This window comes from Salarias fasciatus, chromosome 2 (assembly GCF_902148845.1).
Source record: "Salarias fasciatus chromosome 2, fSalaFa1.1, whole genome shotgun sequence".
NCBI lineage: Eukaryota > Metazoa > Chordata > Actinopteri > Blenniiformes > Blenniidae > Salarias > Salarias fasciatus.
The window spans coordinates 21,852,842-21,924,930 of NC_043746.1; the positions used below are offsets into that span (position 1 = coordinate 21,852,842).

The window sequence follows — 72,089 nt, forward strand, 5'->3', positions numbered from 1 at the left end:
TCCACTGTCAAGTTTTATTTTTCACGTTTATTTTGCATTATTGAATCTTTAGTTTCTTCTTGATGTGTATGTGTTTTGAATCCCCCCCCCCCCCCCCCCCCACCCCCCCCCCCCCCCCTTGTCCTGTTCAGCAGCTGGGGTGTGCAATATTATATGATTGTAGCCTTTTACTATCCGAACAGATTTTAATGTTAGCAGCGGGACGACACTGAATCTCCTCCTGCTGCTGCCTTTATTTAAAACTGGCATCCGGCATGGCTGCCGGACAGGACCAGGACGGTTTTGAATATTTTTGCCTTTTTTTAATTTGACAGTTATTTTGAAGCTTCACGGATTGTTTATATATACACACGATTAAAATGATTAGATTATTTTTATAGTAAATTGCGCGCAAAACTAATATTTTGAAGAATGCTTGCAAATGAGCTATTATATTTTGATGAAGTATGTCTATTTATTTCTGAGAGATTTTCTTAAAGCTCGTGTCCGGAGTTTTGAAAGAGAGTGGTTTTTTTAATCCAACATCTGGAGGTTCCACCCTCCCTCTGCTTTCATGAGCGACCAAGCCACACCCCTTTGATTGTGCACGCAAATTATCTGTTGGGTGAAAATGAGAGCCTCCGAGTCCTACAGCACGTTTTGCTGTTTACGGTGGATGTTCAGCAGACCATGGACATATCTGAGGTAAGCACGGCGGCTGCTGCGTAGCTAACTCACCTCTGCCTGGGCGAGCGGCCATGCTCTCTGGCTGTGTGCACACTTTGATTGACAGCACGACAAGGCGGAAGCTCAAAATCTATTGGCTGACGCTGACCGGTGCTTTTTCCGATAACATGGGGGTCTATGAGACGAAGGCGGAGCTCATAAATACATTTTTATATTGCTTTATGCTAATAATATAGTAAAGTATTGAACCAGACTGACACATTTAGGCTCTGTTAAAAAATGATACATACATTGGAAATGAACGGAAACTCCGGACACGAGCTGTAAGAAGAGATGAGCTATCACATTTGTTTGTATTGTGTTATTGTATTGTGTTATAGTGTTATTATGTTTGTGTTGTTTGTTATTGATTGTCTTTGTGAAGGTGTCATGAATGAATGATGAGTTGGTGTATTTACCTTTGTTTAATGATGAGTTTAGACCCCAGGAAGAATAGACACTGATATTCAGTGGCTAATGGGGATCTTAATAAATAAACAATAAACAATTCCTTGTGTCGGTTCATTATGAAGAAATGAATTAAACTGATGGTATTTTTAACATACTGTTTCTCTACTTAAAAAAATGTCGTTTATCACGCCTCTTTTATTGATTTATCTTCACAATTCTGTATTTCACTGCTTCTCAAATGACTTTTTCTTTCTCTAAAAAGTTGTGTGTTTTGTACTGGCATCAACTGAATCTTCCTCCTGAATCAAATAAATTCTCTATTCTGAGAAAACATCCAAGCTCATGATGTAAAACCTCCTTTAAATGCACGACATACATTAGCTAGGTATGAATACACAATGGTCTGGACCTTTCACCTGCATGCAGCTGATGGGAATTTTGGTCATTTTAACTGTTTTACTTATTTCATGATGTTTATTAGCACACATTCTGCCAGAAGTAATGTGTTGCTGAAACAAGTTATTAAAATCTGGTTCATTAAGTAACTAAAACCACGTCTAAAGAGTGATGAATTACATATTCAAACAAATTAATACTCAATATGCAGGGTTGGGAGGGTTACTTTAAAATTGTAATCTGGCACAATTACATGTTACTTGTCAAAAAATTCATCAGTAACTTACTCTAATTACTTCAATTTAAAAATAACATACCAGATTACTTTTACTTTTAGATTACTTCACCAGCAAACATAAAAATAAAGACATAGACAATTACAATGTGTCATCCTCACAGCGTAAGCAAAGCAGAGCAAACACAAAATGCCCTTAGTGTTATGAACTCACCTGAACTCTGTGTGTTCAGCCCCAATTAACACCAACAACATGACCTCATCTAACCTAATGAGTATCTGACGTTCTTTCTGACTCAGGATCAGCAGCATCAGTTCAAACGGTGTTCCTCTAGTACTTCTACAGTGTCGCAGCACCAGGCGCTGTATTGACAGTGTAAAGAGACATTTATATTATATGCTCAATCTGCTGTGTAGCTGTACTGCTGTAGTGAGGAGCAGTTTTTTGTGTTCAGGTGTGTTCAGTATTTTTTTCAAGAGTTCAAAGTTCATTCATTCCTCAGTGACAGAAGGTAACATGCAGTCTTCAATAAATCCTCCATACAGGCTAAAGATATTGTTGCCTCCATTCGATTCTTCTGAGTTCAGCCTGGTGAGGCTGCAGTTCTCAGGTTACTGACAGGTTAGCAGGCACTTTATAACACTTTAGCTTCACTGTGAGTTCAGGTGTGTATCAGACCCGCAGATGTTTCTTCAGGTTTGATGATGAGTCACTGGATGTTCAGAGCATTTTCCCAGCTGGGGGGCAGAATTTACATTATGCAGAGAGGTTATAGGCTTCATCTTACTTGAATACAAAATTATGTCTAAAGGCCAGCACACACTACAGGATCATCGAGCCTAATTTTGCCCTGATCTTCTCCGACAAGATTCGATTATCGGGAGTATGCAAATGAGTTCGGGTCTGACCTTCCTGTAGTGTGTGGTGTGTTCAGGAAGATTTTTTCCAGTCTGAGCCGCTTGGGAGACGTCGGAAGGACAGATCATAGATAATGAACATGTTTAATATTTCCGATTGCAAATCCTGTGGTGTATGGTGCGCTCCGAGAGGAGCCAATCAGCTCCAAGCTGACCTGTCCACACCCTCGGAATAAGCCTTCCTGATTAGCTTAACAGCTCTGCCTCACCAAAGTCTTGATGCCACTGCGCACCTGAATAAACTGTATTTCCCCCATTCACACCCAAACTCCGATCTCATTCATTCATCTGCATCTCCGGCACTCCTGCAATAACCCCAATGTTTTATTTCATCTCCATTATTAAAGGTGCATTAAGGACTTTGCACATTTTATGCGAAACAATTGACTCTGCAGGCTTTGGGCGTAACTGCAGCTTAGTGAAACGCTTGTGCCTGTGGCTTGCGTCCATGTACGAGGGTGTACCCAAATGAAACCGGAATTTGGTTGTAACTTTTTATTTCTTACATTTCAAAATAAAACACCACCATCGCCAGAGGTGGAAAGAGTACAAAAATATTATACTCAAGTACAAGTACTGTTACTCTGATGTGATTTTACTTAAGTACAAGTAAAGTTACCTGTCAAAAAAATCTACTCAAGTAAAAGTAAATGATTTGAAATGTACTGGGAGTAAAAGTAAAAAGTTACTTTTTAAAAACAGGTGTTTTCTGCCTCTATTGTGTTGTGCAACAAGGACATGCATACGTACATATCAATTAAACTCTTTTATTTAAAGGTAGTGAAGCAAATTCAATTATATGCATGAACTGTCTGAATATATACTCGCTCTACCACTGAAGGTGGATGAGCCCACCACAAATGAAGCTCATGACAAGTTTGTCCACTTTTGCCTGTGGTACACGTCTGCCGTCCTGCCATCATGTCGTCCAGTTTAGGTTGTTTGAGCAGCATTTCTGGAGGCTCCAGTGCTCGTTTCCGTGTTGCCACACCGTCACCAAAGGCCTTCAGCTTTGATGGATGTCTCCTCTGAAAACATAGATATACAAATATTTTCATTACTATGTAAATCACTACTTTTATTAAATACTCAGCATTTTATTTATTATACTCATAGATATGTTTTCTACAGCTAATGCATTTGTGCATTAGAATGCAAAATTTGGTCACAAAAACATATGAAGTATGAGGTACATAAGAATAAACAAGAGAAACTGTGATCTTAAATGATGAATGTATTCACACAATGTGTCTTGGTTTGGTTCAAATAACGATCTAATAAAAGAATAGATAAAACTTAAACAATTGTGATTTGTTCATTTTTTTGAGGATGCTAATGGAGAAGATTTAGGGCTCCCACTCTGACATTAAAAGTGGAGGCTTGAAAAAAAACCCTGCGGTTTGGCGTTTGCTTGTCAGCAGAGAAAAATGGAGACTGGCTTTCAGAATCAGTGCCTCCATCCACACTGTCTGCTTGAGTGTGAGCAAAGTTATTTTGGAAAACAGAGGGAAGAAAGTGTCCGTTTATGAAAAGATTGCATCATGAATTACTATGCTTTCTCAGCTGTGGGATTACTAGGTTAAGACAGATGCTAAATAACTAGCTTGCAAATTTGCATTTATCAGGAGGCGATAAAAGAGTTAAAAAGCTGCCAAATCATGCCTGGACTGTACAGACCACAGGGGGAGAAAGCAGCTGTGGTACCTGTAATACTGATCACGTCAGGTTGCAAGCTAACTTGCGCATATGATTAGCCAGTCGAATAACAGCATTAGTTAGCTAGTTGGAAAGGAAACGAAAAACAAGACTTAACTCAACATGCTAGCGCATAGGAGCCAGGGGTGCACTGTATTTTTTGTATCTGTGTCCTCGACCTCTCCACGGTAGTCCACGACAACGCCTTCGCCTGTCTCCATGTTCACCATCGTCTGTGTGTGAGACTTGCGCCATGTCTGTCTCTGCTCGCACCAATTAACTCTCCCTCCCGTGATTCATTACCAGTACACGTTTTCTCTTCTCTGTTTCAGCCTTTTTTCCTTTTCTTCTTTTTTTACTCAGTAACGTTTGTGATGTAAAATGTACCAGAGTACATTACTTAAAAGAAACTGTACTTAAGTAAAAGTAAAATTACACTTTTTTAAAAGTACTTGAAAAAGTATAAGTACACAAAAAAGCTACTCAATTACAGGAACGCGAGTAAAGTAATTCGTTACTTTCCACCCCTGACCATCGCCTTCAAAATAATCTCCATTCGCATTAATGCAATGCTCCAACCGTGTTTCCCACTTCACAAATGCGTCGGCAAACTTGTGTGTAATTATGCCTTTAAGGGCCTGCTGCGCTTTTTTTTTTTGCACCTCCTCTACGTCTGCAAACCACTGTCCTTTCAGCTCCTTCTTCAACTTGGGGAACAAGAAAAAGTCACACAGAGCTAGACCCAGCGAATAAGACGGATGGGGGAGAAAAAGTAATCTCATTCTCTGTCAAGAACTGCGTGACGCGCAGAGTGGGCGCATTGTCGTGGTGGTGGATCCATCAGTCTCCACTCCGCCGCAACACGGGCCGCTTCCTCCTCACATCCTCACGGACCCGTCTTAGGACTTTGATGTAGTAGTCCTGATTTACAGTCTGACCTGGACGGACAAACTCGCTGTGGATGATACCCTGGACATCGAAAAAGCAGATCAGCATTGTTTTAATGGCTGAGCGGACTTGACACGCTTTCTTTGGCTGAGAGGATCCATGGTGTTTTCACTGGCTCGACTGCTGTTTGGTCTCTGGATCATACCCGTAGCACCACGTCTCGTCTTGCAGCAACAAGGTGAGTATTTCTGCTGCTGTTTTTCCAAGCAAAAAGCTAAATTTAGTGTTCACGCGCTGCTCTACACTGTAAAAATTATTAGGGTGGTTCAACTTAAAAACTTAAGTTCATTTGCTGCCTTAAAAACATAAGTAAACTCAACTTCAAAAAAATCTTTCTTTTAACTCCGGAAGGCAAGTTATAGAAGTTGCCCAGTTAATAATAATGCATTATTTGAACTTGATAGTCTGAGTTGAAAATACTAACTGTATTATGTTATCCATTCAAGAAAACTTGCATTCTCTTGTCAAGGAAACTTACAATTCTATGCTATTTCAACTCACATAATTCAGTTATGCCAGTTATTTAATTAATGATTATAAGTTGTTTGAACTTTATAATCTGAGTTGAAACAACTCCCAACTTTAAATTATCCATTGAAGACAACTTGATTTCTTTTGTCAAAGTAACATACAATTACATATCCTTTCAACTCGCAAAGTTAAACTAACTATATTCATACCAATTGCCTTTTCAAGTAAAGTTAACTCATGTTTTTAAGGCAGCAATTGAACTTAAAATTGCAAATTAAGTCGACTAACATTTTCAAATTGCATCCCCTGTCTTGACTAATCATGGCAAGTTCACCTGTTTCTAAACGATTACACTGAACACAGCTCACATGTTCAAAAACATTTATTTTCACATTTGTCTCAACTCAGCTTCTTCGCTTCAATGCATTTCACATTAAAGAATGTGTTTGAAATACAACATTGGATTAACAGTGCTTTCAATGTTGAGGCTGCTGAAACTTTGTATTTAACATTTATAACACAGTCTGCTAAATGTCTGCCTTCTGAAACTTTGTATTTCACATTTATTAAACACAGTATACTAAATGTCTGCCTGCTGAAACTTTGTATGTAACATTTATAACACAGTCTGCCAAATGTCTGCCGCCTAAGCAGATAACGGTTGAGACTTCTCAATCAGTCCACCAAAATGAAGTGTCTTTTCTCTGGCAATCAATCTCAAATGAAAGTCCTGAGAGTTACATTTTTCATATTCATCAGTACAATACTGATTGTTAAAAGAACAGTGAACAAAATTTTTACAGGAACTCTTTCCAGATGAGACACAGAACATCGCAGATCTTACATTTTGTACCTCAGGATTCTGTTTCTCAATCCATGTACTCGAGCCGAGGCCTGGTCTGGTTTGATCTTCATCACCACTCTCTGAAGAAACTCAAAGGAATACTTCATGGCGTCTGGATACCTCAGATTGACACAGTAGATGACACCCAGAAGCATGGCAAAGCCATATGCCACATCCTTAATGTTGTGAAGAACAATGGTCTCCTCAACCACGACTGCCACATCATAGATCGCGTGTGGAATGGCACCTTGATCACCACCTTCACAGCCTATGAGGATCCCGAGCTGCATATCCTTCATGGCTTCATCCAGAATCTCGATATGAGCCTTGAAAAGAAGAAATAATAATGTATGACCATTTTTGTGTGCAAACACAGGATCTCATTACTCCAAGTTGCATGTACTGCAAGTTGCTTGATGCTATTGTGAGGTTTAATGTCTATTTGTCCTGACACTTTAAGAGGATAATTCAGTTTTTTTGAAGTGGGGTTGTATGATGTACCATATCGGCCCGAATATAGGACCATGTTTTTTCCCCACAAACTGTATTCTCCAGAATGGGGTTGTACCATAATTGAGGACTAGATTGTCGTTACACATCAGCGCCACTAGATGGAGCCAAAGTACTGGTGACCAGGAAGTGACTCAAGCGTCACAGTGATCTGATGAAAAATGGAGGAACGTGACCATCTGGAACGAAGGAGTTGGAACGCTAGACAAGTGAGCAAACAACAGAGACTAAGTTTTGATGCCAACTTTAAACTGATGGTTCCACACAGCAGACTCAAACAACTGCCAAGCCGCCAAGATGTATTAAACTGAATTATTAATGCTCATGAAGTTGAACAGAACTTGAATTTGATGGTTCTAAAATTATTTACATCATTAATGCAGTTATTGAACCTTTGAGGCGACTTAATTGTTGCTTATTCACTGAGTCACAGCCTCAAATTTTGAGAAAGAGAATATAGTTTTTAATTTAATACTGCAGTAATATTTCTTGATCTTAAATCACATGAAATGTTTTCTCTGTTGTGAGTTTTCCTACAATAATTGTTCAGTAGAAAGTTGTTCTATGAGTAACCTCATTGTCTTCAACATATTTCTATTTTCACAAAATGATATTTGAAAAATAGGGTCATCTTATAATCAGAGTCGTCTTATATTCAGGCCAATACGGTACTTCTGTTCAGTCTGTCATACCTGACAGAGAGCGCACAGTACACTCCCAGGTTGTAGAACCAGAGCACAGTGCGGCACAGAAGCAGGGCGATAAAGTGTTGTGGATGAGGCAAACAGCAAAAGATGTTTTAGCCATGTAAAAGAACCCCCACCTGAAAGAATCAATGTGAATCAATATACAGCTGTGTCTGCTGTATACCGTATTACACCAAAGATCAGCAAAGTAAAGCACTGAAAATATCCCAAAGATGTTGGACACAAATCGATACTGGCTTTTTTAAGTGGGACCTCTTTAACATGTTCAAAATGTTCTCTGTTGTTTGCCTGATCCACATCTCACTGTTTCTGTGCTGGAAAAATTTTCTGTTTTTACAATCCCTTCACTCTCCACCCTTGCTCGCCCCCCCACCCCCCCACGCCCACACAAAAATTACAGAAAATTAAAAAAAAGATTACAAAAAATGTAAACAAACACACATACACAGAGTTGCATTAAAACTGTTATGGTCTTACATCACACATCCTGATGATGTTTGATGGATCTTCACCCGTTATGAAGTGTGGCAGACCAAGCAGAGCAGCAGTCCTTCTCCTCTCATTTGTGTCCTACAAGACATGAGACATGACAAGAGACATGCAGTAAGATGACAATGTTTTAACAAACATAAACGGTGCCTCATTTTCTATCCATCCATATTTCCACTTACGTCTTTCACAAGGCAGTCCAAAATGTCTTTGAGAGACTGCTTCTTTCCATACTTAGTTGCTGCTTTGTAAATCTCCAGCAGTCTTGGGACCAGGTCGTCAAGTCCATCAAGAAAAGATTCCAGAAGGTCTGCGGTGACGATTCTCTTGAATTCTGCCCTAATCTGAGGAGACAGACAGAAAATAATCAACATATTTTTCAACAGGACACAGTCCACATTGTCTAACATAACATGATTAAATCTCTTTGTGGAAGTAATGCACAGCCGTGTGATTACCTGTCTCTCATGGAACAGAGCTGGCCATCTGGAAATGAGCTCTGTGATGTGTGGTTGATCTCCAATGATCTCTTTTCTACGCTGGGGAAACGTAGCAAGCATCAGATCCTCTAGCAGCTGATGATCAGGATCTTTTTTCAGCATTTCAGCCTCCATTATCTTGCGTTTTTCCTCCATGATCTCAAGACTCTGTCCTTCAGATGCATCGGGACAGTAGTTCACCTCACCCTTCTTTGGCTTCTTGACACTTTGTCCCATCGAGCCTCCTGCTTTTCGTTTATTTATGACCACTTCCGGGCATCCTGCTGCACTTAATTTTTGCCGGTAGTTTCCCAGTTTAAATTTCAGGCTGTGAAACCATGACTGCCATCCCTTCTCAGACCCTGGTTCTCGCAGACAGGGATGCTTCTCCACCAGTGCTTTGGCTACATTCTCATAGTGCTGCCTCTCAGGATAAGCACTAATCTTTGACATACTGTCTGCAAGTATGTCAAGGATATCAGTCTTCAAACCTTTAGGAATCACCATCACAGATCCATCCTTTGCATATCGACAATTTGCTTCCTTCAGTTGCAGCTCCACATCATGTGAGAACTGTGGAATTGGGAAGGGGTCAGGCCAGTCAGCAGAATCCCCACTGCTGAGGGAAGGGAGGCTGCCTGTGTCCAGTGTGGAATCTGAGGTATCATCGGCTGTGAACAATACTTTCAAAGTTGCCCGGTCCACTGGAAGGTCTTTGATGTCAGTTAGGTTGCACAACTGATTATTGAAATCAGGATCCTCAAACTGCAAAATGAATCCTCCTCTTAGACCAAGGTTGGTTCGTAACACCTGGTACAGTTCCTCAATGCTTGAGGGGGTATTTTCAACTGAAAGACGTCTGATTTCATTTTCTGACACGATGACACGCAGCAGCATTGTGCACCACTTTGACCTGACAATGGAGAAAAATGCACACTTTAAGTATTCAGTACAAACCATTTGGATCACTCCCCCTCACACACTTGTTCTTATTCTTAAAAGTTATTTAATCACAAATGACTGCAGGCAAAACATTGGCCAGATTAGAATTCTTCTTTTTTTCTTGTGAGGACACGTTTAATGTTGATTTTGGCCACATTAATATGTGGTCCCAACAAGATATAGGGTTCACGTGAATAAGAGACATGATTTTAACACTATTTTAAAGGAATCAGCACTGATGAAATATGAGGGCGGCAGCTATTAAATTTTTTAAATTAATCTAATGGTTATTTTATCAAACATTTTTTTCATTAATTAATATAACAATGAACTTACAGGGAAAAAAATGTAAAAAGTAATCATTAGTATTTTAACAGCTAATTTAATCAGCAGCAACAATGTGGAGCAGAGAAAATAACTAAAATAACTTAAATATTTAACAAAAGTGACAGACGCAAATGACAGACTAAAGCATTGCTTAAGTCATTTTCTGTCGTATGAATATAAACAGAAGGTACAAAAGGGCTGAACAACTTATGACAAATTTTAAAATATAACACTGTGAGAGACAAAGACTAACTGTATATGGGTATGCATGTGTATAAGTTCCAGGCTGAACAACGGAACGTTTATCAAAATTGTAATGGGACCTAGACCAATTTTAAAATCATAGACGATCCAATGTTTGATGAACACAAAATCCGTCAAAATACTACATTTAATATTATCATGTCAGCCTAAAATTTATATTCTACTGACTTATCATTGTTTGGTACAGTTCCTCACATCATAATTTTTAAAATATTTTTCGCTTAAAATGACAAATGTAAATATCATTATCTCTACCACAAATCATCTTAATTTCAGTATCAGTCAAAACTTTTGCAATTATAGACATTTTTCAAAGTTGTTAAGGCATGAAATGAGTGTCCAGTTACTTACAGCAGGTTTATTTCAACAAGAAGGTCTTTGGAGTGACCAGGAGGCAGCCCCGAATGAAGTATGACACCAGTGGCACGTAGTCGTTGAGATCCTCTGGTTTCACCAACAGACACTCAGCAGGGTTTTTCTTCACAAGATGGTAACTCCGCAGATGCTCCACAAAGTATGCTGTGAAAGGTTCAACAATGAAGCAAACATGACTAGCCAACACAATGCATATTTCCAAAATTTTTCCAAAGTCCGGTAATCCACTTGTACTCCCAGCAGAGAGGATCATTCCCTTTGAATACTTTGTTCCATTTAGAAAGATGTGAGGGGTCAGTCCGACTGTGTCAACGTCACTGAATCTCTTCAAGATGGCTTGTCTGATAGCAGCATCCAAGACTTCGAGGCTCATGTCACACACCTTGGAAGTCTCAGTCTCAGGCTTGAAAATGCTTGGCATTGCAAGATAATGTGCCAACATAAGTTGATGTCTTGAGGCCAGGGTAAGCAAAATGTTTTTAAAGTTGTTGGCATCCCGTACAACCTTTTTGAAGAATGAATGTTTGGCTTCAAACCTGATGGTCCAACACTCAGTTGGAGGTCCAAACTTTTGAATGAGATATGGATAATGTTCAATAAAATGATGTTTGGGACACAACTTTTTTTCCGGGAAAACTGTCTGCATCAGCTGTCTGTGGTCCGATATTTTTGCTTGTAAATAACAAAGTGAATCTGAAGTGAAACACGGGGTTGACAATAACTCCACCAAGTCTTTGAGCTCAAGGACTAATTCCCATGTCTGATCACCTTCAGGAACACGGTGACCTATGATCAGAGGAAGGAAACGCACAAGACTCCAGTTTTCATGTCCATTACCACCTAGAGTCCGATTCCGCTTGAAAGTTGATGGAATTTTCTGAGGCCGGTTTGTCTTGTCAGAGAACTTAAAAGGAAAGCCTTGTATTTCACTATTAAGCTCGTCCAATGTGAAATAGTTCTTGGAAATAAAATCTGCAAGACACAGACTTAGCTTTATGGGTACAATGCCTTCCAGCACATCATGTAAAAAATCAGGTGGAAAACCTTGGCATGCATGAAAACCTGTCAATCTGTTCAGAGGACATTCTCGTTTCACACCATCAACAGACACAAGTTCACTCTGGGTCAACAAGTTTACAGCTTCATCATACAAATCTGGTGTTCGTAAAACAAAGTTACCACTTCTGACATCACAAGTCTGTATTTCTTCACGATTGCACAGACAAAACCTACAAAATTTGTCCACATTAAAGGACTCTTGGAAGTCAGCTAAAGAGTGCGCAGCCAAGTTGTCTGCAGCCACGTACAGAATGGTCCCTTTTACATTACAAGCAAGTTTCTCAACAAATACACCAACTGTTTCTAGACATTGAATGTCTTTTATCAATGGCTCTAAAACACTATTATACCCATAAATCTTGACGTGTTCAGTCTTGCACAGTAAAGCCAGGTAGATTGATGACAGTGATGACTTATATCTTCTTGGCAAATTGGTTAGAACCCAATACACACCACAGACTTTGTGTTTTTTTCTGGATGTGCCTAAGGGATTACAGATTTCGAAATCGTCAATGTACAAAGTTATGCATAAACCAACATCTTCATGTGAAAGTATATGATTTCTTTTAAAGTAGTCACCATCCAGACTTGACTTGTACTGCCCAGACTGCTCAACTGCTCTGTTTACCCTCAATTCATGCAGTACCTCATCTCTTTTGAGAATTTCAGAAAGTAATGTTAGAATGGGGACATAAACAACAGTATGAGACCTTTTTTCTCTATTCAAAACATATTCAACAGGTTCAATGACAGTAAAGTTTTGTCTATAAAATGACTGCCTCTTAAATTCTGTGCCTAAAGGCCCCTCTCTTGAAAGTAAAGTGAGTGGGTTTGCACTCTGCAATGCTTCAGTCAAAGATACTGTTAATTCCTCAGATGTGCAATTATGCTCCTTCAAAATATTTTCAATTGTCTGCCTAGTTATTTGTCCGACACATTCACCAACATCAAATAAGTCATCAACAATGTCTTGAATTGCTGATTGTGACACATGAAGGACTGCTTGAAGGCGAAGTAAAAGGGATGCAATCCGGCGCTGAATTGAATTATGCACAGGTTGAACTTCAGATTCAGGCAACAATAAATCTGATGACACTAAATCATCCAGGTCTTCCTCTTCATCATTTACAATGGCTTGACTGTGACATTTTACAACAAGGTCAGGTTTGAAATCAACAAATGTAGCAGTATGATGATATCGACTCTTATGGGCAGTAAAAGTTGAAAATACCCTTGACTGAAAAGAGCACCCCACAAATGGACAACTCACAGTCTCTCGATTTCTCAAATGTCTCTTTAAATGAAGAAAATACTGCTTGATGTTGGCTGGTGCTGAAAAAGTACAGAGTTCACAGCGTAGTTTAGCAACTGGATTTGATCCTTTTTTATGTTCCTTGATGTGTTTTGCAAAATCCACATGGGATTTAAGCACAGTTAGACAGTTTGGGTAAATGCAGCTCAATCCCCGTCTTCCATGTCCATGAGTGTCTTTGTAATGACTCACTATAGTTCTTTCGTTGTAGGTGGCAAAACCGCAGAATTTACAGCTCCACTTCATCCACAGTTAGTGGAACTTTAATGAATGGACGTTCTGCACCTAAAACACAAAACATACATTTTGAGAGTATGGTATACAGTATGGCATTAGTCATATGAACTGGAAACAGGACAAAACCATTAAACAAGTTAGGGTTGAAAAAGGAGAAAATGATGTGTGAGCATATTAATATTATTCTCAAATTACTTTGCGCACTAGTGTAACAACATGCAGCCAATAGCCCTTTTAAAACCAGAATATTGGCAATAACCCGGTTGAGCATGGCCATTTAAACACCTACAAAAAAAACGAATTAGCTCATATTCAAGTTTTTAAAAACCCGAGTAAGACCGCTGGGTTACTCCTTTTCAAACCCGAATTTCTGTTCATATAATCGGGATATCTCGGTTGAAAGAGACATTAAATACTGTTCTGCGCATGTTCTATCTGCAAGGAATCTTGGTCTTTTGAGTACACAAACTACTTGTGACACAGTTTAACTGCTACTGAGTAAATAAAATGTGCAGAAACGATCGTCCAGTTCTTCTCTTTTACTGAAAAAACGCTGCATCGGAACATTGAACATATTACCACGTCTTGCCGTCTCACACTCTTTCTGACAACATGCAGAGAGAGCCTGCAGCGCCCTTCTTCTTCTGTGGTGTCTATGAAATAAGGTTGAACATGCAAACAGCACACATAGTGGCATGAAGTGCAAATGCAGTCATGGCGTCATCTGTGCGCTGTGGTTTGAATGGGGATATCCCGATGGAATGCGCTGACTTGTAAACGGGGGAACTCAGCTTCTTTTACACAACATTAATTTCAGAAGAAAATATGACTGCAGTTTTGGCGTTCTTGACATAAGGCATGCGACATGATAAAACTATGCATTCAAGTGTTTTTCATAGCCAAGACACACGATTTATATATATATAAAAAACTACAACGGGACACGACTAATTACTGACACTGTGACACAGACACGGCTAATTACTGACAAAATATGACACAGAGCCTCTCCTGCGGCTGCTAACTCACCTGCAAACAGCGCCGATAGCACGAAAAACTTTCACTAGGCGAAATGGCGTTTGTCCCCGCCGGAAACAGCACACGCAGACAGGAACACGCACCAACACAACACGGGACACGGCTAATTACTGACACAGAACCTCTCCCGCAGCCGCTAACTCGCCTGCAAACAGCCCCGGTGTGATGCAAAACTTTTACCGAGCACTATGTATGCTTCTGAGGGACTGCGTGTTATAAAACTCGCGCTAGTTGCCTGCATTTCCTCCTAATAGAAGTTTTAAAGTAAACCTGAGCACTGTTTAGCGAGGTGCACCTCCATTACTCGGCATTAACAAGCTGTTGTTTCAATCACCTGTGTTTTAAAATATTACAGAGACGGAAATTAATTTCTTCATAACCAATTTGCAAATTGGGTTGCATTAACATTTTCATAAATGCAACTAACCTTATTTCACTCGTTCCTCTCTGCTCCTCGTCGAAAAAAGGCCCGCCTGATGTCGACTCTCCAGGTCGTCTCATCCGGACCTTGCTGACAAATAGTATTCATCCGCCACTTCGCTTTTCAGGTCCTCAATCTGCTCAGGTGGTGTTCCTCTTCTTCTGTTAACAGGACAATGCGACTGGCTGGAGCAGCTGCTCAAGTGTGACAAAAATCTTATATCAATATTAGTCCCTTATCAGATCAAGACCAAATTTCCAGCACTATTTGTACCGCGCATTAATATTGCCGCCACACCAGTGGTCATGATCAGTTTTTGAAAGATCCGGTTATCATTTTAAAACTCACAATGTTAAGTTACGTTGACACATTAAAATTTACATTTCATTGAACGAGCTTTTAACTTTAAGTTGTCATGCCAATAACTAATGAAATTAAGTTGATATTCCATAACTCATTATTTTAAATTGAAATAAATTTTAAAAAGAAGTTATGATAACTAAATGAGGGTATCGCTTTTTACAGTGTAGCTTTCCAGTCAATGTCGCCATTTCGGAAAAATTGCAGACGGGGATACACTCTGTTACTATAAACAGTGCGTGACAGACGTCAGTGTCACTCTGGGATCTCAGATTTTTCACAGATATGCACTAGGCTTACCAAAAGTCGAAACTCATTATTATTAGTATTTTATGACCAAATGCCGGTTTCATTTGGGTCCACCCTCGTACGTGCACGGAAGAGGGGAACTCCTTCCTCACTCTTTCAGTAACGCTCGTAAAATTTAACTTTCCTTTGCCTGTTGGGGTCTGTGCTGGAGTTGTGGCAGTGCCAGAAGCCAGTCTTTCTTTACTTTCTGGAAGATCCATCCTCAATACTGCTCAGTTGTTGCTCACTATTTGGTGATTTAAAAAAGTCTGTATTTGTCACAGACTGCTACTAATAACTTATGTCTATACTGTTCCTCTCTGGAGTCGAAAGTTAAAACACACACACACACACACACACACACACACACACACACACACACACACACACACACACACACACACACACTTTCTGACAGAGTCCTTACACTCCGTGCTCCATGCGCACAAGGCGGGGGGTGGGTTGCTCTGAAACAGCGAAGCTGATTTCAGGGAATGAGCTCTTCGCTTATTGTTAACAGTGGAGATTAATGTAATCAAATGTGATTATAAGTATCAAGCTACTCTAGTCTAAATCACCACAAGAAAAAGAGGTAACTGAGTCCACATGCAGAAAAAGAAGAGTGATTAAAGATCTATGTGATACAAATGTGACAGTGATCATGCATATATGACCTCTGACCGCTGAGAAGATCAGAAGCAGGCCACAGAAGCCTTCAAGGCCCAAACAACTGGCAGCCATCCTAGAGCCCAGATCCAAGCCACTCCCCCAGGCAGACGTCGATGCACCGGTCCAGAAGGGGGCAGAGAAAGGCCCCAGTCAGGACCCCCGGGGCTCGGGCCCCAGGGCGCCAAGACTGAGCCAAGACCCCCCCCCCCCTCCGGGCATTGGATGCCCAGGGCCCAAGAGCCAAGATCCCAGGGCCCAAGAGCCCAAGAGCCAACCTCGTCCTCCAGCTATCTTTTCAGCTCCTGGCACATGTCCATGCGAGCCTGTTTCTGTTCCGTTGTTAAAAGGCGCAAGACCATTTTGGGATTTTTCAAAGAAGGGAGTAGGATTGTAATAACATAAACACTGCGTGTGAGCTGCCTATGTGTCTTTGGAAGGTGACATTTTTCACAGTTACGCTTAAGGCTATGCTATAGCGACATATAACTGTTAGGTATATACTTTAATTAGCACTACTACCATGGAGCAATTGTATTAACTGCATATTAGGCCATTTCTGAGACAAGTACACCAAGTGTAAGATGCTCTGCTAAAGTGTAAACATACCCTCACGTTCCAGAGAAACCAATACACACTCACTAGTGTTCCAAAACATACTCGATAAGGATGTCAGCTCTTGGTTGGCAGCTGACATCAATATCAAATTGTCCAATTGCGAACAAAGTCCAACCTAGGGGCCCAGCCCAGAAGAATATGGAATAAAAACTCTGTTTCATCAACAATCTGGATCCTTTCGAGGCGAAATACTTCACATCTTTCCCTGTAAGGTCCAGCGCTAAGCATTACATTTGGCTAAACTTAAGTAAATGGTAATAATCTGAACTCAGTCATTTTGGCATTCTTTATACCAAGCATAGAATAAAAGAACCGGGTGGAGTCGGTGGGATGGAAGTCCTGGGCTCCAACAATACGGACAAAAGTCTGAAATCATTCTTGGTTGTTTTTTTTTTTTTTTATAACCACAGTCCAGTTTCTTTTGGGTCCCCCCTTGTATATTGATTAACACTTCTTTTTCAGAAGTAGTGTAAATATGCCAGAGTTAGCCATGGACTAATTTACATATGTATGATGAGGAAGCCTGCACTCAAGCTTGGGAATGACGGGGGTGCTGCGGCATCCCTGGGCCCCCCTCTCCCCCCGCTCTCATGCACACACACGTAGGACTTTGGGAGGCGGGCTTATCAGGTAGGGTGTGGTGGAGGGGGCCATCTAAGTGGCCCCAATTACTGCACCCTTCAGTTGCTCGCCTCTCAGTCTTAATTGCACTTAGTCATCTAACACGACCAATACATACAAACACACACGTCGGGGGGTCTTGGTGCACTGTGTCAGGGGTGGGGCTGTTCAGGCAGATGGGACTGCTCGTTTGGCCTCGCTCGCGGCACGGTGTGGTTACTGTCCCTCAATTTTAATCGCAAACAACATATACTCCATCAACACTCATGAGACGGAGGGGCGGGAGGGAGGGGGCAGGGGGGTCTTCTGCGCCCCTGTTTCTGGATTCCTTCTGGGTGGGGGCGGGGGGTGGGGGCTGTTGTTTCCCCACGGGCCTGGTGTTTGGACCGGCTGTGGTTTGGGGGGCTGCTGGCTCTGGGGGGTGCATACCTGTCTGCAGCGGTGGGGTTTGGGGGTGGGGGCGGCGGTTGTGGGTGGCGGGGGGTCCTGGATGTGGGGTTCAGTGTTCCGTTGCCTTCCGGGGGGTCTCCCACAGGACATGGCGGTTGGATGACGTGGGAATGTGAGTGTGTTTGGGGTAGGGTTGACTTTGTGTGTGTGTGTGTGTGTGTGTGTGTGTGTGTGTGTGTGTGTGTGTGTGTGTGTGTGTGTGCGTGCGTGCGTGCGTGCGTGCGTGCGTGCGTGCGTGCATGCGTGCGTGTGTGTGTGTATGTACGTGATTGCTAGCGTGTGTGTGTGAGTGTGTCAGAATGTGGGTGTGTTTGGTTTAGGGATGAGTGGTTGTGTGTGTGAGTGTGTGTGTGTGTGTGTGTGTGTGTGTATGTGTGTGTGAGTGAGAGGGTGTAAGTGTTGGGTTGGGGTGGGGGGGAGTGAGGTGGGAGAGGACAGGGTGGCAGGGGTGGAGGGGGGGGGGGGGGGGGGGGGGGGGGGGGGGTTGTGATGCCCTGGATCTCGGGGTGCGTGGCCGGAGCGCTGGGGGGTGTACTGGCTTGGGGTGGGTAGCCACCCGTGTGGGCCGGTTCTCCCGGGTGGGTCATGGCCCTCCGCCTGTGTGGGGGGTTGCTCTTGGGCTCTTGGGCCTTGGGCTCTCGGCTCTGCCCGCCCCGGGCGTCCGGCGCCCGGGGTGGGCCGGCTCCTGCCGGTCGTGGCTCCGCGGGGCCTGGGCCCCGGGCCCCGGGACCGCCGGGATCCCCGGCCGGGGCTTTCCTCTGCCCCATTTCTGAACCGGAGCTGGGGCGTCTGCCTGGGGGAGCAGCTTTGATCCAGGCTCTGTGATGACCGCCGGCTGTCTGGGCTCTTAGGGCCTCTCTGGCCTGCTTCTGGCCTTCTCAGGGGTCAGAGGTCATATATGCATGATCACTATCACCATCACTATCACCATCATATTTGCATGATCACGCGGATCTTTAATCACTCTTCACATACTTGGTTACCTTGTCTTCTTGTGGTGTTTAGAATAATGGTGATCTGTAGTAGCCCTCTCTTGATGCACGCCCTGAGTTTACTAGTAGTTACTAGTCTGTTTACTACTATGGTTCGTCAGGGGAAAAAAAAACAAAAAAAATTATATCTATGTATGGTTCTGTCAGTTTTGTGTTGGTTGTCGGCTCTGTTTTGGTATTGTCTAGATTGGGGTTTGGGATTGTTCTTGGTTGTATGTGGTGCGTCAACAACACTGTTTTGCATTTGTTGTGAATTTGTACATAGGTTGTGCCCCCCGTTCTTCCTCTCTTTATCTCTCTCTCTTTCTGTCTCTCGCTCTCTGAGCGTTTCCGTCCCGGTCCTGTCCGGCAGCCATGCCGGATGCCAGCTTTAAGTAAAGGCAGCAACAGGAGGAGATTCATTCTCGTCCTGTTGCTAACATTAAAATCTGTTCGGATAGTAAAAGGCTACAATCTTACAATATTGCACACTCCAGCTGCTGAACAGGACAAGGGGAAATAAAAAAAAAATAAAAAAAAAAGCTTGGGAATCCTTGAATAAATGTTATAGTCATCCTTTTGCAGTGCAGAGAGCATTCAAAGGAAGACTAAACAGTTGGTCAACGTTCTTGTCGAAGGAGTCACTGAGATTAAGAGTTTAGATGTGTGCGTGCTGAAAGTTCGGCAGCACGCTGACGTCCTTTATCCATTCGGTGTGCTTGTACGAGTCCACTTCATTCAGACTTTGTACTTTTTCCTCATTCCTTTTCTTCATCTTTTATTCCATTTTTTCTGCGTAGGGTCCTGCAGTGCTCTATCTCACATTGTACATATTTTTTTCTACCATCCAAACGCCCTTCTGTTTTTTTTTTAAATCGCTGAATTGAGTAGTAAGCTGTAATTACGTCATAGTCAGCTCGCCGGTGATAGCGCTTGATGAGATTGTTTACATTTACCAGACCCCCATGTCCATCATGCATTGCATGTAGGTCACGTGGTCTTCCCAACTCTATTGGTCACGTTAGATGACTAGGTGTAATTAAGACTGAGAGGCGAGTGACCAAAGGTTGAAGTGAATTACGCCACTTCGACGACCTTATTACAAAGCACAGTTGGAGTGATTTTTACGGAGTTGGGGGCATCACACAAAGCGTCATTTGATTGTGTTTAACATAAATAAGTAGTTCAGTTTGTTTATTTTTTGAAGCTTTAAAGGGGCTGTATCATGCAAAATTCACTTTTTGTATGTTTTAACCTTGTTATATGGCTATGTACCCACCAAAAACACCCCCAAAGCATTTTTTTTCCTTCCTGCCTGCATGTTTGAGCTTTCCTCCTTGTTGTGCTGCTCAGAGAGGCAGCCCCTCCCGCACCCGTGAAAACGCTCTGTTTTCCCACGTTCATGTCACACGGTGAAGATGGCTCCCCTGAGCCCCCCTCCGGCAGGCCCTCGGCAATCAGCATTGCCACTTTTTTCAAACTCTGATTACGGAGATAAACTTTAACCATCGTATGAAAGCAACAGTCAAGCAAGAGCAAGAGTCTGAAGGGTCTGCGCGTGGTGAGTTTCTAACAGGAAAAGACGTTTCGCGTGTATTTCCGTGTAGAGAGCCAGAGCTAAAGAGCTAAAGCTAACCCTTAGAGATGCTAACGAAGCGCTGATTGGTTGAAGTACGCTGTCAGTCAAAGTCCACAGTGGGAGAGGCGGGATTTTCAGTGAAACAGAGCGTTTTCTCTTCCGGGTTTCAGAATTAGCCCCAGAAAATCTTGTATTTCACACAAAATGACTTTTCCTTTGCGCCAAAAATAAAGTATTACCATGTTAATGCCATTTCTAGGGTTTGGACTAGCTAAAAAAACATGATACAGCCCCTTTAAGATTGTTGAGAGGACATGAGGATTTGGCAAACTTAAGTGAACAGTAGAATGAAATCAATGAACGTGTGAGTCATTATTGTAGACACACATCAAGACCAACACAGAGACTGTCACTGAACAAAGTGCCATTTTATCTCATTAATGAAGATGACAATACATGTCATACATATATGAATGTTAAATAGATCAAGGCCGTTAAAAGAGAAAGTTTGAATAATGGTTGGTCAGTGTTTTTAAATTATTACAATACATTTTTCATTTATATTTGACATGTAAAGATCTGTGTTTGCAGAGTTGATCGGGATAAAGTGAACTCCTCCCTCATCTGTCAAACATTACCATACAACATTTAAAACTGTAATTAAAAGTTAACGACAATAAAAATACTTTCACAAATGTAGTCATCCCCTCATATAGAGTCAGATTACCATTAGAAATTCACTTACACAAGTGTATTTAACCAAAAGGTGAACATCTACTTCCTGAAATGTGACCAGAGAGTGAGACAGGAAGACAAACTGTCACTTTGCCCTCATGTACTTTTTTTAAAAGAACAGCCACAACAAAGTTTGACATTCGTGTTGCTCTGTTTCAGGTACAAGCAACGCCGCTGTGCACACAGGTGTGAAAAATATGAAAGAAAGGACATGTGACAGGAACAGCTCTCTCAGAGAAGTGTCCATCATTACATATATCTTTTGCAAAACTTAAGCCAACTTAACATCGTGGACCCATGGAGTTATAGCCAAGTTTACTGATTCAGATGAACAATGTAGCTTCAAATCTACAAGCAGAACACTACGAGACCTGTATGTAGAAGTAATTGAAATGGTCAGAAAACATCTCAATGCTTTCAAACAACAAACAAATGTTCATGTCTGCGTGTCACACTTCACATCCATATTCAAACTGTACTCAGGCTGCCAGAAGTTTTCCCTCAGAATGATCCCTGAAAGGAAACAGAGCTTTTATTACTGATGTTCAAAAAAACCTGTGTGGGTTTTCTGTGGATGATGAAGCCATGGTCCTGTCAGGTTCTGACATGACAGCAAAATCCTGCAGGCATTACAGTGTGTCCTTGTCCAGGTTTTGTGAATATCTTTATTGCTTTTCATGAAGAAACTGTGTAGTTGTAAACTGAACTCAGTGAAGTCTGACCCTGGACCCAAAAATTCCACATCTCAGCCAACAAACCAGGAACGACCTGCAGCAGGTGGTGAGGATGGCTGATTACATCCTCAATAGATGCTGCCACTTCAAATCCTTAACAAGCAGCTTCAAACTTCCTGCTCTGTATAGCTTCTAATGAATAATTTGCACAGGATCAGTCATAGATGTGGATCTCTGGCAATCCATGAATCCACAAATGATCCACATATTTTTGTTGGAGCGCATGCCAGCACTCCTCAGTCTGGTGTTGAAGTCTTCATTATGTTTGTGAAGCAGCCCAGTAATGAGCCCTCATTGCTATCAGGCGTGTTGCAACTGAGATCTAAAACATGCAGGACACTGGGCCTCAAGTGCCTGGGTTCAGAGGCCCTCATCTAGACAGCAATGGGGCCACTCTGAGGGGCCGCTAAGATCATGCAGGAACCACACTTCAATGTCCAGGTTGTTCCTTGTTTTTGCCAGTCATGAAGGCCTATTTCCACTTTGTAGAATATAAGTTTCACAACATGATGTGACAATTTCAGTAAATATCAATGTTTCAATAAATGTTGTGAACATTTTTTTAAACTTGTTTTTTTTTTTTAATATATATTATTGATTTATTTATTTAGCTTTAATCCCTATCATTGTTAAAGGTTTCCAATCTAGAAATTCCAATTTCAGTGCTTGATGTCCAAATGGAGGGTAATTTCACCTTTATGTTATCAAGAAAATACCTTTGGCACCTGAAATTTAAATTATCAGTGACATATCATCAAAATACACAATGTTTTTGTATATTTCTCCACAATTTCAATAAAAAATTAATGTGTGATTTTGTGAAAGGGTTACCAAAGACACTATTTTGATGTTCTCAATTCTGGGGAAAAATTGGACTGATCTCGGCAAAACATTTTTCTTTTAGCAGACACAGTGGACCATGCACCGTTTGACCAAACACCAGTTCACATGGACCAAGAGATTGCTGCACAGTTTGTGTGGTAAGTTTTTTCATCATAGCTTGAAACACAATTGTGTGAAGCACCTGCAGGCGATACTGTTACGGCATTACTATTAGGTTAACTCCCCATAATATCAGGACTCCATTTTCTCAACAAACCCCTGACATTTTCCAAAAGAAAACAACTGATGTGTTTTCAGCAACTGACACAGAAGTAAGTCACAGAGTCAAAGCTGACTAACCTTTCTGGGCAGTGATCAACATTTCACGCTTCACATCCAGAGTTAACCCTGCATCACCAGAGAAGAGAGGAGTGTGGTGTTTACATTTGGACTCCTTTTATTTTTTACAACATTCAATGTCAAGGCAGATTCCTCATTTTCATGTAATTTCATCAGGTTTACGAGCCTGTGTGTGCTTAACGGTGGAGGGAACAGAGTGGGAACGGAGGGATCAGCAGGACCGGTAGTGGACAAAATGAGGACCACAACATTGGAAACTACTGGGTGAGGAAAGATGTTTCTTCCAGTTAAATCATGTCTGAGAATGAATGAGACACCATTAACTGGCAGCCGCTCACACACAGCTACTTTGACTGGTCCTGTGAAGAGCAGTGATTGTAAATGCACTGCAGCTGAGTTCTCCACACAGACCTCCCGATGCCCCACACTGACACGTTAGATCCACATGAGGTCTCGTTCCAGAGCGGCAGGACGTCGCTTAGGATCAGTGAATGAGATGCGACCGCCTCGCGAAGGATCTTAATTGGTACAATCTTTCACAGAAAAAAAAATGTTGTGCCACAAACGGCTGAAAACGGGCTTCAACCTCAGAACTGTCACACTCAGAACGTGTTGAGCAAACTTCAGATGATGGCACAGATTTAACCAAGCACATGGCTGCAGGAAAGTTGTTGAGAGGCACCTGACTCTTGGAGTTGTTTGGTTTGGATGTACCTTTTTTTTCAGAAAAAAACTGGACAGACTGCATTTAAATGACCCAGCTCGTGACAGTAGAAACACTCGCTGTGGTCTGGCGCTGGGAACATTTTTCCACTAAAGTTTGGGGGATATGTTTTCTCACTCTGACACAAAGTTTTGACCTTGTGATGGCTGCACAGAAAACACAGTCTTGGATCTGAATAAACTCATCAACAAGTATGGTGACTGAGCCAACTGTCGGCCTCTCCTCATATGTCTGGTTGTCGGTTTCCTCAAAACCTGAACCTGAAGTTTCTGAACTTTGTCTGTATTCTTTAGGAACAAGTTCATAAGCCTGCAGGATGACTGTCTTTAATGTGTGATAGCCTTTGCTCAGTAGATAAATTTGCTCAAACCTCTTGTGCTTGACCCACCAATTTACACTGCAGCATCAAAGACCATGAAATAAAATTTTCAGAGATAATGATGCTAATGATTTATTTACAGCAAAAAGTGATCAAGTAATGAGAGTTACTGCCCCTGAGCAAACCAAAATCCAAACTAGTCTTTCAGTTTCAAACTTAGCAATCAAAGTGAACAAGAACTGAAACAAAAAGTCTCTCAGTATCTACTTGCTACAAAGGCTCAGCACAGTGCAGTGCAGTCATGGCTGGTTGTGATACAGTATAGGATGAACCACTCCTCACAATCGCTCCAACATCGGGTGACGTCAGTAGTCCAACTCGCCTCCTTCCAGTCAGTCGATCCTGTCTTTGGTACATTGCAGCTTCATTTGCATGGTGAATTCACAAAAACAAGAAACACACAGCATGAATAAAATAATGCACAGGTATGACCTCGGGCTAAAAACACACACCAGAAGTCGGACTGCAGTAGTGACACGACTTCACTAACAGAACAGTTTTATGTCAGATGAAAACAGATCTATTATCTCTCACGCATTGAGAGTAAAACTCACACAATTAACTTCAACTCTCAGTTCACCTGACGCCAGTAAATTTGAGTATTTCAGTTAAATTCTGTGATTACTTTGATGAGAGGTGATAGTTTCAGTGTTTTTACAATACACATACAATATATTGAGACTCTGTCACTGACTCAAATGAAAACTTTTTTTAATTCTATTTTGTTTCCTTCAAGTCATGACATTATATTTATCAGTTTATTTTAATGAAATGTGAAATTTTCATAAAGTTGTAAAGTTCTGACTTGTAATAACAGTTTTTGTACAATTTCATCAAGGCTTTTTCATGTCGTGCTGCTCTGCATTGTGTATTGAAAGGGAGAAAACCGTATATTTATATCTGGCTTGACAGATTTAAAGAGGGTTTACAGCACGAGTAATGACATTTGATCAAGGTAGAACATTTTTTTATTCCCAAAGCAAGGAACAACAAGGAAACAGGTTTAAATGATTGTATTTTCTTGTTTTAGTGAAGCAAATCAACTACGCATGTAGTTAGTCTTGATTATTTGTTCACATTGAATGGATACATACAATAGACATATTTTGTTAAAAAAAAACTGTGTGTCAGATAAAGAGAAACAAAATACTTTCAGCACACTGTCACAACCATAAAAAGAAAAACACTGACACAGAAAAAGGGAGGATATTTTTAATACTTGGTGTTGGATTCAAAGTTCTGAAGAAACTACATCAAAATCAGCATGAGCTGAGGTACAGTTGAATGTTAATCATCACAGACATGAACTTCAAGATGAATGAGTGATGATTTAAATCAGAGGTGTAAAGAGTACTGATGATGTGCACTGAACTGCTGCTGCTGTTGTGTTTATTTTCTATTTGCTTAGGTAATTTTAGCTTGCCACCTGTGGCAATGAAGTTCAAGGAAACTTTATAATAAAGCTGATTTAAAATACTCAGGAAATCAATTCAAACTGTGACTTTGCTCTGTTGCAATTTACATTAAAAAAATAGCATTACATGGCATAAACTGTATTTATGAGAGCTTGAAAAGAAATCGCAATAACACAAATAACACAAATTACTACGTTATCACTGAAATGCAAATGCATTTCATTTAATACTTTACTCATGTTAACTACATTAATATTGTCAATCAGAATAAGAGTTTCACTTGCTCAGTGGTGAAAACGCACGTCAGTGTAGATCGTCTCTTTCTGAGCCGAGTGTGTGTTTCCTCTTTCTGCTTTTGTGACTTTTCTCCTGCTGAAGGTTGGCGCAGAATAGGTCAACACAGCTTCATCTGCCTGAAGAAATATACAAAATTGTTACAAATGTTATAACTTTATTTTCATGAAATTATCTGACATCAACAACTTTTCCTTGTATTTCAATCTGAGGCTTCACCTGCTGATCACTGCTGGCTGGTTCAGCACCTGTTCAACAGAGACATTGAAGCTAAAATTTGTTGTCAGTCACTTTAAAGCATGTGGTGTTAAATATACTGATTTTAATGTAACTTGTATTACCACAGTTAAAATTCTTCTTCTTGATGGTCCAAATGAGATAGACTGAAACAGTCACACTTGCAGCCAAAGCAGCACAGACAATACAAAGAGCTATTTCTGTGTGATTCCAATCTGAGAAAATAAAACATTTAATTATTGTGATTATTTGCTTGTTGAAGTGAACCAATTTTACCAGGAAAATATTCTGAACTTACTTTTAATGTCTACTTTTGTTCCATTTCCAAACATGACCTCTCCACATGCAGCCACAGCACAGTAATAAGTACCAGCATCAGAGACATTGACCTTCTTAGAGAAGCTATAGAAACATTTCTGTGAAGACTTTCCACACTCTGCATTGCCTCCATGAGTATAAATGAAACTGGGGTGAGATTGATGTGATCCTGCTCTGAACCAGTGAACTCTGTAATCTTCTGAACATGTTTTCTTCTCAGAGTCAGAGAGGACCGAACACTGCAGAGACACCGACTCTCCTGGATGGACCGCAGCAGACGGAGGAGCTTGAATGATGCCAGAGATGGAAGATTGGGGTCCTGGGAAGTATGAAATATAAAACAAGCAACCAATCTAAAAACAATGATTAAAAAGTGCAAATGAGTCAGCAATTTAATCTTTCAGTAAATATTGAAGTGACAAAAAGTGATGCATAATTTAAGTGAAAAGCAGCTGAGTCTGTATGCAATCAGTAAAATTTTCTTGTAAAAAAAATATTAAATGAATAAGTATTTGTGGAATTAAGTGAATACATAAAGAATATAATTCCATGCGAATGAATATGAAAGTTTACACATCTAAATATAAAATTGGTTCACTTTACCTTCAACAATGAGAAACACTCCTCTCAAAAAGGTTATGCTGTCCCAGCTGGTCCGGATGCAGTAGTAAAGTCCAGTGTCATTGATCTGAGTTTGGTGAATGTGCAGAATAAAAATTTCATTTTCTTGTTTGGTTGTAAAATGAGGAGTTTTATGAACTCCTTCATCATCAAGGACTGTTGTTCTTCCCAAGAGTTCAAGCTGGTGACCAGAAATGATTCTGATCCAGTACAGCTTGTCAGAATTCAGAAGTTTCTCTCGAGGACATTCCAGGGTCGCATGTTGTTGAGCAGCAACAGACTTTGTCTCAAAAGTCTGATCATCTGTGCAGTCTGAAAGAAAAATGCAAACCGAATTATAAGCAGAATTCCATATGTTCATATTTTATGTGTTAGTTGAATCTGACACTTCAACAAAAACTTACGTCCGACTCTGATCATCAACAGAAAACAAAATGTGACAAACATTTTCTGAGAGTTCCACCACTGATTGTAGCTATCAAAGAGTCTTCGGTTTATTTGTAATCTCAGAAAGTGGGAGGGTCAGACATCACAACGATCTGATTGGTTTCTCATCACACAGAAGGATGTGATGAGAAACTCGTAATGGAAATCTTTTGTGTTACCAACAATGTCACCACCTGAAACACATGAAACAACATCAACAGCAGGCTGTATGGTTTGGTCTCTGAAAACTTCACACAGTAAACACAAAGAGATAAACTGAAGAAGAATTGTCTGATCTTTGAAACTGATTCAGAAGAATTGTTGCTGTAAACCTCTTCCTAAGAGGAGTTTTTATACAGATGACCTCTTTTACTCTTCTCTCAAACCATCTGTCATCTCTGTTCAAAATGGATGCAGCGCTGCAAATAAAAGAGTGTGTCTGTTCCTTGACATGTAAATTGGAAACTGAGTCTGGACCTGAGGAGTTGGCTCCTCTGTTTTGAGCCGTTCATTTGTTCAGTGATGAAGTTTCATCAGTGTGAAGCTTATCACACTGCTTTGTTCACTGTTTGGCACACACCAGGGTGTTTCACCAGGGCCGTTTTCAGCCCTCTACCGAATAAAATCCCTTGGAGCATGATAGATCTGGTTCTGGTGTGCTCTGATATTCATATTATTTGTTGCAGGTCTTTAATCTTCAACGTACAGCTGGAGAAACAGAAAATACTGTAGGAGGTCAATAGTCTGGATATGGAGAGTGGCCCATACTGAGTCGCTGTTGTTATGGGCCAGTTCTCCTGGACATGGTCATGGTCCACTTCTTGTTTGGGTGGTTGGAGGTTGCAGGTGAAATGCACCCGCAACTTTCCAGCGACTGAATAGTATAGTGTTGTCTGGACTATAAAACTGTTGTGCTTATGTGGACGACCTTGTTCTCTATTCAAACTGATGGGAAGAGCATATTGTATGGCGTCATTTTAGTGCCAAAATTCCGCGCCCAAAAAAATCATAATCGCGCACAGTTAAACCACTCTCTGTGCGCTCGCGATGCCTCTCCGCGCGTGCGTGGTCTCTTTCTGCGCGCGCGCGGTCACTTTTTACGCGCGCGACATCACTTTTTGTTTGCGTGCGAGCTCTTTCTGCGCGCGCGGTGACATGTCTGATCTGTCTACTCGCGCAGTGGTGTTGAGTTTTGGCACTCAGGGGGCGGGCTTTGAGTTGACGCCACTCAACCCCCCTCTCCTTTGTGATTGGTTGCTCTAAACGTCTACTGTCTTCAAATGGGTCTATTACTTTTGTGACTTATGAAACTTATCAACATATCACCTGCTCAAAACAAAGGAAAAAAAAAAAGCAAAAGTACTTCACTGATCCTGGCATAAAATCAAATGAAATCTGAGAGAGAGGGAAAAAGACAGAAAAAAAGGAGAAAAAATTAACTATAAATTTAGGATAGGTGTAATTGAATAACAGATATAAACTAAATAACATAATTAGAGTTTAAAGCAACACTAAGGAACTTTCAGTTTCCGTTGATTTTGGCGGCGCCAGTGGACAAAAGCGGTAGTGTTTTGCCTGAACAAATACTACAGTTCCCATGAGGACTAGTGCGTGGCGTCATAAAATGCTGCTCCGGTTGGCGCGCTGTAGGACTGAACTCGCCTGCATTTGTTTCCAGTGGCTGTGTGAAGGACGGATAGCGACGAGGTAATGGATCTAATGGTGGCTAAACGATGTTATATCATAATGTGACGCATGCCGTGTGCAGGGTTCCTACCACCCTCCTCACAGTTTCTTAGTCCAAGTGAAAGCAATACTGATGACCTCAGCCCGTGACAGAGGGGTCATTCAACTCGTTGTAAGTCGATGTATCATCACAAAAGATATTAAAATGTTTTATTAAGGTTGAAAAGTTCCTTAGTGTCGCTTTAAATATTATTTTAAGACAGATATAATCAAATAAATATAAACTAACAGATATGAATTAGATAATTTACATATAAATCTAAGACAGATATACTTAAATAAATAACAGATATACACTAGCTGATACAAATTGAATGTAATCAAAAAAAATCTAAGACAGATTTATAATTAGATGAATAACAGATATACACTAACAGATATAAATCAAATATAATTTACATATACATTTGAGACAGATAGCCTTGATGGCTCCATGAAGACGTTTTTATTCATTCTTTCTCCTCCCAGGAAACAGCCAGGTCTCCTCCACAGTAATCAAATCACTGTATGGAGGTTATGTTGTGTGAATTTTACTCCTCAATTTTCCAATTCTGCCGCCAAACGATGACTACCCGCCCTACTTAACCTCTGATTGGCTCTGACCGGAAGACAGTAGACGTTTAGAGCAACCAATCACAAAGGAGAGGGGGGTTGAGTGGCGTCAACTCAAAGCCCGCCCCCTGAGTGCCAAAACTCAACACCACCGCGCGAGCAGACAGATCAGACATGTCACCGCGCGCGCAGAAAGAGATCGCGCGCGCACAGAAAGTGATGTCGCGCACGTAGAAAGTGACCGCGCGCGCGCAGAAAGAGTCCACGCGCGCGCGGAGAGGCATCGCGAGCGCACAGAGAGTGGGTTAACTGTGCGCGATTTTGATTTTTTTGCCCGCGGAATTTTGGCACTAAAATGACGCCATAATATTGAGCTACTTGGAAAGGTATTCAGCCGTCTCTCTGGTGCAAATCTCACTTTGAACTTGGCCAAGTGTGAGTTTGGTAAGGCCATCATCACCTACCTCGGTAAACAGGTAGGAAGAGGACAGGTGCGTCCAATTGAAGCCAAAGTAACCACCATCGTAGAATGCCCCGTGCCAAAGGACAGGAAAGAACTTTGTAGTTTCCTTGGCATGGCTGGTTACTACCATAGTTGCTTAGTGCTTAGTCCAAAGATTGAGCTTGCCTGTACTCCAGAGTGTCAGCATCGATTTAAGAGTGTCAAGTCTCTCCTAACCACTTCTCCTGTGCTTGCTGCTCATGACCTCGACAAACCATTCCAGCTGGAGGTTGATGCCAATGCAGTGGGTGCTGGTGCTGTACTGCTCCGAGTGGATTCAGATGGAATTGACCATCCTGTTGCATATTTTTCCAAGAAGTTTAACTCAGATCAGCTAAACTATTCCACCATCGAAAAGGAAACACTTGCCTTGCTGTTCGCTTTCCAACACTTTGAAGTGTATCTCGGTTCCTGTAGTCTACCCATTGTTGTGTACACTGACCACAACCCTCTGGTTTTCCTCTTGCACATGTACAACCGGAATCAGCGCCTCATGAGGTGGGCCTTGTTGGTGCAGGATTACAATCTTGAGATCCAAACCAAAAATGGGAGTGAGAATGTTGTGGCCGATGCCTTGTCCAGGTTGTGGTAAACTTCACCTTCAATTACAAAATGTGAAGTGTGTTCTGTATGTGTGATGCATGTGTGAACCTGCATTTTAAGTGGGGGGGACTGTTACAACCCCTGGTCTGTGTTGTTTCCTCTCTGTTCTCTCCCTGAGTCAGTCCCACAGAGCATGCAAATTGGTGTGTGCCAGAGCTCATCCCTGAGTGGATCCCCAGAGGTCTCCAGCTCTGCCCCTCGAACCTGCCATTGGTGCATCAGCTCACCCAATTAGGAGCCAGCAGAGGATAAAAGGCTGGGAGCTGCAAGCAGAAGGGGCAGACACCTTTTAGGACTCACCTGTGTTGGATCTGTCTATTAAGATTGTGGTTGGTAATTCCAATTTAGAGGGTGCTGTCCAGTGAGGACTGGTGGGTATTTGGCTGGTTGGGTTTGCTTATTTTGTTGTTATGTTTTGAGTTGTTTTAAGGATTGGAAGTTTCTTTTCTGTTTTAGAATTTTCTGTTCTATAGTTCTTTTTGTTTTGACAGGGCCTGTTGCTCACTTTGTACCATTACGTTAAGAGACAAAAATAAATGTTCTGTTCTTCACACATGTTGCATCCCTTTTCCCTTCGAGCTGGGTCGCCACACCAGTCACTGACTGTTAGAACTGGAGTGTCTTCACTTCATTTGTCATCCCATTTTGTGGGAGGATCAGATATTGCAATGATCTGACTGGCTCACTCTTCAGTTGGATGAGAAGCGCACAGTGGAATACTAACTGTCTTATTATCTATAACACATGAAACAGCAGCACCAGGCCATGTGGTTTTGTTGAACATTTCAGTAAACAGTAAAGACAAATAAATGAACTCAAGCACAATAGATCAGAATAGATATTGTGTTACTCTTTGAGGAAAAACACATTGTTTAATAAGGCCCTTCTGGAAATGTAAATGAACACAATTTTCACACAGACTGGATGTTATCACTTCTCGGTGTTGTGCTTAGGGGATTGGGTGAGTTTGGTAAAGCATCCAACAAAGGAAGGTGGGGCCAGAGTTAGCCGGGATGGACGCTGACTGTGCAATGCCTCTTGAACTACAGTTAAACTGTCGAATTACTAGAATACAAAATGAGTTGCTGCAAAGGTACAATACAGCCCACAAACACAGGTACAAAAGTCTTGACTTAATGCAATGAGTGTGTGTGGGTATGTGCGCATACAGACACAGGTACCAGGCCTAATGTTATGAGAGGCTCTTGTGCTGACTGTGTTGCTTACCATCAACTATACATTAAAATCGTCACGAAAATGCAAACTGCTCAGCAGCAAAATAAAAAACAAATGTTTAACACGTTTAGGCCTTACAGGATTAAAGATAGCATCACATGACAGAGCCTTAGTAAAACTGATATTTCAGTACAATTCAGCAGTTGATAAATCATATCTACTGACTGCATGACGGCAAAATCATAGTCAAGCAGTATTCTTACCTTGTGCTGCAGCCTGCTGTCATAACTCTCCAAATGTGCTTTTGCGCTTTGGGGTGGCAATGTTTCATCAAGGCTTGAATGTCCAGCTGTGCAACAATGTCTCCATGGACATGGATCAGGGTCAGGTGCGAATGCTCAAGAAATCCAAAATGTGCTTTTGGGCCATGCTTGCGAAACTTTGGAACAGACATGGGCAGTTCCCGCTACTAATGTGTCATGCTCAAAATGAACAGCTATCAGACCTGATTCTTTGTAGTGAATCAGAAAATGGCAATACGATTGACTTTATGACAGAATTAATGCACAAAAATGGGCAATCATGGTGATTTTCATGAAAACACTAAACATCAGCTGTCAATTTTTACATCCTGAATCTAACAATGAAGAGTTGTCCAGGAGTCAAAGGAGTCGGCTGTTCTCTGGGAGTTGAGCTAAAAAAGCCAACTCTCTGAAGAGAGCCTGTTACGACCGTCACCGTATTGACTCTCCACCCCCCCCCCCCCCCCCCCAAAGTGTGTGAGAGTGTGCCTGTGTCTGTGTCGAGTATGTGGTTTCCCAGGTTACTGCTGCTGCAGGAACCAAATCATTGCTACATCGCCTGCAGCTGGGGAGCCTGGCCAGAGAGCAGCTCGTCGGCCAATCCTGCAACTCACCTGGATAGTTAAAAGCGGCTGGCAGGGCACTGACCTGCACCTGGCTGTAACCAACCACTCTCACATGCAGTACTTAAGTTGTAAATCATAAGGTACCGGAACGCATGGTTCCGCGTGGGAATGACAAGACAGATACAGGTCCCGGAACACAGGCAAAAAACAGTGCTAAAAACAGCACGTACCATGCTGTGGGACTTAGAAGCCTGAATTTCAAAAAACAACCATGGTATAAATGTTCTGACAATTAATTACTATTAATATTTTTATAGGGCTATACGCTGCACAGAACAGACACCGTTGAAAGAAAGTTCACTTCACCGGAGACTTACAGGATATGGTCCGCAATTAACATGTAAAACATTTTCTTTAAAAAGTTCAGAGCTACAGAGCTTACAGCTTATCAGACAAATCTTCTATTGTTATCATATAAAATCTGGCACGGCGACCTAAAAATAGACAGTGTGCTTACCATATTTAACAGTCAAAAACACCCCACATCACGGCCATGTCCAGACTCTCCTCCTCCTCCCTGTTTCAACATCGACTGCGTCCAAATTGTTTTGTGGCCCATTCCTGACACGTTGCTCGGTGTCACTTTCTGGTGTTATTCAGATTCGTTTTGAGTCTCATCGTGTACCCCTTCCTTCTTTTTGAAAAATGACAGTAAATTTAACTGTCTTTTAGACATGTTTCATTCGCCCTTTGTTTACTCTCTTCATGAATAATCTCAGATGCAATAATTTCCTGTCAGAGGAGAGGTTTGATTCAGTGCGTCAGCATATCTGCGACTCTTTTAAATTACTTTTATTTTTTGACTTGTATTAAACAATGTGAAATTAGTAACATTTGTTCTGTGAATTGTTGATATATATTATTTTATGCAATTAATGTGTTTTTTTTTTTGTTTTTTTTTCCTGTGACAGAGGTACTGGATCTGCCCATATAAGTCTCGGAGCACAAACAGATCAAAGTCTCAAGGTGCCGGCACAAATTAACCCCTGCTCACGTGCCTCCTGGAGTTAGTTGTCAGTGATATCTTGTTTGTTCGATAGTGAGGAAATCAATTCTGTTTGTGGCTCTCAGGTTCTGTGTTTTGGGTTCAGGAATCTTTTGTTGTATTTTCTTTATTATTAGTTACCTTTTGGCCTTATGATTGTGGTTTGATAGCTCTAGTTTAGAGTCTCCTTTTGTTACTGTTTAATCTTACTTTTGGTTAATAAATAACTATTCCCCATATCACAGCTGTGGCTTTTTTTATGTTATCGCCTTTTTCCCTCTCCTAAAAAAGCTGGTCATAACAAAGCCGAAGTTCCCATCACTGCAAGAGCTGCGAGTATGAGCATGCAACATCACTCTTTGCAAAAATGTAGAATGCAGTTTCATTTTATCAATTTGATTTCTTTTCAGGCTGTCATCAAATTGCATTTAATGGGGAAACATAGCCAAATTAATTATGATTTACAAAATAAAAGTAGGCGATGTAGTTTTCAATTATGGAAGTTTTTGCTACTTTCAGAAGGGGGGGCTGCAGCACCCTCCAACCCCTACTTCCTGCAGCCATGTAAAGCATGCATGGATTTCTCTGATGTCTTCAAAACCATGGTGAATCTGGAATGTCAGGAGAGATGATTTACCAAATAAATGATTTAGTCAGGACTATCAAGATGCCCAAACATCATAAAAAAAAAAAAAAAAAAAACAGACATTAAAACAAGCACTGATCAGAACAACACGAACTCAGACGAGCAGCAGCACATGCTGATCACTTTCTACTAAAACAAATATTCTACCTAAGAATGGTCAGATATCTCTTAGTGGGAAAACAAGTCCTGCACTGGATGCCATCAAGGCCAATAAGAGCAAGTCCAACATATACTTTTGGAAAGAAAGTCACTGCAACTCAAACAACACTAAAGGAGGCCCCACTGACACCATCCACCACAACTTCCCCTGTTCAAACTAGACCGAATACAGTCGTCCCAGCACCACCAAATAGACGGCCATGTGGAGGACACTCATATGTTTCAAGAAACTGAAGCTAGCTAAATGCTGAAATCCTTCACTGTACAACATTTCATTTTTCTCTGTCCTTCTATGAAGTTTTCATCAGCAAACGTGATGAAGTGAACGCAAAACACTTCTTCAGCTGACACTCACCAGATCTCACCAAAATGTGGCCCGATAGTCTTTTTAGAGTTTGTGCAATCAGAGAATTATTTTTTAACACAATCTGGTTGACACATTTCTGTGCAAATTTCTGATGTTGTGCTCTGTGACAGTTTTATTGGACTTTAGAAACTCAAACTTACTTCATTGTTGTAGAGTATGAATCATAAAAGCTCTGTCCTTGTACGAAGGTTGTTTTTGAATATCTAAGGAGAGTTTAGTCATGAAGGTTACAGTGTAGTGAGACACGGTATAAATAGTGTTTTGTTTTATAGCAGTTCTTTGACTATCTCACCTCTCTCATCAGGTGGCCTGTGGTTTTAAAACTATTCTGTTCTTGTGAACATTTTAATGTCTCTGTGTATCCTAAATTGCCCCCAGTGGATGGACTTAACCCCATTGCATGGTGGTCGCCTCCACTGATGTGTGAATGTGAGTGTGAATGGGTAGATGTGATAATGCAGTGTAAAGCGCTTTGGGGTCTGAGGAAAAGCGCTATATAAGTGAAAAATTAAAATGAACATTGATGAGAATTCATAATTAGATTATTTTTATATTTGTTTTATATTTGCTTTTTTTTCCTACCTTGCACACTGTTTGTGTTAACAGTGTTGCTTGAAGCTGAGACTCTACCAGACAAAAGCAGAACTCTGTTGTGGTTGTGCTTTCAGACCAGCCCTCTGCACTCATGTAGAGCAGAGGGCTTCTCTTCCTGTCCCACTCTGTGGTTACATCTCAGGAAGCTGAATGTGCACCATTTTATCAAAGATGCTTCTACATAGCACTTGAATGATTATAATCAATGATAATTCTACAGCTGCTGGAATTACAGGAGATGAAATACATGTAGTTTCGTAAGGGCTGCACGAACCAAACCTACTTATAGTTTAATGTTTTCCTTTATAAGTCATGTTTCTGCTGTTTGGTTTTTTTCATTGATAGCCACTGACACAGGGAGGTTGGATCTTGATCTTTCACTTGTTTTATCCCGAGTATATCTGCAAAAAGTGGGGCTTTTATTTTTTTTTTCTAAATGATGAATTACCCTAATATAGTGTGCAGCAAATGACACAGGGAGGACATACCGTCCTGCTGATAGCAAAAAACACAAACCAGGCATCACTTGTACTTCTGTGTTGAAATTATAATGTGTTTCTGGTCCCTGTGCCAGTTGTTATCTTGAGAATTAAAACTTTTGTCTCACATCCTCAACTAACTCTGTGCTCCAGACAGCTTTGTGAAAGATCTCCCACTGTAAGGAGGATTAACATCAGCTGTATCGATGATGTGTGGTGAGGTTCACGGCTGGTGAGGCAGCAGATGATTCTACATTTGATCAGCAGCTGTTCACTGGTCATGTTTCAGATCTCATATCATCACTTTCCATACATAGAGAGAGAACAATAGAGAACACACCCCGGACAAGTCACCGGTCCATCACAGGACAAACACAGAGACACAGAAAGCCACACATGCTCACATTCACACCGAGGAACAATTCAGCGCCCCCAGTTAACCTCACATGCGTGTTTTTGGACTGTGACAGGAAGCCAGAGTGCCAGGAGGAAACCGATGCACACATGGGGAGAACAAGCAAACATCTACTGCTGTCTGTGTAAAGGTGACTTGCCTCTGGTGTGTTGTTGCTTTTGTCTTTCTTTTTAGCTCATAAATCAATTTCTGTGAAGATCGAGTGTTGTGGCATTTTCAGCAGTCACGAAGCACTTTACATAACCTTTGTGACCTTGTGTGATCACATTTACAAATCGTGAAATTCAGGGCCGGTCCGTCCTACGGGCGAAACAATACCCTGCCTCGGGCGCCACGTACTGGGGGGGGGGGGCGGCGCCGTGGCCGTACAAGGCACCCCAACGGCACCGCTCTGATGGTCCGTGTGAGCACCGCACTTCTCGGCATTGCTCGGCCGCCCCGCCCCCCCGCTCTCGACAAGTCTCGGTATGGGTCGCTTGTGTCGGGCTCACCGAGGGCGCCGGAGAAGCCCGGACCGGCCCTGGTGAAATTATTTATTAACAGAGTGGTTCAAAACAATGTGTGTAGCACAGTTTGACTTTAAACTGGCTGGTGTTACTTCAGCTGAGTTTAATAAAGTGAATCAGTCTTTAGAGTGACCCACATAGTGCATTCAGCTCATGAGTCAAACAGTCATTACTCTTCTAAATCTGCTAAACTGAACCTATTAAGGGCCCTCTCACTTTATACGTGGTTGAATCCCCAAGCGAAGTCTGTTTTCAGTAAACAGTTCTTGTGGTTAAAAGGTGCAGAGATGGCCAACCACAACTCTGGTGTGTCAGTGAAGCTGTTGCATGTGACTCTGCTCAGTGTGTGAATGAAACACAAAGTGCTGCAACAGAAGGAAAAAAAGAAACCTAACTGCTCTGAAAAATGTTTATTGGCTTTTATTGATGACAAATAATTTTATTTTGGATAGAAAATGTTTGTTCAGTGGTCTTTCAGTTGTGCTGATCTCTTCTGTTTCTTCTGCATGCTGTGATGGAAACACATTGTTAAACCACACTGTCACTAATGCTCACACACTTGGTGTCTCCACATGCACTTTTAGACAAGTTGGAAATATCTTTTCTATGAAGCACAACTCTAACAACCAAGGTGTGACTTGTTTGTGTGTAAAAATTCTTCAAAAATGATTTTGAGTTCAGCAAAACTATCACTGAAGACTACAGCAGGAAGCAGTGAATACATGACCCAGAATAGAACCAAATCGTGGCGTGACTGTGGCTGGCTTGATGAATTTGTCTTTTATTCTCATCTGAGTGAGCGCCTCACACAGATCCATCCATGACATATGTGTCATAGTTTACACTTGTTTTGGATTTACGGTACAAGTTCACCTCTTTAAGATTACTGTTTAATGTGATTCCTCTTTATTGTGTAATCAGTAAAATAACTCCTAAGGCCTTGTCTGGAGCTGATCTACACAGATGATCTACGCTTGGCTTCTTTTGGGGCTTCAATTCTCGGATTTATCTCCATGATACTGATGTTGTAAATCAAGTTTAGTCTGCAAATGTTCAAATTCTAACTTTATTTTTTCTTCAGGTGATCTTCAGTTAGATTTATTTCAAATCCATTGCATCCTGTCATTCTTCCTTCCACAACCTCAAATGTGAATTAACTTCCTCTGTAGCCCCGCCTCCACATCCCAGACAGGTAATGATTATTCTTTTCATCAGCTATAGTTATCCACCACCGCTACTTGGTTCCAGACTACATCAGTCAACATTTAAATGAATTAGATTCCTTTTTCCCCATGATCCTCCGTTATAGAAATTACATTGAGTATCACTGCACAGCTACTAAATGAAATTCAGTCACACATAGAGTAGCTACTTGCTCAGAGTTGTTAGGATTGAAGACACCTTTATACTTACATTGACAACATCAACATTACTGGTCAAAACAAAAGCTAAATTCTTATTTTCATGTCCTTTGTCAAAGAAAAAAGAGAGCTGTGTGGCTGGTGATGGAAAGAAACCACTCTGAGGTGCTTTGTAGTTTCTCAGTTGTGTGGAAAGTCAAGCTGTGACCGTGCTTTCTAAAAAGGTGTGAATTCAAAGCGGGGGTCCTCTTCCTGTCCCACACTCTGCTGTCGTCTGAGGATTGGAGGACAAAGGAGAAAAAAAATATGTTGTTTACACTGTCAGTAAGGCCAGGCAGCAACCTGATGAATACATCACAGGTGCAGAGATGAAAGTGAAGTGAGAGTTAGACACATACATTTGACATCTGATCAATGCTTATGCTTTCTGCTTAGAGCTCATCAAATCATCTGTATTCTGACGGGAGAGAAATTCTCTGAATCTGAAGACCGGTGCCTGATTTTTTTTCTTTCACTTATTATGGGGATTTGCTGAAAGATCAGACACAGTGGTGAATACTGGATATATCATTTGAGAAGTAGCTTCACCATGAAATCCTGTTTTTAAAGAAAATGCCTGCTGAAGGCTACAAAATATGGAGACAAGTTTCCTAGTTTTGCACAGGAGGAATTGTTGAAAATGGCATAACAATTCATAATTGCTCTTGTTTTGTGTTTTAAATTCAAAAGAAAGAAAAGAAAAACTTTGACTGGTCCCCTTTGTAGCTGCATGTAGCTCTTTGACCACAATGAGGTTGATCCTCCTGCTGTAAATATAACCAGACCACATGACTGCAAACTGTCATGACAAATGGCATTGAAATAATTTTACTGACTTGATTTTAAAGAGAAACCATCGAATGAGTTGCTTGTTAGGAAAAATTCTATCTGTCAACATTTGTTTTGCGTAAACGTCAAAAATCCCACGATACGAATATATTGCATGTTTTAGTGTGAATAAGATCGAGCATCGTATTTGTCTGAATTCTGTTTATTGCTCTGGAACGTGAACCCCTCCCACAGTGGAAAACAAACAACTGAAGCTGAAACTTTGAGTGACTGTATCCGTCTGTCTGTCTGAGGACTTGAACACTACTGGATCAGACAGAACGTAAATTATATGAATGCTGTTTATGTACCAACAACAACAACAACAACAACAAAAAACCCAAAAGAACTGCCAGTCTTTTGAGCTCAGCTCAGTATTTTGAAGAGTTTTCAGCAGCTCCTCTCTTCTGACAGCATATCCTGTTGAAGCCCAGAGCCATGTCAGTTCTGAGTAAACAGCTTCAGTTGGTCAAACGGTACAGAAATAACTCACCACAGTGTGGCTGCCAGCGCGGATGTTGAATGTGGCTTTGACTCGCATCATTTACCTGAAGGCGCTGTGAGTTCACAGTTGTTAAGAAAGGTAGTTAAAAACATTTGTCAAAACAACTTCTTCTGTTTCTTTTCTAAATCTTTTTTTTTTTTTTATCAATATTTTAATCTACAAAAGTTTATGGAGAAAAATCATTGTTGCACACTTAAACTAATAAATTTCTATGATGAGTCTGTGATTTCTTTATTTTGAAAAATTTCCCAGCTGACCACAATTGCCCTCATCAAAGATAGAAAAAACGTACATGCAGCACTCTTATAATGGGATTTTTATTGATTTAATAAGTGTGAATGAAATCAAGGGTGGGGATCAGGGTTGTCACGACTTGTCATTATGGTGAAACTGAAGTACTGCTGTTGCTCATGAGCAACACAGCAGTCATAAATACTGCTGCACATGTGTGACTAGATGGACATTAACAACGTTTGCCTGCTATTCCACTCTTGTCATTGTCGGTGTTTTGATTCTGTTTGGTCGAACAAGATCTTTATTTCAGCGCTGTGGTCTTCTGAACGTCTGAGAATGTTTTTTTTTTTTTTTTGTTAATCTTTGTTTCAAGTGATTAAAATGTGTAGCAATATCAGTGTTTGAATTTTGTTTTATATCAATCTTTACACATACAAATGCATTAAAGGAAACCTTCAGCTTGATGATCAGTTATAGAGGACTGACCTTTGTTTCAAGTGGCGTGCTTGCAGGGCCTAATGGAAACTGTCTCAACCACATTTTCACTGTGTGGTGGACTGTGTTCACTCTAACGTCAGCTCTCTTCCTTTTGTTCACACTGTGATGCACGGTGCATGAAGCAAGCCTCAAACAGTGAGAAGTGAGAACTTTCTGCTTCGTCTGTCTCTCTGTTTAAAAATGTTTAAAATACACTTGTACTGAAAACACTTAAACTTGAAGTACCCTGACATATTTTCTTGAGAGAGATTTAAAATTCCTTTATGATAGTTAGATACTTTTTGATAGTTTGACCTCTTTTTGAACAGCTATCTTTTTGACCCTGATGCCAGTCATGCAAAGAGACAGTCATGCCCAAACTGGTCAATATCTTCTTCAGGGACCAGATATCTCATTAATACTTGGGAAATATTCTCTCTGAAGGTTCAAGAGGTTTAAAACAAGACATTATGGGGAGAAAAGTAGCAGCCCTGGGGACTAAAATGGGTGGAGGAGGAATTTACTGAGGTGATGTGTGTCTGTAGAGAAGTATGTAATACTGGTGTCCCACTGAGTGTGGAGCTAGTGACCAATGTGTGTGTGTGTGTGTTCTTGTATTTCTATCCTTGTCGGGGCCAAATGTCCCCACAAGGATAGCAAAACGTGGAACGACGTGCCTTGTGGGGACCTTTTTCCGGTCCTAAGTAGGAGAAACAGTGTTTTCTTGACCATGTTGTTGTTACTGAAAAAAGTAAAAGTGCAAAAACATTTCTTTAGGGTTAGGCTTTGTTGTGGTGTGGGTTAGGGTTAGGGTTAGGGTCAGGGTTAGGGGCTAGACATGAATGGGAGTCAATGGACGGTCCCCACAAGGATAGAAATACAAGACTGTGTATGTGACTGTGTGTGTGTGTGTGTGTGTGTGTGTGTGTGTGTGTGTGTGTCCTGATCAGTTTCAGTTCAGCAGCAATGGCTCCAGAACTCTTTCAGGTTCTTAATTCAGGAATCCTGTTCTTCCTGTCACTCAAACATGATGTGATCAGTGTGAGAAATGTCTCTCAGCATGTTTCTGGGTTTTCTTTTTTTTTATTTATTTTTTTTTGTGGTGATGACTTTCTGCCAGTAACCCAACACATCAGCAGTGAATCAGGAAGTAACCAGCAGCTTCTCACAGAGTTGCTGTTTCCTGAGGGATCTCAGGAAATACAGTCAGTGCTGTTCACACTTGAAGTCAGCCACTCGTTCCAAACAGCTCTCATAGAAGAAAAGAGGTCGAATGTTAATTTTATTCCTCCTACAGTCCAGTAGCGCCTCTTTGATCCATGTGGTGTTCAGAACTAACTACCGAGGTCCCTAATATCCTGAACAAACCGTGTTAATTTCCACGCAAAAAGAGCACGACACAAGAGCAAACAGGACTAGTCAAAGGAGGGTTTGGTTACCTCAGATGTTGTTTACACAAGAATGATGAGCAGGAAATGATTGAGAAAGCACAATTTTCAAGTCACCATCATTAGATTCTGAGCATGTCTCAGGGTGCTGGTAGACTTGACTGAGCCATCTCACTAAAGGATGTTGCACTGAAATTATCCGATTATCCATTTTTCATTGTTGGTCTTTTAATTGTGTTTATTCAACTGCAACTCAGTGTGCAGGGTTAGTGTGTATATATGGACGGTTAAATTGTGTAATGAGATATTGTGTTGTAGGGTGAAGAAGAAGTGGCACAAACTGTTTTTTTTTTCTAAGTACATTGCAGTTTTTGAGCTTTCCTAAATCTTGTTTGTAAAGTGCTAGAGCAGGGAAAAATTGAGCATTAGATGTTTTTATTTGATATGTTTCATTTGTCGATACATTGTTCAAGTGGCAGATGTGTAATAACGCACTGGGGTTTTTTTTTCCAATCTCCAATGTTGATGGAAACACTTGACACTGAAAGATTTTTTCTGACTGTGGTTGAACCTGGTGCTGATTTGATGCTGACATGTACGGTCCCTTCAGATCAGTCCATCTTATTTTACTGGCATGAAATTAAATTAGGGCCTGAAATCTTCACGCCCCCTACCCCTGGCTGCAGCTCGTGGCAGGCCTTTGCTTTTGTTTTCTCCCTGCTTTCTTTTTCTTTAGGTGGCCGTGTTCTTCTGGTGAGTGCTGCTATTCTGGTTGGGGTGAGGGGACAGAAAAAGGAGGTAGGACAGACAATCTCTTGTATCCACATACATTTCATGTATAAACAGAGCACATAGACTACAAGAGAAACAATCTGATCTGCTGTCTCTGTCTGTACCTGAGTCTCAGAGGCTGAACTCTGACAGAAATGGAAATGGTTTCTATGTCAACTTTTGACCTCTTGAAAGTGGGCAATTTAACAATTCAAGATTAATTTTTCAAAATTTTCAATCATGTTTCTAACAATCGGAAATGTAACCAGAGAAATGAAGCAACAAGCACGACTAGGATTTGAAGGGAAATTCATTTCTGGCACACTGCTCTCTGTAAATGGTAAAGTATATCAACTCACAAGCATCTAATAAATATAAATGGATGAGCCATATTACAAGGGGGGACCCAAAAGTCCCCGGACTGTAATTAAAAAAAAAACAAGAATGATGTCAGACTTTTGGTTATTATATGTCGCTATAGCATAGCCTTAAGTATAACTGTGAAAAATTTCACCTCCCAAAGACACACAGGCAGCTCACACGCAGTATTTGTTATTACAGTCCCGGCCCCTTCTTCGAAAAATCTGAAAATAGCGGAACCCATTGATAAGCGAGACCAGTGCACTAGCATCAGATTTTGTTTTCTACTGGGGGAAACGGCAACAGAAACACTAACCATGATCCAGACAGCGTACAAAGATGAGGCTCTGGGGAGAACACAGGTCTTCGAGTAGTATGGGCGCTTTAAGAGTGGTCAGATGTCCATCAAAGACTCGCCTCGCTCCGGCCGACCCTCCACTTCCCGCACAGAGGAAAATGTCCGCAAAATCGAAGCTGTGGTCATGGCAGATCGACACAGAACCATCGATGAGATTGAACATTTGACAGGGATCTCCTCGAGCTCCTGCCAGAGGATCCTTCGTGAGGATTTGGGCTTGAGGTGGGTCACTGCCAAAATGGTCCCGCGCCTTTTAACCACGGAGCAGAAACAGGCTCGCGTGGACATGGTCCAGGAGCTGAAAAGGCAGCTGGAGGACGATGGAGGGCTGTTTGGGAAGATCATCACCGGGGACGAGACATGGTGCTATGGTTATGATCTGGAGACCAAGCAACAGTCCACCCAATGGCGCCATCAGGGATCACCACGGCCGAAGAAAGCGTGTCAGGACAGATCAGCGATTAAGACCATGCTGATCTGCTTTTTTGACGTCAAAGGGATGGTCCACAGTGAGTTTGTGCCGCCAGGGCAAACCGTCAACCAGGACTTTTACCTCGAAGTGCTGCGGCAGCTCCGGGAGTCGATCAGGCTGAAGCGGCCGGCGCTGTGGGAGAGTGGGGACTGGTGGCTCCATCATGACAACGCGCCAGCCCACAGAGCTCTGCGCGTAAAACAGTTCCTGATGAAAAACGGCATGGCCCTGCTGCCCCATCCGCCATATTCCCTTTTAGCACCTTGCGACTTCTTTCTCTTCCCAAGAATGAAAAAGGCACTGAAGGGGCGGAGATTTGATGACGTGGAAGAGGTGCAGAAAAAAATCAAAGGATGCTCTTAAAGCGATCATTACGCACGAGTTTGCCGACTGCTTTGAGCAATGGAAATCCCGGCTGCAGCGCTGTATTCAAGCCGTCGGAGAGTACTTTGAAGGTGACAGTTTTGATTAAATGTGAAAACAAAAAGTTATAACCACAGTCCGGTTTCTTTTGGGTCCCCCCTCGTATTATGACAACTGACAGGTGCAGGAAATCACAATGAATATCAATTAATATTTTAATGTCATGGCTCCTGTCAGTGAGCGGCCTTTTTTTGAGGCACATTTTTCTATTAAAACGTAAGCGTGAGAGGTGATGAAAATAAAAAGAAAATGTAAATTCAATATTTGAGTGTGGAAGTACTTTAAATTTTAATGAAAATGACGTTCCACAATTTCATGTCTTCTTGAAAAAATGTTATTTTAATAAATGCATGGTGCCATGTAGACAAAAATATGACGCAAGACATTTACAACAGTGTTACAAGTAAAATCACATTGTTTTTGTGTTTTTGAAAAGTTTCACATTTACATAAAAAGCTTGAAATAATATAGTTTTGCTGTGGGGTTACTCATGGGTGCTGTTTGTTGTTCTTGTAATGAAACCACACAAATATGTGCAGAGAACACGTCACTACAAAGAGTAACAATGACGAGCACAGAGACATTCGTATGGACAGATGATGAAGTTGGATTACTGCTGCAGATGACTCTCAACTATAAAACTACAAAGTTTCAAGAGAATATGGACTGGGAGTCATGACAGTCTGGAGGCCACCATTGCTGTTATTGTCAGTGGACGTGCACATGTGTAGAAGTACGATGTACATTGGCTGTGGTCATGTACGGAGAGATTGTGATTGGTAAAGGAACTAAAATGGAGACAAGTATGTGATTTTTTTTCAAACAAATTTCCAAATGTTTTGAAGTATCAGTAACACATGTTGAGCTGTGTTTTACTCTTTCACACACATGACAATCTCAGTACAGACTGCATTTTTTTCATATTAATGAAAATATGTTTGATCAAACAGTAAACACACATAATTTTGCAGAACACCAAACAGAGTTCACCGGCAGTTAGGCAAATGACAAATAAAGGTTGACTGGTTTCTGAGTCAAAACGCTAAACTAGGTTGTCATCAAATGTCAACAAAAGCGAGGTATTTGGCCTTTTTCACATGATATTTTGCCAATTGGTCCCCTGGCCAAATGGAGATTGCCTCGTAAACCAGCCCCCCCCCCCCACTCCTCATCTGATTTTGGAGTTGGGCTCAGTCTGGGTAGGAGCCCATAGAAGGGGATTCGGCTTGGTCATGAAACGACCGAGCCAATCAGCGTTGCCACTTTTTGTCTTCAAATTTTTTTTGGCAAATTCCGGGGCTAAACCGGAAGTGACGCTATCTCTGCGCGTAGTGGAGGTGACAGACTTTAACTTTAACCATTGTCTGAAGCTGCAATAAGTAAAGTTATAGCCAAAATACCACGAATTACAACAATCAAGCAAGAGCAAGAGTCTGCGCTTGGTGAGTTTCTAACATTAAAACAAGTTTTTGCGTGTCTTTGCGTGTAGAGAAGCTAGAGCTAATGAGCTAAACCTAACCCTTAGAGAAGCTGACGGATTTTGATGATGTATTTGTTTTGAAGCGCTGAATGGCTGAAGTACGCTGTCAGTCAAAGGAGTAACCGACACCCCCTGCACAAAGTTTCTATGGGCTCCTATCCAGACTAAGCTTAACTCCAAAATCCAAATCTGGATGAGGAGTGAGCGGGGCTGGTTTACAGGGCTATAATGGAGAGCTGGTCTTTGTAAGCTGCCGCTTAAGTGGAAAAATCTCACTGGTTCATGCTGCTGTGATTGATTCCTGGTTGAATCTGTGAGTTTTAGAAGAAGAGACTCACACAAAATGCATTTTTTGGGTTAAATCAGACATTGGATTGAAGTATTAATTAACTGTTTTCATGTATGGCTGACCAGTGTTTTCATACAATAAGGCAAAACTCCAGCATGTGAAAAAAGAGCCTGTATTTCCTTCAGACCTCCTGCAGTCTGGTCCATTAATGGCACTATGTATAACCTGGAAAAGAACTAGTAAACTGTTAATTATTGTTTTCTTGTCTTGTTCTGACTTCCTTTGATTTTTATTTATTTTTTTGCCTTCTCTAGAAGTTTTCATAAGTTCCCACAGAAGGATTTTGAACTTGAGACCTTTTAGGTTTTGAGAGGAGGGATGATACATTGTGCTGCTTTTTGCCATTTTCAAGATATTTTTCAATTACTTTTATTTTCAATCACTCTGAGATTAAGAGAAAACTTTAAATTAAATAGCTGTTTACTGTGTGATTGTGGTCAGCACTGTTTTCTCACAGTGAAAAAAAATACCAAGTCTAGGCTGTAATTTGTAGGTTGTGACTATTGTTTATTAAAGTGGACAAAGCTTAAATAACGTCACCCCACTGCGTTCTGAAATCCTGTTTTGTGGATTTGAGCAAGAGTTCTCCATACTGAACACTTAAAATGAGATATAAATGTGACTGGTCGAGTCTGTCATGTGACCGCATCACGTGGACACAGGAGTCGCTGTGATTGTGCGATTTATGCAAAGCGTTTGCTCATAATATAAAATCAACTGAAGATTTATATGAAAATCGGAGTCTGGTCAAGCTGACATGATTATAGAAGCTAGTGATGGAGACCAAAGCGTGTTCTGACACCAAACTTTTAATGTTTATTCACACTCCAATGAGACTCAGGTTCTTTTTGAAACCAACATCATAGCCCCCTGCTGGATTTTACCCACAATTACAGCTTTTCAGCATGTCCGCATTGACAGAAACAATCTTTCATTTGGTGATAGAGGCACCAAAATTGGCACACAGGTGCTTCAAAACCTCCTCTTTCAGAAAAGCACATTAGCCTACTTCAAAAACAAAATGGCTACTTTTTTTCAAGATGGCCACCATTCATTCCAATATGAAACAGTATTTGCACTAAAATTGACAAAGTAATAACATTTTGATGATCTGTACATCAAATAATGTTTTTGGACATGAGGAATCTAATTCTACAATCAAAATTTCAATATCATTAAGGATTACAGTGATATGATGACAATTATATGAATTAGCACTGTCTCAGTGAAGTTACCCATGTGGTATCTCAAATTGTCATGACAGATATACAACAGACTGAACTGACTTGCTTGAATTGAGCCTGAATCATTGTTTCACTCTTTGCATTTACAGGTACACAGTTGTGTGCACTTCAGGGTGTAGTTTCAACATTTTCATGGTCCCCAAGATTCACCCGTGCAACAACATTTTGTCAGCTGCTGACAAGACTGAGCATTGGGTGGGAGGGTTGACCAAAGAACTTCCCAGGCTTCCCCATGCTTTTTCCAGCCCCAGTTGCCAGGGCTTTCAGAATGCATTTTGCAGACTGTTGCCTGGCCGCATGTGCAGGCAGCTTGGTAGGTTGATCGTTTCACATGCTCAACAAGAGATGCATTAGTTGGTGAGATGGAATCATAGGATCTTTGTTTCCGAGCAAACAAGTGCAGTCTTGCCTCATCAACGTTGGTCGTGCTGCTGTGCTTGTCATACATAGTGGCAACAAACTTTTCAAGAATGTCAAGGTTAGCATCTTCTATGGCAGGTGGGTACTGGCTGAGTTTGCTGAATTTTGGGCTCACCTCAGGACAAACTGCCCATGTTTGCCATGCCGTTGTCTTGCCTCTACCTCGAAACACTGACAACATAACAGCCAGTGAAGGCATGAAAGAAGAGCATGCCACGAGATTTCTCAGGTCCAAGGTTCCTCACCAAATCATGAATTGGGAACCATCTAATGGCGCGTTTCCACCTCCCCTACTCTACTCGGCTCGACTCCGCCCCACTTTACTCGACTCGACTCTACTCGGTCTGGTTGTGTCTCCACCGGCCCTGTTTGTCTCCCTGGAAACCCATCAGTGGGCGGGGAAATCAGATGGTGAACACTCCGCCCCTCAGTGGATGTACCGTATTGGCCCGAATATAAGACGATGTTTTTTTCCAGAAATTGCATCATAAAAAGTGGGGTCGTGTTATAATCGCGGACTTACGGTAGATGGTCAATTCCCATCCGCGCCGCTAGATGGAGCCAAAGTATCACTGACCAGAGAGCGAGTGGAGCGATGAAATGAGATCAAATGATCCGATGAAAAATGGTAGATCATCTGGAACAAAAGGGTTCGAACGCTGGACAACTGAGCAAACAACAGAAGCGAAGTTATGATACCAACTTTAAACTGATGGTGATCAATGCAGCAGAGTCATCAAACAACTGCCAAGCCGCCAGGAGATCTGGTGAAGCAGAGCCTCGTTCTTATTGGAGAGCACAGAAAAAAACACCTTCAGATGCTAACACTATGAGAAAAGCTTTCCGTGGTCCCAAGAGCGACGCTTCAGAGAGACTGATAGAAGGGTGAGTGAATACGTCACTGAAAAACGGAAAGACCACCACCACCACCAGAGCCTGATTCAGCGAAAGGCACTGGAAAGTTATTTACATCATTTATGCAGTTTGGACCCCTTGAGGCTTCTTATTATTTCATTTTATATCTCGTGAAATGTTATCTCAGTAGTGAGTTTTTGAGTTTATAATAAATATATAATAAAAATTTCTTTTATGGGTGACCTTACTGTCTTCAGCATTTTTTTTTTTTCACAAAATGGTCTTTGAAAATAGGGGTCGTGTTATAATCGGAGTCGTCTTATATTCGGGCCAATACGGTAAACACACTGAATGCAGGACACAGAGGCTGTCATGTTTCTTTTGGCTATTTTTTTTTTTTCTTCCGTTTTTGTCGTTGTAAGAAGAGAGTCATAAAATGTTACAAACAGCAAGAAATAATGTGAAAGATAAGTAGGGAAGAGTCTGGAAGGCCCTGCAGCCGAATCAAGCCCAAGATGAGACGTGAAGAGTCGGGAGGAGACGACAGCTCCTGGTGAGTTGCTAATGTAACTGCACTTATTAAGAAGTTTGTGCTTTAAATTATTTGCAATATTCTAACACCAGGTCGCGTTTAGCATTAGCTTATTAGCAATTAGCAGTAGCTTCAGCAATTAAAGAGCATTTCTGTTCTGTTGTCAGCAGCTCAGAGGAGTCTTTTAAATGCTAAGATGAAATTTCAGATGCACGGTTGAACATGCATTTATTTAAATTGCACACTCTTCTACACTTCCCATTACTGCATTTATACGGGTGTGTGACTTAAAAAATATATAAATATAAAGAGAGATTCAGATGAGCCTTCACATTTTGATTGAGGTTTTTGTCTTGATATCAGTGTTTGTTGCTGAACAGCAACTGGATTTCCCCCCTGTGCAATTTAGAAAATATATGTCCGTGTATTATAAAGTTGTATGTAGAAACAGTTGGAAGGAAACCTACGGTGCAGAGCAGCAGGTGGAGGAGACGGCCCTGTGCAGGAGGAGGAGATGGAGCTGCTGTCATGGCAGGGAGTCTGGGAGTTCGGATGGGGAGACCAAACTGTCCTCACTGAATGAAATAGAATACACACACACACAAAGAACAATAAAGTCAAGTCAGTGTGGTTCAAACTCAGCCCTAACATGTTCTACTGTTCTACTCATTTCGAAAGTCCACCTTCCTCCTTAGGAGGGGCTTTAAAATGTGTGTGATAACTTTAGTAGAGCAATGCTCCCAAAAAACTGTTCAAAAAAATGTGTGAGCTTTCAGTCGACATGAGGGCTTTAATATTGACTGTCTCAAGTCTTTTTTACATAATAATGAAGGGAAAAACACGTTTCATTTCATTACATGAAGGAAAAGAATCAGACACAGAATCTTTATGCATATGCTGAAATTGAAAGTGCCTCAGAAAATAAAACTTTGTCCGGTGGTTATGTTAAATATCAAGCATGCTTTCAGCAGCGTTTACTGCTGGCTTTCTGAGTGTGATTACGTGACTTCGAGGACAATGACTGTAAACTCCTGAGAGTAGCAGCGTCTGAACACATTCTTTCACAAACTGTAAATCCAGATAACTCATTTTTCTACCTTATAACAAACTCTGATCACCAGAAACTCACCATTATCTTCCATCAGCGACTCCAGCAGCGCCGTGGCAGAGTCGTGGTCACGTCCCAGTGTTTACAAGTCGGTGGCTGTAGATTGTCCATCTGTTGGAACCATCCCCAGGTCTTTTCAGCCCCGCTGGTTGAGTTCTGGTCCTTGTTTCAGTTTTTCTTGGCACTGGGTTGCGGTTCGGTGGGCTCCGTGGTCCGCCACCAACTCCAGGTGGTCTTGAAAAAACGTCGAGCGGTACCAAGCTCCCGCTGGATCTTTTCATCCCCCACTAAACGAACGAGCATCTGAATCCTCCCAACAGGCCATGGAGTTACTGTCGGCTGCGCTGAAATTGTTTTAATTACTGTTATTCTGTTCATTTACCGTTTATTGCTCTTCTCTTTCTCCTCCGCATCAGAGCAAAGCAACATGGCGGAGCTCAGGTTTCGCTTCAGCCACAGCTGGTCGCTGATTGGTCAGTGATTGACCAATCAGCGACCAGTATGTGTTGACATCACATTTCCAGCCCGAATCAGCCCGAATAGACCCTGCTGTCGAGCAGGGCCGAAAACCTACCCGGGTTGCGTGAGAGCAGGCTGGTGGAAACGCCCGCAAGCGGGGTAGAGCTGAGTCGAGCCGAGTAGAGTAGGGGAGGTGGAAACGCGCCATAATGGACTGCCCTGACCAAATTCCACCCAAAGCATTTCTAAGCCTGCATCCTGAAGACTCGCAAATACACCAACTGCTATGACAAGAATGTCTGTGTCACTTGCCTTGATCAACACAGACTTTGTCTGCTGTGTGACTGCATGGAGGGCATGTGTGAAAATCCTGGAGTCAGCTTCTTCATGATTGCAAGGATGTAGACCTTCAAAGTTGATGGGTTTGTTTGACAAGACCTTCTCCCCTTTGGTCACAACTACGACATTGTCGGGACACATGGATACAATCTTGTCTGCTAGTACTCAAACAGTTCTGTCTTATTGTCACTGCCTCTGAGGAAGCTCAACCAGATGGGTGGAAGCTTGGTTTTATCTGTCACTCGGCGCTGACTTCCTTTGCCTCGCTTTGACCTTGTTTCAGCTTTGAAGCTTGAAGTCTTGTATACATCAAACACAATGTCTGTTCGCTCGTTCTTCGAGTAGCTCAGAATCTTTGACACTTTGTCACGGACAGCAGATTCCTCAAATGTCTTTGAGGTCTTTGGAGAGAGAGAGTGTACAAGAGCAGAATCATCAATAATGATGACATCACATTCTGCTATTTTGAGAAATGGTGGCCATATTGAAATTTTCTTTTTTTTTTTTTCCATCGATCTTTTTATTGAATATTTCAATTTTTTTTACATTTTAACATACACGGGCTTCAGTAGTGTACAGTGGTCAGTAGTGTTCAGGAGTACTGAACACTACTGAAAATACTGAACAAAATCAAAACAACAACTACAACAAACAAAGAGAACAAAAAAAAATGAAAGGGAGACATGAAAATTGCAGCAGAGGTTGGCAGTTGGTTGTGACCTGCATTCACCAATGCTCTGTCATTAAAGGTTGATTGATCAATTGATTTACCAATTTATTGCTCAGCTTAGACAGCCCTTGTCCCCATAAACAACCTCAACAAAAAATGGATAAAGAATTGCAGAACATGGATGGATATATTTTGCATAATTTTAAAGAAATAAATTAAATTTTGACTTTTGCTTTTCTGATTCAGGACCACACCTGAATCCTGTTGTCATTATGCAAACCATCTTGGCTCTCTGTGTTATTTTCATTGCAATCCCAATTTTTCTCAAGACACTGGAAGCATTTGGAAGAAAAAAAATCTCTCTTGCTGTTAAATTTACCCTCCTTTATCTGAAAATGTAACTGATTGATATAACTGATTAAATTAATAAGCCTCACGTCAAAGGCAACTGTGACTAAAGGTTATAGCAGAACACATAAATACACAAACACTTTATTAAAAGCTGTCTTGAAAAAGTTTCAGCAGATATAAATGGCAAAATGATGAATTATCATGTATCTGGTTTTAAACGACGGAACAGGATGGAAAATTGAGAAAACAACTTCCAACAAGCAAGCAATGCCACATGTTTGCTTTCTAATCCAAACCAAGAGCCTGGACAGCAGCATAGATCCTCTCTCTCTCAGACATGCTTACATCTCCTCTTCCACCACTGCTGGTCTTCATCATCGTAAAAACAGCAACAGAATAAATCCCTGAGTTGGTAACTTTTCTCCTGCTGAAGGTTGGTGCAGAATGGGCCAAAGAAGCTTCATCCCTCTGATGAAATACACAGAAATGGGGATAAATATCTGATGAATCTATACACAGAGGAAAACTGGATTGTATGTCAGTATTTATTTATAGATTTTACCTGCTGATTACTGCTGTCTGGTTCACCGTCTGTTTTCAATAGGAAAAAATAAAATATCTTTACTTTAATACTTTAATAAAATATCTGTAATTTACACCCACACATGGTGTGAAAATATTGTGATTCATAAGAAACCTATTTTACCATTTTTGCAATTCTTCTTCTTGTTGGTCCAAATGAGATAGACTGAACCAGCCACACTTCCAGCCAAAGCAACACAGACAATACAAAGAGCTAGTTCTGTGTTCGTCAGAGTTCTCATTTTGCGATCTGGTAAGAGAAAATATTCAGTTAATTTTTTTCTTTGGAAGTTTAGAAACCATTTTACCAGTAAAATAATGTGAACTGACCTTTATTGTCCAGTTTTGCTCCATTTCCAAACATGACCTCTCCACATGCAGCCACAGCACAGTAGTAAGTACCAGCATCAGAGACACTGACCTTCTTAGAGAAGTTAAAGAAACATTTCCGTGACGAGTTTCGACACCCTTTATTGCCTCCATGAGTATAAATGAAACTGGGGTGAGATTGATGTGATCCTGCTCTGAACCAGTGAACTCTGTAATCTTCTGAACATGTTCTCTTCTCAGAGTCAGAGAGGACCGAACACTGCAGAGACACCGACTCTCCTGGATGGACCGCAGCAGACGGAGGAGCTTGAATGATGCTAGAGATGGAAGATTGGGGTCCTGGAGGACAAAAAGTAAAATCATTTGTACATTTTTGATCTTTTTTTTTTTTGTTCTGTTTTTTTGAGAGAGTAAATTATCACAGTGAGAAAAATGGTGAGTAAACAAGTTAAAACAATACAAGCAAGAGGATATCTGGCTCCAGATCTCACAGAGATAGTTCTCTACACTTGTCTCTGTAAATATGCCCTCCAATATGAAGTTTTCACCAGTTATATTCATTCATGTTCGCAAAGTGTAAATCAGTTTCAAGAATTTCAATATGTATCTCAATCATTCATTTCCAATGAGTTAAAGCCATAAGTCACACCAAGAGGGCGTTCAGATGGAAAAAGAAATGATATGATAAAGTTATTTGAGATATTGGCTGGTAAAAAAGATCTGCTCATCAGGAAATTAATAGAAGATCCGTAGTGGATTCACAAACTTATTACATTTGGGAATCTCTCCATTCATGTTTCTCATAAAACTTCAATTCTCTATCTTACACGACAAGCCTAACTTGTATGGTAGGTCTGGAAATTTATGCCCCACATGAACAGATGGATTACAGTTTTGGAACATTCAGAGGCAAGCAATTATGTGAATAAGTTGGAAAATAAGCATGTAAATATGCAGCAAGTACAATGTAAACAAGTGAATAAATTCATACAGTAGTAAAGTGAAGAAGAAAAATGAGAAGTGATGAAAATTACCTGATACATATGAAAAAAACACGTGTAATTTTTTTGAACAGACGTAGAAACAGAAGATCACTTTACCTTGAACTGTTAGAAACACGACTCTCAAAAATGTCACGTTAGTCCAGCTGGTATGGATGCAGTAGTAAAGTCCAGTGTCACTGATCTGAGTCTGATGAATGTTCAGAATGAAAGTTCCAGGTTCTTGTTTGGTTGTAAAATGAGACGTTTGATGAACTTCACTTGAATCAAAGCCAATTGTTGCTCCCAAGAATTCAGGCTGGTGACCAGAGATGATTCTGATCCAGTACATTGCTTTGCCCTCAGACTGACGAGGACATGTAAAAGTCACCCCGTGTTGAGGAAGAACAGACTTTATCTCAAAGGTGTGATCATTTGTAAAACCTGAAAGAAACAAAGGAATTTTTTCAGTCAGTCCATCATCAAACATTTTTTCATCATTCAATGTATGTACGCTGAATCAGAATTTTACAGAAATACTTACAGCCTACTGCGATCATCAACAGAAAACCAAATACGACAAACATTTTCTGAGAAATCCTTCGCTGACTGTGTTTCAATCAGTGTCTCCTCTTCTTTTATACTCTCATGAAGTGGGAGTGTTCAACTTCACAATGACCTGATTGGTTTGTCGTCACACTGAAGAACGTGATGATAAGCACGCAGTGGAAATGGTTTTTAGGACAAACCGTAGTGTCACATGAAACAGCATCGACAGCAGGATGTACGGTTTTGTGTTTGTAAAATTCACGAACTTCAAACACAAATCGATGCAACGGAGTAGAACAGAACAGAAAAACTATTTGGTTTCGTTTGAAAGCAATAGTGTTTATTGATCCCTGGTGGCAGTGCACAAACGCAATCAGATGTTTATGTGGAATGATGACTGTGGACCCCTCTGCTAAGGAGTGTATTTCAACTCTTTACAATATTATGTGGTTGACTGCTGCATCTCCATTTACTGATACTAAAACCACATAGGAAAGCAGTTTTAATACCAGGTTGACTGAACAGCAACGGGGTTCCACAGTATCTGTAGTTCATCTGTCTTCCATTTGTGCTCGCCATTGGTTGATCCAATGCAAGGTTCTTTACAGGGTCCATTATACAAATGCTAGACTTGTTCCAATTTTTTCCTCCATCAGTGTCATTTATCCCCAGCTAATCACGTACATATGTTCTGGTCATGTCCTAAATTGATATCATTTTGGTCTGATGTTTTCTCTACTTTAAAAGAATACTCCGAAGATTTTGAACCCACACCCTATCTCTATCGTTTACAAAGTGAGATAAGCCCATAAATACCTTTTTTGTGTCCGTTCGTCCAGTGCCTGGCTAACAGCTGTTAGCATCGTAGTTAGCTTAGCTCAACTACGGCAGGTGAAGAGGAAACAGAGCCAGACTGAGAAAGTGGACAAAATACTCCTTCCAGTGGTCCAGGGAATGGCGAAGTAAATCCGAATGGTTATAAAACTTTTTAAAAGACGTGTTTTCTTTTCAATCCCTTAAAATAGTGTTTTGATACACACAAAACTGAACAAGCATAGTGCGCTGCGGAAGGATATACCAGGCGCACAGCGGCTGAGTCTATGCTTCTACTGCTGTGCTCCGGTATATCCTTCCGCGGAGCACTGTGCACACGCAGGTCTGTGTGGATCAAAACATCATTTTAACGGATTGAAAAAAAAATACGTCTTTTAAAATGCTTTATAACCATTCGGATTTACTTCGCATGCTAATACGCCATCCCGTGGACCACTGGAAGGAGTATTTTGTCCACTTTCTCAGTCTGGCTCTGTTTCCTCTTCACCTGCTGTAGTTGAGCTAAGCTAACTACGATGCTAACAGCTGTTAGCCAGGCACTGGATGAATGGACACAAAAAGGTATTTATGAGCTTATCTCACTCTGTAAATGATCGGGATAGGGCGTGGGTCCAAAATCTTCGGAGTATTCCTTTAAGCCTGACCAATGGCTGTACCATTACTCCAAACCCTTTGTCTGTAATTTTCTGTATCGCCCCCTCCACAGATCTGCCTAAAGCCCCGGTCACACCGCCCGAACTTTGCTGGAGCGTCCCTGGAGCGGTGAAAAAAATCCATCACCGCTCGTAATCGTTCACCACCGTTTAACAGAAGTTGGCCTCCATTAAAGCAACACCGTAAACGCTCGGCCACCGCTGATGTTAAGGCCCGGTCACACCGCCCGAACTTTGCTGGAGCGTTCCTGGAGCGGTGAAAAAAATTAATCACCGCTCGTAACCGTTCACCACCGTTTAACAGAAGACTTATTTTACTAATTTTAATATGTTCTTGGTTATTATTGATGGTTAATAACACAACTGTTTTGTGTGTGTTGGCGTGTGTGTGCGTGTTTATCAAGGAAACGAGTGTGCGGAGTGTGAGTGAGGTGACGCTGCGCAAATGCGCACTGTAAAAAAATTTTAAAACCTGATTTCAGGCATTAATACAGCAGACATGAGGCATTAAAAGGTTTGCTGATCCTCTTGACTCAATATTTTGTTTATTTATCTCATTTCTAATATATTAGATTACAGAAAAACAACCTGTTGGTGTGCTCCTGCGCATAAACACTAAAAAATGTATGATGGTCTGGCTGACTGATGCAGCCTTTGGAGGGGGTGTAAGAATATTTCTTGACACAACCAGTGGGCCACATCTATTTACCTGACTCCATTGCTTCAGCTGCCTGCTCAGTAATGAATGATCATCTTGAAGGCTGCTGCCTTTCCTTCTCCAGCCTTCCTCTTCTTTTGTCCATGTCGCATGATGAACTTCAACTATCCACTTCTATCAAAAATCGATCAGAACTTGTATCGAAACGGTCCGTTCAGCTCCGTAGTCATAGAACGCCGCTATACCAATGGTCGGTACCGCTCTCTGCCGCTCTCTACCGCTAAAGCAACGCTGGCTTCAGCGGTGCACCGCTAAGCCAACGCCCATGTTATCGATTTTTTTTCCCATTTTGTGTGCGGTGACGAGCGTTCGGCCCCACTCCCTACCGTTCAAGGAACGCTCCGGCAAAGTTTGGGCGGTGTGACCGGGCCCTAAGGTGCTGAAGCATGTCGTCTCATTCATGACGCTTGTGGCCAGTAGGGTGATTTTGTTATACTGGAAACTTGCATGCGCATGCCCATGAGCAGTAGGTCATTCAGACAGTGAACTCCAGAGATTGGCGACAGGGTAAAAGACTGCTTTGAAGCTACTGACTGGAATATATTTGAGACAGCAGGTGAAGGCTGTAATAACATTGATGATGCTGTCGAGTGTGTCACTGATTATATAAACTTTTGTACGGAAGTTGTGGCACCGTTGAAGACTGTGCGTTGCTTTCCGAACAATAAGCCTTGGATTAAAAGTGACATCAAGCACCTCATGAATCTAAAAAAGAGGGCCTTCCGCACTGGCGACCAACATGAAACTAGGATGGCGCAACACAACTTGAAATGGGCCTTGAGGCAGGCCAAGAGGGACTATGCTCTAAACCTGGAGAAGAAACTGCAGAACAATAACACCCAAGAAGTATGGAGGGGCATGAAAGCCATCACTGGCTTTAACAAGAAGGCACAAGGTGCACTTGGTAATGTGGACAAGGCGAATGAGTTCAACTGTTACTACAACAACTACAACCTCTGCTGCTGCTGCCTCTGGTGTTCCACCCAGCAGCTGTTCCACCTCTGCTGCTGCTGCCTCTGGTGTTCCACCCAGCAGCTGTTCCACCTCTGCTATTGCCTATTTCACGCTGGAGGAGGTGCGTACGGAGTTGAGGAGACTACGGGGTCGGAAATCTGTTGGTCCTGACAGTATATCTCCGAGACTGCTGAAGGAATGTGCGTCGGAATTGGCTGTGCCGTTACATACCATCTTTAATCGAAGTCTTCAATCCGGACGTGTACCTACTAGGTGGAAAACCTCGTGCCTAATTCCAGTGCCCAAGGTGGCGAGGCCTGCAGAGATGAAGGACTACAGGCCGGTAGCCCTCACATCAGTGGTAATGAAGACTTTCGAGAGGCTCCTACTTCGACTGCTCAAACCACAGGTTGAGCAGGCACTCGACCCTTTACAATTTGCATATCAAGAGAGCATGGGAGTGGATGATCCAGCAGTCTACCTACTCCACCAGTCTCTTTCTTTTTTGGAAGGTTCAGAGGTCTATGTGCGGCTGCTGTTCTTTGATTTCACAAGTGCCTTCAATACTATCCAACCTCAGTTGTTAAAGGAGAAACTTGTGAAGATTGGAATGGATCCTCTGTTTGTCACGTGGATCCATGACTATCTCACTCAGAGGACACCAGAGTTGGGTATGTAACGACAAGTAACGAACGTTACAAGTAGTTAAATTACTTTTGATGGGAACGAGTAGTGTAACGGCACTACTCCTTCTAGATTGGTAGTTAAACTACAGTTACAAATGAAACGCTACGATAGTTACTTTAACAAGGACTGCAAATAGAGCAACCAAAATATTATTATTTAAGCGGAGTTCTTTTTATTACCACCAGTAGATGGAACGGTGGCCATACGAGCAACTAGGGTCAGGGCTGATGGAACTGTCAAAGTAAAATTGGTTGCCTTATATAAATTTGTGCCCCACTGACAACACTGCACACCCTCCTACTGTAAATGCCACTTTTAAAGGAATACTCCAAAAATTAGGGATCCACGCCCTTTCCCTAACCCATTGACAAAGTTAGACAAGCTCATAAATACCTTGTGTCTCTACTCCAGCAGCTGGTTCCCAGCTGTTAGCATCGTAGTTAGCTTAGCTCGAAGCTTAGTTGGAAGTCAATCAGAGCCGGACTGACGAAAGTGGACAAAATACTCCTTCCAGTGGTCCAGGGGACAGCGTATTAGCACGTGAAGTAAATATGAATGGTTGTAAAACATTTTAAAAGACATGTTTTCTTTTCAATATGTTAAAATAACGTTTTCAAACACACAGACCTGCGCATGCGCAGTGCTCTGCGAAGGATATACCGGAGCACAGCTCTGCGGAGCACTATGCAGTAACGAGTAGTGCAACTTCTTTACTATTTCCATGGAGTAATCAAGTAGTGTAAGGCACTACTTTTTTCAAAACTAATGAGTAACGGGTAACTCTTTACTTTTTTGAGTAACGGACCTCAACTCTGGAGGACACAGTATGTTCGCTTAGGAGACAGCGTGTCAAGATCTGTGATGAGCAGTGTAGGGGCACCCCAGGGTACTGTACTATCACCCTATCTATACACACTCTACACTTCTGACTTTGCTTACAGATCTGCAACCTGTCATCTTCAGAAATACTCTGGTGACACCGTAATAGCAGCAGGTGTGAAAGGTGGAGATTAGGTGGAATACAGAGATCTAGTCTCAAGATTCACCTCTTGGAGCAGCAGCAATGGTCTTATTCTTAATACATCTAAGACCAAGGAGATGATTATTGACTTTAATAGAAGAAGACCCCTTCACAACCCAGTTATCATCAGTGGGGAGAACATCGAAATGGTCCAGACCTATAAATATCTGGGTCTACATCTTGATCATAAACTGGATGGTCAATACAGGCTCATGCTCTGCACAAAAAGGGCCTTAGCAGACTGTTTTTCCTGAGAAGGCTCAAGGCGTTTGAGGTTAACAGCAATATGCTATACACCTTTTATCAGTCTGTTGTAGCAAGTGCTGTGTTCTTCAGGGCTGTCTGCTGGAGTGGCAACATGGATAAGGGAGATAGAGACCGGCTTGACCGGCTGGTTTATAAATGTGCCTCTGTGATGGGGAGGAAAGTGGACGGTGTGGGTGCTGTGTTGGAAAAAGGATGAGGTCTTTAATGCACTGCATTCTGAATAACCGTAATCATCCTTTGCATGAAACTGTGGCAGGTCAGAGGAGCAAACGGAGCAACAGGCTCCTGTCTGTGCGCTCAAGAACAGAGCGATTTAGAAGATCCTTTGTCCCTGCTGCCATTACGCCATATAACAAGAATGTCTGAACTGAACCTGCTCATTTTGCACTTTTTTTGGCATTTTTACTTGTATTTGTTACTATGTACAAGTACTTTTAATGTCTGGATTCATCGTATCTTTTTATCTTTACCTATTTATTTATTTATTTTTATTGTGTGTGTTTTTGTTGAACGTTTGTTTTTTTTCTGCTGCCCGGTCTCCTGAATTTCTCCTACGGGGCATCAATAAAGTTCTATCATCATCATCATCATCATCATCATCATCATCATCAAACTTCCCCATCCTCCTCCACATATCCGCTGGGTCTGGCGGTATTGTATAATCTGAAGCTCAAGAAGCTCAGATTCTCACTGAAGGGCTCTGCGTATTTATTCCATGTCAGATGGGACCCTTTTCTAAGGTATATGGAGTCCCTTGACTTTAGCCAGAGGTTGGAGGTGGAATAGAGATAATATTGTTTTTTCCCATTTTTTTTTCTTTGCCTTCACTCAGGTGTGTTGAAGCAGGGAGACATGGGAAAACATGCAGGGCTGTGGCCCTCCAGGATCTCAGTTTGACACTCCTGGCATAGGATATGCATGGCAGAGGCGGGGCATGCCAACAGGCAAACCGGGCATATATATATATATATATATATATATATATATATATATATATATATATATATATATATATATATAAAGTGATTAAGTGATTAAAGTGATTAAGGAGTCAATAGATGTTGATAGTGTTATCCATTTCGAAGAGCAGATCTTAGCGGCGGTGGAAAACATTGCTGCTTACAATTTTGGGTGTCTGCTGGGCTCATCTGAAGTCTCTCGCTAGACCTCTCTCACTGTGTGAAGTTTCATCACTAAAATGGAGCTCACAAAGTTTTCCCCTTATGTCAAACCAGCTGAAAATGTTCATGCTGAATTATGCATGTCTCAAGTCAGAAGAATGTGAAAAGAACTTGTTGGGGAATAAATAAAAAAAATGAACAAAACATCCAAATAAAGGAAATGCTTGAAGAAAGGGCATATCAGCCCATTGCTAATGAACACCTATTCATGTTTCTGTGGGTGGGTGCTCACTGTGCTTGCATGACTCCTTGTTATTTTGACACGCGTGCACATTAATTCCATTCACAGCAGCAGCCGCAATGCTGTAAATGCATGAATGGCATTTACTATGCACACACAAACACATGCTCTCTCTCACAAACACACACAATCTACACACTGGTGATGCACACAAGGAGTTAATGTCAATGGAACCTAATGTGAAAGACTCAGATGAAGATAAAAGAAAAACAAAATACACACTCCAACACCAAAGCCTTATCATCACCGTACGAGTCTGTAAGTGTGATTGGAACTGTCCGTTGTGCTGAAAGTCACTATAGGTGAACAAGAACATAGCCTGCCAACTCAACAGCAACTAGGTTACCTTCGTTAATCACAACCTGACATGAATTATACTGTCAAACATCACTTTTGGCTTTTTATGAGACAAATATAGGTTAAAATTATTGTTTAATGAAGAACACACATAAGGAAAGAAACATTCATAACCACCAAAATTATAGCAAAAAGATTCAAGAAAAAAAGCAAACCATAGACCTAATCCACAATTCAAAACCATTGTAGAACATCTTTTAAAACATAGTACCACAGGGGGCTGTATCATAACAAAAATTAAATGTGTTGGTTTGTCACTCACCATTCTTGTTAATTCTTGATGAGGAATGTGTTACCCCTGGTAGCAGCATATTTTATGAACTGGTTCTCTTTTTTTCCAGCTTCCTATTCCTTTTGTGATAGTTCAGTATTGCAATGTGGTTCAGCCATTCTTGACCCATTGTGGACCGCAGATATGTTTTCAGGAGGCCACAAGATGAGCTCTCTGAAGTGCATGATGTAGCAGTGACAACAGGACAAGTTTCACGAGTTTTCTGACCTCTGGCAACAGTGTTCTGAAATACTCTCCCTGATAACCTTTGAGAAAGTTCATTCCATCCTGAAAAGTAGCCAAGCAAACTCCTCGCTGTTTTACTGTGTCCATGCACACATCACGATGCAGTGTGAGGCTGGTTTCATCCTCATCATCCCAGTGAAAACGTGTGATGTTGTTGCAGTCGCCTTTTCCAGTCACAAATTCCTCAACATCTTCCACAGATAAATACATAGATAGATCGATCTTTATTGTCATTGAGCTTAAAGGACAATGAAACTACGTGCTGTCCCATTCAGTGAAAATAAGAGGGCAAGAAGAGGCGCTGAAAGGGGGAGTTGTGAGCCGCTGCATCTGAGCGCACTGCCATCTTGTCTGCCAAAGTGCATGTGTTTGAATCAAGCGCCAACCTCTGCTCGTAAAACATGAAGACAATGCAGAAGTGCAAAAAAAATCTGTATTTCCAGCAGGTGGCATTGATGTTGGTTTCAAAAAGGGCCCGGGTCTCATTGGAACCTATTCAAAAATGCCGATTTTCCGAGTGTTCATGTAACAGGGTCAATTATGCAGCTGTACATGTGTATGTGTTTGGAATATGTATATTTGTTTTTATTAATAATTACACAAAATCTGGATCTGGTTCTTGTTTGTTTGTTTGGTTGTTTTTGTTTTAGTTAATGCCTGACTGTTTATACCGCTTAGTCAGCAAGTGGAACTTTTGTTTGGGTGCCATAATACGTGCAACACACCCCTTTATAAGAAGCGTTCTGGCGCCAATTCTCTCCCTTCCGTCTCTGATTTCTGTGGGAGAGGTAGGCATCTTTTGTGTCCGGAGAAATTTCTGTTATAAACTTAATATGAGATATTAATTTTGTCATCAATTGATCTGTTTAGGGGCACGTATTGTGGCGACTGCTGACTGGTTTGATTTTTTTTGTTTCTACTGTGTGTCAGAAATAAATGGAGACTGCCTCCAAAAAGATAAACGCCTGATTCGTCACTACAACAACAACGCAGAGACAGATCTACACCGGTCACATTCAAAAACATATAAAGTGTCCGGTTTCAGAGCATGTTCTCTATCACTAGTTTCTACAACCGTGCTGGCTTCACCAGACTCTGATTTGAACAGAAATTATCTGTTGATTTTATTTTATGAGTTAAAGTTTTGCATAAATCGCCCTCTCACAGCACCTCCTCTGTCCATGTGAAGCGGTCATGTGACAGACTGGACCAGTCACATTTACATCTGGTTTCAAATATTCAATATGGAGACATCCTGCTGAACTCACTGAAATCTTCAGGATTTCGTAACGCTATGGGTGACCATACGAAAGGTTCATCCATTGTATTTACCATCTATGGTTTGAATGCATAAGGAGGAAACCTCCAACACAGGGAGGCCGATGCTCTGTCCATAACCTGGAAGCACTCTTGTCAGTGCAGTTCTTCTGGTGTCTGAAGGCTGTGTGGAAGAATACCTGTGTCTTTCAATCGACCGGGATTAAACAAGTCTCTGGCTGTTGCAGTGGTGTTTTTCCCAAAATTAGGTGAATCCGTCCTGAAGAACCTTCATGTCACCTGTGACTGTCAGTCCCTCGTTCTCTGTATGCAGCTGACACTTTGGAGAGCAACACTGACTGCATCCATGCGAGAGAAAAAATTAAGCGAAGGAAAAAAAAAGCCTCGAATTTCTGCAAATGCTCAAGTTTACATATTGAGTCCTAAAACAGTGTCAAATGAAAAAAGTTTATTTTAAGCATCAAAAACAAATTGAACATTAAAAAACATCAGTAAAAAAACAAACAAAAAACAGTTGCATGTAAATTTACAAAAAAAAAAAAAAAAGAAAAAGCTGTTCAAATTGATTACAATGGATTGGTGCACACAAGAGAAGTATCTGTTTTGTCAAAACTGGCTGCGAGCTGGCTCCGCCTCTCATCCCCCATCGGGAAGGAGAGGGAGCAGGTGATGCCCCTGGCCAGCTGGGTGGAGAGACGACCTGCTTCACAGCCTTCCTGCTTGGAGCAGGAGACAGACCAGGGGAGGACACAGCTCTCTGGGAATGATCAGAAAAGTTGTTCTTCCTTGGATTTCACCTTGTGCAAAACAACTCTTCAACCTGGATGGACAGCCAGTAAGAGCTGCAGAACGGTGACTGTTTCAAGGAGAAATGTTTGCATGCAGAAGCGCCTGGGACTCTCCAGTTGCAAATGATAACTTTAAGTTTAATGTTTCCTCTTCATTAATATGTAATTGAGGTGATAAAAATTTAAGTTAAAATTCACTGAAAAGTAACTAAGTTAATGTATTGTGAGGAAAAGCATTTGATTTATTTCTGCATTCATTTACTACCTTAAACTGATAAGTAAATTTAATATTCAGAATCTACCTTTGTTAGGATTGCTTGGTCCTTTGTGGCCAGATCATTGTTAGTTCTTCATTACTTTTGTGAAAGAATCTAAATACTACTCCCAAGGGTAACTGGTATATTTTGTGTTTTCCTGAAGGTTTTTCACCTAATGAGAAGCCTAAAGGAACTAAAAACCAGCTAAAGGTTTAGCTAAAATAAAATAAAAATCAGATCCAAAGATTTGTCTACAATAAAAGAATTGGAAAAAGAAAACTTGGACTTCTTCTTCTTCTTTGAGTGGAATCCTGCCACATCCATACGAAGAGAACGCTCTTTTCAAGTCCAGAAGCAGCACAAAAACTTAGAGGACTTGACAGTATCTATCATTAAAAAAACAAATCTTGAGCACCCTCCCACAAACACTAAAGGCTATATTAAATTCCAATTTAGATTAAAATGAAAAATACCAAATGCTTGATGATAACACTCTGAATTCTATTTGATATCCAATTTATAGTTAAATTATTATTTCTTTATTTCAGAAATGACATATAACATGGTTAAATATTGCTGGTGGTGCCAAGCCTGAAGACAATCATCTAAATACATTTTAAATCAACTATTCTTTCAATCAATTTTTGAAAGTATAATGTTGATGTACTCTTCAGGGGATACTCGTGATGGTATTAATTGCACTGGAAGCTTCAGTTCAATTGATGAAATACAGTCAAAGCACAGTTCTAATTTAGAAAAGAAAGAAACAGAAATGAAAAATGAAGAAATGTAAATGGAAAGCTGGAAATGTTTCTATTGAAAGATGGCACTTTCTTGAGCCTGTATTCAGATGGGTGCAGTGAAATGGTGAAGAGAATTCAGCAAATGAAATTCAGTTGCTTTACTTTAGGATCACAGGTAAAGTTCACACAGCAGCCAAAGAATCAAGCAGAAAGAGATCCGATTAAGTGTCAAAATATGATTTTTTTTTTACAATATATCACTTCCCTCAGGCCCTGACTGCTTCCAAGTAGCTTGTCTTCATCAGGAAGTGTGTTTCTGTGCTTCACTGTCATTGGCTAGACAGTGTGGTCATCAGGAAGAGGCTGGTCTCTGGGTATGTGTGTCTGTGTGCAGTGATCACATGATCAGGATGTAGGGTGAGCTTCTGCTGTTAGAAACCAGCAGCTTTATGTGGTCTGAGAGCAAGTGATTCTTACTGTGGGGAGGGTTCCTGCATGACCTTCTTAAAGGATCCCAGCAAACTGAACTGGAACTGGTGTTTGAGACCATCCAGGATGATGTTTCATCTCAGAACTCCAAATATGCAGAAACAGAGACTGAACAAATATGAATGTAAATGGAGCATAGCAGTGGCATTAATGTAAAGTGTGCATTATTAATGAAAGTACAGCATTTAGCAATGGTTCCACAATTCTGCCTTTCACACCATTTGAACTCTTGGTTAAAAAAAAAAAAGCATTTCAAACGAAATGTCAATTTACATTTCAGCTGTACTCCATCAAGACTGAATGAAGTAGATTACATGGTGTAAACACTATGCAAACGCGAAGACGAGAAAATAGAAATCCTTGAAGCACAACTATAAAGAAGTACTCCTCAGTTACAACTTTAAAACTAAATTTGGAATCAAGTGTCCAGGAAAAGCAGTTCAGGTCACCGTCCAGCAGATTGAGAGTGTAAATTTCTATTCAGTGGTGAAAACAAACATCAGTGTTTCCGTCTGAGACAAGTGTGCCTCCTTCTTCAGCTTTGCTTATTTTGGTATCAGTAAAAGTAATGACATAGTGAATAATGTATTTAGGTATGAGCCCTTAGCAAAAGTAGCTCAAGAAAGTCAAAATACTACTTGAGTGCAGAAATGTGAGTGGAGGTAATTAGTTACTTGCACCCCCCGGAAAGTAGACATTTCTAATCAGGTGTCATCAGCAAAAAAATGAAAGAAATAAAAAGGGATCATTCTGAATTAACAGATTGCATCAGTGAATTTAGAATCAGTTGTGAACTCGCACATCAGTGTAGATCATCTCTTTCTGATCTGAGGGTGTGTTTCCTGTTCCTGCTTTGGTGACTGTTCTCCTGCTGAAGGTTGGTGCAGAATAGATCAATGAAGCTTCATCTCTCTGAAGAAACATAAGAAAATGTAGGTAAAGATAAACTGTGGATTTAAGTACAGAGGAAACTGAGATGCGTGTTTACAACTTTTATCTCATTTTTAGATTTTACCTGCTGATCACTGCTGTGTGGTTCACCATCTGATTTCAACAGAAGAAAAAAAAAATCACATCATTTTTTTTTTTAAATAATTTGCAATGGCACATGGTGTTAAGATGTACAGAATCCTGATTCATGAGGCACCTGCATTACCACTGTTGAATTTCTTCTTCTTAATGGTCCAAATGAGAAAGACTGAAACAGTCACACTTGCAGCCAAAGCAACACTGAGCGCTATTTCTGTGTGATTCCAATCTGAGAAAATAAAACATTCAGTGATCATGATCATTTTCAGATTTAAATTATTTTACCATATAATATTCTGATCTTACCTTTAATGTCCAGTTTTGCTCCATTTCCAATCATGACCTCTCCACATGCAGCCACAGCACAGTAATAAGTACCAGCATCAGAGACACTGACCTTCTTAGAGAAGTTATAGAAACATTTCTGTGAAGAGTTTCCACACTCTGCATTGTCTCCATGAGTATAAATCAAACTGGGGTGAGACTGATCTAATCCTGCTCTGAACCAGTGAACTCTGTAATCTTCTGAACATGTTTTCTTCTCAGAGTCAGAGAGGACCGAACACTGCAGAGACACCGACTCTCCTGGATGGACCGCAGCAGACGAAGGAGGTTGAACGACGTCAGAGATGGACGATTTGGGTCCTGGAGGACACAAAGTAAATCTACAAGACCATTGACATTTTAAATAACATCACGACTAAACACGGAGTGAAAAATAGGTGAGTACAAAAGGAAACAAGGATTTTGCACAAAGGCTGTTTGTGTCACTTCCTCCTGCAAGTTCTTGGTTGTCAATAAACCCTCCCTTGTCAACCAACTTCTGACACATTTGAAAAGTGTTAATAGCCCTAAATTTTAATGTTTATTTTAATTCCTAATCATGCATTTCAAATTAGATAAAGGTAGGCATTAACAACCATTCCTATTTTTTCATATTGTTAAACAATTATAGCAAATCAGTGTGATAAAGACAATATAAAGCTGTTTGAGATGTTGACAGGTCAATAAGATCTGCCTATAGGGAAGTGAATAGAACCTCTGCAATCAGTTCTACTCTTTTACATCACAAAATATTTATTCAATTTGGGAATCTCTTCATTCAGTGTAACTCCAAAACATCAATTCTGTGTCTCACATAACAAGTTAACTTGATGTGAACATGAAGAGAGGGAGTTTTGGAAAATACAGAGGAAAACAATTATGCAAATAAGTTAGAAAGCAAGCAAGAAAATATCTAAAAGGCAACTAAATAAGAACACTGTAAATAAATAAATTAATAATTCAATAACTGAAAAGTAAGTCAAAGACAATATAAGTTGATAAGCAAAAACTGAAATTCTATGAATAAGCAAATACAAATAAATTGTGTAAAATTTTTCAAGAGACAAAGAAGCAGAGATTCACTTTACCTTGAACTTTGAGAAAAAAACCCCTCAAGAATGTTATGTTATCCCAGTTGGTATCGATGCAGTAGTAAAGTCCAGTGTCAGTCATCTCAGTGTGATTAATGTTCAGAATGAAAGTTCCAGGTACTTGTCTGGTTGTAAAACGAGGAATGTGATTAACTCCAGTTGATTCAAAGCCAGTTGTTGCTCCCAAGAATTCAGGCTGGTGACCAGAAATGATTCTGATCCAATACGTATTCTTTCTGTACCCAAACTCACAAGGACACGTAAAAGTCACATTTTGTTCCACATCAACAGACTTGATCTCAAAGTTCTGATCATTTATGACACCTGAAAGAAACAAGCAAATTTACTCAGTAGAAAAACAGAAATGTTTCTTCATCATTAATTGCTTGTACGATGAATCAGAATTTTATAGAAATACTTACAGTCCACTGCGATCATCAAGAGAAAAGAAAATATGACAAACATTTTCAGAGAAATCCTCCACTGACTGTGTTTCAATGAGAGTCTCCTCTTCTTTAGTAATCTCATGAAGGGGGAGGGTCACACTTCGCAACGACCTGATTGGTTTGTCAAGTGATCGTAAGCACACAATGGAAAAATTTTCTAGGACAAACCATATTACCACATGAAACAACATTGACAGCCGACTGTAAAGATTTATGGTTGCAAAATTCATGAACTTTGAACAAAGAGATGGAACAGAGTCGAACAGAACAGATAAAGCATTTGGTATTATTTGAAAGAGATGCTGTTTGATGGATCCCTGGTGGCAGTGAACGAACAGAATCAAATGTTTACATGGAACAGTGATTTTTGCATCTTAACCTTGTGGAGGAGGTGGATGAGTTTGAAAATGCTCACACTTTTCTGACCTTGTTAAGGTGCATCAGCCCTCCGGAGCCCTGAGGTCAGCTGACCAGGTCATCCTGAACGTTCCTCCATCCCTCATGAGAACCAGAGGAGAGCGATCCTTTGTAGTTGTGGCTCCCAGACTGTGGAACGTTTTGCCACTCTCTGTGCAGTCTGCAAATAGCCTGTCTGTTTTTAAATTATGTCTTAAAACTATAGCTGTGCCATTGACAGCGACAACGTGCTGTGTTATCGCTGGACTCTTATCGCGCGAGAAAAAAAATGTTGCCATTAATCTGTGCTTTTCAAAGTTGGATCTGGGAGCCGGTGCGCGTTGGTCCGTGCGACGTAAAAATCGTCATGAATTCCTGTCTGCTATGGTCTGCGCGGACCGATCCGTGGACGTCCACGCAGCAGCCAGATTTTGAGACCGCGTTGCGCATTGCGCGCAGGTCGCGGAAGTGTACGCATGTGCCAGAGCGCCATAGCACACAAAACATGACGGTAAAAGTGAAAGTAGACTGAGCTCCAGCCTGATGGCTCCACTTAAAGACACGGAAAGTGTGAAAAACTCATGGAAACAGAGAGCAGATTCTGTCTGGAGGGAGGAGAAGGTCTGCAGACAGAAGTGAAAGTAACTAATCGCTCCGGCGCCGCCCCTGCGATTCAGAAATAGGAAAAAAAGGCTAAATAAACTTTAATACTTAATGATAATGTACTGACAATGTATGTGCTTAATTTTCTCTAAATAATCCATAATAAAGGAGCAGATAAACAGTCTGTAGTGCCGGAAAAGCTTCTCGAGGCTGCGTGGATCACTGCGCCTGCATGAGACGCGCACAGCTGAGCTCAAAATGTAGTATGGGAGAAAGCGCGTCCGCATCGGTGGTGCGCGGACCTTCCAAAGCGGACGCGGAAACGCGTACATTTGAAGCATGGACCAGCCTTTAGTGTGGATGTATGCCTGGCCCAGTCAGGCTGAATAACGCTGTGGGGGGGTGAACAAGCCGAACCTGTCCTGCACCCCGAGGTCACACCGCGCTCCAGCTGAGTGTCAAAAAAAGCACACACGGCTTTTAGCGGTGAAACACGGTCCAATCCTCATTATTTGCCATATTGAACTCGGCCAAATTATCAGAAAAATCCTGAGGTAAAGGCTGGTATGAGGCACAAACTGAAATAATGAGCGCAAATATGAAAAAAATTAAAGTGAAACTTAAATCGCATGTTTTGCCGACTCAACGTTTCTGCCCGCTGGGCCTTTTTCAGGCGCTGAAAACACGCAAAATGCAGTACATTTTACTTCAACACACAATCTTACGGAAACGCAGAGCTGCCACAGTGAAGAAAAAAATTTCCGAGCTGTATCTCGTTATAACGAGATCGTTTTCTCAAAACAACAAGATAGTTTTCTCATTATTGGTCACTTCCTGCTCTCCAGCCTGCAGAGGAACTGCACTGCTGCTTTGAGAGGACGGAGAGCCACACCGAGGCTCTTTATACCTTCTTAAGAAGCCGAAAGATTCTGGAGAAATGTATTTCTAAGCTAAGAAGGTAAGTAATACTTCATACAGTCAAGTCAACACAGTAACTTGTTGCTGACGAAATGAAAAGGCAGGCTGTTGTGCACTTAAGCTAGTGCGAAGCTAACTGCAGAGCCTCAGCTTCAAGAGGTAGATAGGATTTAATCACCAATTTGCTCCTGTATCAAATCTCAACTTCAGCTCCAGACATTGACCTACATTTAACCGTGTTTTAATATGACGCAGCTGAAGCGTACAGGGCGATGCTAACAGCTAATGTTTAAAAATGAATGGATGCTGTGTCACGTCTTGAACATTTAGCCATCAACTTACACCTTAAACATCGCTAGATCACTGCAAAGTGGCTGAATGTCGCTACTCTGAATAGGTGAAAACGTGGAACGCATTTGTTGTGGAATTTTTGGTGAATCAGAGCCAAAGATGACGAGTCAAGGTGTTGACACTGCACAAGGAGGATTTATTGAGGATTGCAGAGGAAGCACACATAAATCAGCTGATTGAGAGCAAGGCTGTTGCTCCAGGGAGAATCCAACCCAACTCTGGAATGACTTCCGGCCATGCCATCTCATATAGCTAGATCTCATGAGACTAGCAGACACTGTTTCCAAGTGACTTCAGACAAAACAGAGCGGCCTTCACACTGTGTTCCTGAGAACTTTGAAAACAAAGCATTATTCCACATCAATATTCATTCATTCATTCATTCATTCATTCATTCTCTATTGCGGGGTGCTGGAGCCGTCTAATTAGTGACAACGAGATTGTTGCCCTGCTATAATTCACAGATTTGAACTTCCAGCAACAATCAATCTTACAATCAACCCACAAACTACGTCTCTTTATCATCAGTGTGATGTAAGTAATATGCCACAAGCTCATTTTCATGAAAAGTCTCTTTCAAGCAGCAGAAAGTGTCTGTCTGCAGCCAGCAGGGAATGCATATTGCAACACTCTCTAAAGAGGGCTACATAAATAAATAAGTAAATAAATGTGTCCTTGGTTCATGACAAATACTTAAATGTGTCATCAATTCATTAGAATACATATCAAAAACATAAATGGTCATTTCACTATTTAATTCATTATGTCATGGGTGGGTGTTGCAGTGATTCAGGAATTTATTTTACCAATCAAACTCACCCACCAAAGTCAGTGGGGAATTGCATTGTTGTGATTTACATACTGCTGAATTAACATAATTTATCAGGCCTCTGTAGACCTTAGCCAGCTACCCAATCATTCTAATCGGGTGTGTTTGACTGTGAATTTCTGAAGCATGCAGGACATTGGCTCCCCAGGAGTAAAAAACTTGTGATTTAATACATTTGAGTATTGTGTGAAAGAAATGAAATTATTTTAATATTGATCACGTCATTATGTTTGTAGACTAACATCTCTGGCTCAAGTTGTGGATGAAGACTCCTTCCCATCTACGGTGACAGGACTGCAGTTCAAAGACTTTGGAGGATTTCAGAAAATCACTGACTGACTGCCACTTTGGATGTGGACAGGGAACATTTGTGTGACAAAATCAAGTCGTATTTTTCTTTAGGACTACACTAAAGTGAAATATTGCTCTTGCTGAGTACTGTTGATGGGATTATCAGCATTCGTACCCTACGACGGATTATATCAACACTGAGTCTTTACAGACGGAAAAATCAAAGTGACATTCTTTATGTTGCACTTTTCTTGTGGAACAGCTGCAAACATACGGGAAACTACATTGATACAAACTGCAGCA

General features: G+C 41.2%; 2 protein-coding genes and 1 long non-coding RNA gene across 3 annotated transcripts; all 3 read right to left on the bottom strand.

Moving 5' to 3' along the window:
* Positions 1 to 25,333: 25,333 nt before the first annotated feature.
* On the bottom strand, positions 25,334 to 30,292 carry LOC115396634 (uncharacterized). The gene is made up of 6 exons (XM_030102599.1): positions 30,118 to 30,292; positions 26,958 to 27,287; positions 26,335 to 26,673; positions 26,141 to 26,251; positions 26,019 to 26,047; positions 25,334 to 25,918 (listed from the first exon to the last, which is right to left on the bottom strand). The coding sequence occupies exons 1-6, from the start codon at positions 30,290 to 30,292 to the stop codon at positions 25,790 to 25,792; spliced, it is 1,113 nt and encodes a 370-aa protein (XP_029958459.1). The 3' UTR covers positions 25,334 to 25,789.
* A 21,423-nt stretch (positions 30,293 to 51,715) lies between these two features.
* Positions 51,716 to 52,972, bottom strand: LOC115407113 (uncharacterized). Its single transcript, XR_003933591.1, has 3 exons — positions 52,789 to 52,972; positions 52,645 to 52,673; positions 51,716 to 52,550 (listed from the first exon to the last, which is right to left on the bottom strand). It is a non-coding gene; the product is annotated as an uncharacterized LOC115407113 (long non-coding RNA).
* An 11,699-nt stretch (positions 52,973 to 64,671) lies between these two features.
* Positions 64,672 to 68,427, bottom strand: LOC115407040 (uncharacterized). The gene is made up of 6 exons (XM_030117368.1): positions 68,375 to 68,427; positions 67,950 to 68,276; positions 66,844 to 67,182; positions 66,656 to 66,766; positions 66,524 to 66,552; positions 64,672 to 66,420 (listed from the first exon to the last, which is right to left on the bottom strand). Exons 1-6 carry the CDS (start codon positions 68,415 to 68,417, stop codon positions 66,292 to 66,294), a joined length of 978 nt encoding a protein of 325 aa, XP_029973228.1. The 5' UTR covers positions 68,418 to 68,427; the 3' UTR covers positions 64,672 to 66,291.
* Between the last annotated feature and the right edge of the window lie 3,662 nt (positions 68,428 to 72,089).

Bases quoted from the DNA above. Each gene is read 5' to 3' on its own strand.
- LOC115396634 (XM_030102599.1), bottom strand. From the start codon at position 30,292: ATGGTAGTAACCAGCCATGCCAAGGAAACTACAAAGTTCTTTCCTGTC. The intron at 27,288-30,117 runs GTGAGATTTGCA...TTTTTCTTTCAG, and splicing joins CACACTTGGCCAAGTTCAAA to ACTGCACAGATGATCAGACT. The intron at 26,048-26,140 runs GTAATACAAGTT...TCTGTTGAACAG, and splicing joins GAAGAAGAATTTTAACTGTG to GTGCTGAACCAGCCAGCAGT.
- LOC115407040 (XM_030117368.1), bottom strand. From the start codon at position 68,417: ATGTTTGTCATATTTTCTTTTCTCTTGATGATCGCAGTGGACT. The intron at 66,767-66,843 runs GTAAGATCAGAA...TTATTTTCTCAG, and splicing joins AGCAAAACTGGACATTAAAG to ATTGGAATCACACAGAAATA. The intron at 66,553-66,655 runs GTGCCTCATGAA...TGTTGAAATCAG, and splicing joins ATTCAACAGTGGTAATGCAG to ATGGTGAACCACACAGCAGT.